Below are 52194 nucleotides of genomic sequence, written 5' to 3'. Positions count from 1 at the left end.
GATGAGAGCACATGCACCCCTAGGGATGTCCCTAAGGGAATAAATTCTCCCTGGCCAGTTTTGCGCACTGCAGGATTTTCAACCCATCCAACAAGAGACTGTCTAAGACATTCCACATGGGACTCTGCTCTTATCTTGTCTGCTTCTTAATGCTGCAGCTTTCCCTATAACCACGAGGGAGCAGCATTGGCCCTGCTTACTGATCTGCAGATGTAGCTGAGATTGTGTGGAGGTTTCCTGACAGAGCTGCTGTTCCTTCCCCACAGCCCTTCCTCAAACAGGGGAGATCTTCTTTTCTGGGGCGGATGGAAGTGGGGGGGCTGGCCGATACAGACCCAGAATAGCCACCAAGCATGACAAGGCAGCATGAGACAAGAGGCTAGACGTTGACCCTCAGGACAGGTAGACTAGCCAAATCATACTATAAACAAACTGCTTGGAACTTGGGGGCTGGGATGCAAGATTCTGAGTGCCCTTTCTCTGATTTTGTATCTTTGGGCAAATCGTTTGATCTCACTGTGCCTTGGCTTGTCTGTGTGTAAAATGGGGATAATGCTGACCTACCTGACAGGGTATTTGTGTTGGGATCGTCACATGACATATACTACAGATGGGCAAAGTATGTTTTTGTTTGAACGAAGTGGGCGTGAATCCTGGAGACAATATGACAAAGTCTAGAACGCTGAGGATCACATGTTCAAACATGGCCTCTGAAATGGCACCTGTGGAAATTATGCTCACAAACGTACATTTGCGCACACGTACACTTGTGTACACAAATTAGCCCGTTGTAAGCATGGCTGCCTCATTTGTGTGTTCTAACATGTTTGCAGGTGCGAACGGGGTGTGTGTGCAAAATATGCAAACCCAGGATGAGAACTTATCTTTGAAATCAATTTCAGTTGCCAAATTGCAAAGAAATGTCCCCAGAAGGTTACTGAGTTAACAGGAGAGAGACAAATTACCAGTAGAGCACCGCATCTGATTTTTATAATGCGACCATCATCATGGTGTCTAAGAACATAAGAACGGCCATACAGGGTCAGACCAAAGGTCCATCTAGCCCAGTATCCTGTCTTCTGACAGTGGCCAATGCCAAGTGCCCCAGAGGGAATGAACTGCACGGGGAATCATCAAGTGATCCATCCCCTGTCGCCCATTCCCAGCTTCTGGCAAACAGAGGCTAGGGACACCATCCTTGCCCAGCCTGGCTAATAGCCATTGATGGACCTATCCTCCATGAATTTATCTAGTTCTTTTTTGAACCCTGTAATAGTCTTGGCCTTCACAACATCCTCTGGCAAGGAGTTCCACAGGTTGACTGTGCAGTGTGGGGAAAAAATACTTCCTTTTGTTTTAAACCTACTGCCTATTAATTTCATTTGGTGCCCCTTGTTCTTGTGTTAAAGAAGGAGTAAATAACACTTCCTTATTTACTTTCTCCACATGTCATGATTTTATAGACCTCTATCATATCACCCCACTTAATCGTCTCTTTTCCAAGCTGAAAAGTCCCAGTCTTATTAATCTCTCCCATACAGAAGCCGTTCCATACTCCTAATAATTTTTGTTGCCCTTTTCTGAACGAATAATCTCTTTTGAGATGGGGCGACCGCATCTGCACGCAGTATTCAAGATGGATTTATATAGAGGCAATATATTTTCTGTCATATCTATCCTTTTCTTAATGATTCCCAGCATTCTGTTTGCTTTTTTGACTGCCGCTGCACATTGAGTGGATGTTTTCAGAGAACTATCCGCAATGACTCCACGATCTCTTTCTTGAGGGGTAACAGCTAATTTAGGCCCCATCATTTTATATATATAGTTGGGTTTATGTTTCCCATGTGCATTACTTTGCATTTATCAACATTGAATTTCATCTGCCATTTTGTTGCCTGGTCACCCAGTTTTGAGAAATTCTTTTGTAGCTCTTTACAATCTGCCTGGGACTTAACTATCTTGAGTAGTTTTGTATCATCTGCAGATTTTGCCACCTCACTGTTTACCCCCTTTCCCAGATCATTTATGAATATGTTGAATAGGACTGGTTCCAGTACAGACCCCTGGGGGACACCACTATTTACCTCTCTCCATTCTGAAAACTGACCATTTATTCTTACCCTTTGTTTCCTATCTTTTAACCAGTTACCAATCCATGAAAGGCCCTTCCCTCATATCCCATGACAGCTTACTTTGCTTAAGAGCCTTTGGTGAGGGACCTTGTCAAAGGCTTTTTGAAAATCTAAGTAGGCTATATCCACTGGATCCCCCTTGTCCACATGCTTGTTGACCCTTCAAAGAATTCTAGTAGATTGAGGCATGATTTCCCTTTACAAAAACCATGTTGACTATTTCCCGACAAATTATGTTCCTCTATGTGTCTGACAATTGTTTTTCACTATAGTTTCAACCAGTTTGCCCAGTACTGAAGTCAGGCGTACCGGCCTGTAATTGCTGGGGTCACCTCTGGAGCCCTTTTCAAAAATTGGCATCACATTAGCTATCCTCCAGTCATTGGGTACAAAAGCTGATTTAAATGGTAGGTTACAGACTGCAGTTAGTAGTTCTGCAATTTCACATTTGAGTTCCTTCGGTACTCTTGGGTGAATGGCATCTAGTGTCCAGTCATCAGTAGAAATGCACTGTTTGCCCCTCACCATCTCGCTGTCGGTGAGTCAATCCCTGTGCACATCTCTGGAAAGTACTTAAAGTGTGGGTGTAAGCAGGTGCGTGTTGAAAATGCTAGCAGTTGAGTGTCTCCTCTTCCTGGGCTGATCCCACTATGAGACTGGCCGGTAGCTTTGTTCTTCAGTGGATCTTTTAATTAAATGCTTTGCTTGTTACTTCACTTGTACCTGCTGTGCCGACAATTGTATTATGGGTAATGACGGGTGTCCCTTGGAGGATTATGGGAAAATTGTGGGTGGGGGAAGACAGGCCAATATCTTTACTGACCTCAAACTGGCAGCTACAATGTAGGGGCTGAATCACATATCCAGAAATCCCACTCCAAGGGTGAGTGAGGGTTGGAGAAATGCAGGATTTGACCTGATGGGATGATGCAGATTGAGACCTGAGGAATCTTTACATTAAAATGTGCTAAGAAGGCAGTGCTGTGATCTGGATTCAAATCCAGCTTAGGCTGGGGACTGGGTTTGAGACTGAGCAGGGGGTGGGGGGTTGCGCTTGACAGCACTGACTCAGCAAGCAGTTCTCTTGAGATTTTTGGTCTAGGATGACGGACATCTGTCAAGAACAGCTAACTTGGGGAGAGCGCCACCATTCTGGAGCAGGGTCACATGGGAACAACCACCATTCTTGCCTGGATTTGGCTGTGTCCAAATTGGCACCGGAATATAATCTCCTTCCAGTTCTAGATCCCTATAGTTAGGGTTCAGGATGGATCAGCTTGTACCCGGGGGTTAGTCTCAGCCAGTAAAATTCCAAGGCATGTGGATTAAAGGCTCCATTTTTGGTTCCCCTCTAATTAAAATACCCCCAACCAGGAGCAAGGGCTGTAAGTGAGAGTGGAACAAAGGTGAGAACTCAAACAGCATTTTCTATTCGTCTATCAAGGTAAAGACAAGGACTTGCAAATGTGGAGCTAGCTGAGCAAATGTGTGCAATTGCACACTTAATTTGCATGTGCAAATAGGCTAATGGCATGCAAAGTGCCAGTTAGATGCCTGGATAGCTAACTCTACAAAGTACGTGTGCAGTGTTGCTAAGTGTGTGTATCAGAGCGGTGCTCTTTTAATGGAGAAAACACGAACTTGTGTGCAAAGCATGTGCAGACGCTGGGGGCTACTGGCCACTTGCCAACACAGCCCTCTGTGTTACACAAGCTGGGCTCCATACTCTATTTTTCGGGGAGAGGGTGGAAAGGGAGGGTGTCTTGTGTCCTGGGGTTTCTGGAGGCAACTGAAGCTTCACGAGTGGAAACCTACCAAACGCCAGCCCTTCCCACTTTATCATACAGCTGGGCCTGTTATGCAGGATCATGCAGCCTCCCCATTGGCATGAACGGCAGGGCTGACGTTGGGAGGACTCTCCTTCCATGCGTCTAGTGGGTTGGTACTTGTGCTGTAATTAATGCCAGCCGTTTGGTTTGCTGCTTTGCGGACAGCTTTACATTTCAAAGGGTCAGTGATCCCAGTGGCTGGCAGGCAAGCCAAGCTCCATCTGGTTCCCATTAGCCAGCCCAGGGCAGAGGGACATGTTCCCTGACCTCCTGGGTTATTAACAACTCGGGGATTGTATACGTGTCTGTCTGAGCTTTGCAATGACACATTTTTCCCTGGGCTAGTAGCAGCCAGGGGTCCCTTCTTGCCCACTCTGAATAGGCTGCCAGCAGAGCTCTGGGAACATGGACCAGAGCCTGGGCAGAGGAGCAGTGACCGCCTCAATCCCATCTTCCTTTCATCTCTTGTTATATAGCGCCATATGGTCTGTACCACGGCAGGGCCCTAAACAGACACAGTGCTAATCGGGGAGATGACAGCAAGCTCCTCCCCAGAACTAGGTGAGCCACAGCTAGAATCTCGCATTCAGGGTTGGGCATTTAAGTAGCTGCAAGATGCTTACAAATGGAAGGAAACTCAAAGAAGTGCCAGCAAATGTGAAGGGGGGTGGGGGTGCATCAGGAGACAGAACTGAACACACACAGCTGTGTCTTGGTTAAATGCTAGCTGAGAGAGGATATGATTACTGTCTGGGAGAATCTGAAGGGTGGGAACACCAAGGACAGGAACCGTTTGGGCAGCTCCAAGGGGAGGTGCCATGAGGCCTAATGGGAAAAGCGAGGAACGGAAAGCTTTGGCTTGGTATCCGTGTGTATGTGTGGAGGAGGGGGGAGGAAGCGTCCCGACATGGAGATCTTAGACAGTGGAACAGGAAGCGGTGAGAGTCCTATTGACTGGATCACTTCACCCTAGCCTGGGTGAAACCCTGGAGCATGCATCCTGGGGAGCAATCTTGCCTTTTTGGGGGGGGAGAAGATGAACTTATAGATGTCTGGCATCTCTAGCTTCGTTGATCCAGTTACAATGAACTGGAGAGCACATGGGGCTGTCTAAGCCCTGGGGCTAAGCAGCACTAATTGCTGTTGGCTTGTTGGCAGCAAAGGAGTCTCGCTTTGCGGCACTCGGGGGAAGAACATGGACCCACGGTATTGGAAGGAGAAAGAATCTCCAGCAGAGGAGGGGAGTCTTGTCCTGGAGGTAGAGCTCATGCGCCAGAGAACTTGCTCCCAAGAAGCCATGTGCTTTTAGGTGCTGAGGGCTGGCCCCAGCTGAGTTGGCGGTTCTCCAGGAGCTGAGGTGAGGAGCCTCTTCTCTTAGCTGGCGAAGGTGGGAAGGGATTTGGGGGAGATGGATAAGGGGGCAACAAAGCATTTCTCTTCTGTCTTTGGCATGGGGAGAGAATGGAACCTCCTGTGCTGCACCGTATACCTGGCTGGTCTCCTCCAAAGGGCTGGCACTTCAGACAACAGGTGGGCTGCAGAAGAACTGCAGCTGGGAAAGGGTTGACGAGAGCAAACACTTGTTGTTGGGAATGAAAGGACCTTTATGTCCTGACATCAGGTTTAGTCATGAATCCCTGATTAGGGAGCAGGCTTGGGCTTGCAGTCAACTCCTGCCCTTGTTTACTCCAGTGTAAATCTGGAGCAACTCCACAGAAGGCAATGGGGTTTCATTGGATTTACACCTGTGTAAACCAAAGCAGAATTTGGCCTGTGGTTTCTAAGGAGAGTTTCGAGAGACTTGCCTGGAGTGAATGGCAGCTTGCTGCTCTTGCTGTGGCAACAGGCTGGTCAGGATGAAGGTAAAGAGTTTGGATTTTTTGACCTTCTATTCCACTCATCTAGAAATCATGGCGTGAGCTGGAGAGGGGCAGAGGAGGGTTCCAAGCAGGCACTGCTGTCCAGGAGGAAGTGGGCTCTGAAGATGGCCTGGCTCTGTTCTTGCTAAGAATGGAGGCTGAGAGTTGGTCAGAAGACAAAGTTCTTCTGTCGGTTTCCACATGGAACCATTTGCACTTAAAAAAATCACAATCTTATTTCCAATTTTTCCTCCTCTCCCCTTTGTTTCCTTTTCCATTTTGCCAATGAACGTGGCAGGTGAACAATAGCAGAGGATTTTCTTTTCTCCCTTTCCTGCTCTCTTCTCTGAAGGGTCCTGTACCACTTCACACTGTAGTGCTGAGCACCTTTCACTAGCGCAGGGAGTGACGTGATTCCCATCCATCGTGTGGTTTGGTCGTTCTCTCATCCTCTTCCCGGGTGTGCGGAGGGTTGTGACTGACTCTTGAAAAGCTGAGAATTGAGGAATTCTCCACAAGTTAGAGCAGCAAAAGGAAACATGAGAATCGTCCTGGTCCCCGGTCACTCGATCGTCTTCAGCAGCAAACTGGAAACAGGGAGGGGATGGAATTTTTAAAACAGCTACATTTTTTCATTTGATTTCATTGATAAGCTTGATAATTTTCCCCAAAAATACTCAGTGTAGAAAAAAGGACCTTGATTGAAGGGGGAAAAAGTCACTTGGGAGGGAAGAGGGGGGAAAAACGCCAGCAGAACTGGAGCTTCCTTATCTTATCTCGAGGCGTGGTCTGTCGATGGAGCAATTTTGAGCAAAGCTCAGCCCTGAAGGAAGAGGAAGACTATTTTCCCTCTTCCACAAGGCTTGGCTTGAAAGGAAACCTGCTCCCCCTTGAGTCTAACAGAGCATGCTCTATTGAAAGAGAGAAATAAAGGAAGGAGATTTCACCCAGCAGAACATTCACCATGGGAGCCCTGCTCTCGCTAGTCGATATCACGGTAGGGGTTGCACAGGGCTAAATGACCACCTGTGCTGAATGAATCCCCCTCTTGCCCTCGGAAAGCATGGTCCATCCATGTCAGGGCTGGGGTCCCTTGGAGAGGCTCTGTGGGAAGCTCAGTAATGAAGAAGCATGGGGACGGTGTAGTCTCAACTGGCCGAAAGTGGAGCAGAGAGAAGTTAAGAGCCAGACAAAGGTGGAAATTGTTGAGCCCTTTCACCCCTGGGGATGAGAATTCCTCTGGGGGAGGCTTAGGTCGAGCAGTTTGAGACCAGCTGAGGAGAAGCTAACAGAGAGGGTGAATTCCATGTGCCTCCCTGGAGATGGTGATTCCTCTAGATAAGGGTCAGGGGTCCATGTGTGCAGGAGCTGGTGAGGCTTATAGCTGAAGTGATGTAGAAACAGCATCTGCTTCTTATGGGGGTAGAGGTGAGTCCTATAGGCTGGCCAGTTGGAGAAGGCCAGGACCTAAGTAAACTGAAATGGCACGAGATCCCATGGTACCCTTGGGTAGGGGGGTTCCTTTAGGCTGGGGAAGCTTTCCAGTGCAGCCTAGAAGGAGTGATATTCCCTGGTCAGGGATGAGATGTACTGGTGCATAAATTTCCTCCTCCCTCTACATGCCCTTCCCAAAGCTGAGATTACAATAGGTCCCATCTCGCGCAGAGAGAGCAGATACCTTCCCACCAAGGGAATGCAAAACTAGCCAGCAAATAAAGCTCTTGGGAAGCTTTTTCTCAGCTCTCTTCTTCTCTTAAGAAATAACTGAACAGAAGGAACCCAACTCAGAGCCCAAGGGCTTGCAGGGAAGGCACATTGGAGGGTTGTGATCTCTGTGCTTAGGAGGAACCAGCAGTTTGCCCCAGCCATTGGAGCAGTGGTGGGGTTGGGGATTTTCATGTTATGGTCTGGAGACAGAAGCTTGGCAGCATCTCCCCCGAGCTGCAGCTGAGTAGAGATAGGAGCATCCAGGCAGAGTAGAGCACCATCCATTTACTAACGGAGGGAATGCTGCCTCGCAGCCTGCTTCCCCAGGGGGACAGGGAGGAACAATACATGAGAGAACAAGAGAGAAATAAGACTGGGAGAGGGCACTCAGCCAAGCCTCAGGGAGAAGATGAGCGCATTATCTCTGTCTGGTCCCCTAGTCCCGCCAGTGTGGTGGGGAAGCCATGGCACTGTCAGGGCTGTGAATTCGCTGCATTAAATCAAATGCAAACAAATACAGCTACAAAAACCAGCCCAAATAGCCCAGCCCTCAGCTGTGGCATGAAGAGACCGTACTTGTGGGATATTCCCCCTCTTTGGAGGGTGTGACAATTCAATGGGTTGGCAGACTTCCCAGCCAGTAGCTAGTTGGTGCTGGGGTGGGCTTTCCATTTGACAATGGGAAGAAAACTGTTTCCACTCCTCCAAAAATACCTGCCTCTACTATTCCAGCTCCAGGATAATCTGTAGGGCTATGTTCTCTCTACACATCCAGCCAGCCCTGGTCATGCATGTGGAGCAGATAGCCCACCAGCTGCAGCATGTACGAGCTGTTACACTAAAGGGAAGCGTTTAATGAGCAGTTCCTATGAGTGGCAAAGCTGTGGGCTCTTGTTCTTAGGTGCTGGACCTGCAAGAGTGTCAGCAGGGGATCACGTGCTATTGCATGGTTGTCTCCTGGGATCGCTCCCACTCCTCACCATGCAGACCCCTTCTGCACACTGGAAATTGAATATCAGCCCTGGGGAAAAGTGTGGTGGATGCATTTAATGTATTTCTAGCTCTTCTAATGCCATTTCATAGCTGTAAATGAGGAGCCAGCACCATGTGACCGGCCAGCTCTCTCTGGTTCACCAACTGGTGCTCCAGGGACCACGGTTGACCACAGCTTGCAAACTGCTGTGCTAGAGCATTGAAATGCTGAGGCATCACCCCTGCGAGGGTGGAATTAATGTATTCAGAGAGCTCAGCTTGGATGGAACCTCTGGCTCTCAGACCCAGCTCCGTGGCCAGTTTTACCGGCTCTGTTCCACCTCTAGCCACCAGTCCACATGAGCTCCTCAGTGATCCACGTCGTTGTCCCGCTCGGGGTATGAAGCTACTGCTTCCTCCCTGCACACAATGGAAAATGATAGCTAGGAGCCCTCTCAGAGGAGCGGGTGTCACAACGTGGTGTGGCATACCCAGGCGTTGATGTCTTCAGCCCACATGGAGGGAGAGGTGGGAGGAAGTGAAATGCTCATCTGAGGGTTTATTACCTCTGCAAATGCTAGGTCAGTTTATTGCATTGCTAGGTCCTTGCAGCCGAACGTCCTTTGGGGAAATGGAGCTCCTAGCAAGTCCGACTTGGCCTTCGACACTGAGGCAGAAGCCACTGCCCACTTTTGGCAGTGGTGATGCCAGGCTGTAGTAAATCTGTGGACACTATGGCTTGCAGCTCAATGTGCATTTCCCTCTCCATCCTGTTCCTTGATCCTCTCTGGCCGTATCTGGATTCTCTTCTCTCTAGTCCTCTATGCTACATGGACCAAGGAAGGCTACTTCAGATGCCACTGGCCAGCATCTGATCACAGAGCAGTTCTAGGTTTTAATTCCTTATTCTGATTTCCCCCTTTCCCAACTATTTGGCTGCACCTGGATGCTGGTGTGTGTGTGTGCATCACGGAGGCATGGACTCCCATCTCCTCTGCAGAAAGCAAAGAATGTTTGTTTGTTTTCCCTTTGGGACCATTTGCTTTAACTTTTTCTGACATTTCTCCAGCCATGTGATGCAGGAAAAGCATCAGATGCAATTAGCTCAGCTGGCACCATCCTAACCCAGGGGACAATGCACAGAGGTTTCGGGAGAGTCTCTCCTTGATAATTCTGCTTAGTCAGACAGCTGGGGGGAATAGGGTAACAGAGGAGGATCTGGGAAAGTTTCTGCTGGCAAGTTGGAGTTAGGGACTGATCCCAGCTCTAGATGGAGAGTCTTGTGTGGTGTGACTACAGCACAAGGGAATGGTTCTGAACTCACAGCAACAGCGCCTGAGTGGATGCATGGCTGGGAATGGAAGAGCTCCCATAATCATACAATCATAGAATATCAGGGTTGGAAGGGACCTCAGGAGGTCATCTAGTCCAACCCCCTGCTCAAAAGCAGGACCCATCCCCAATTAAATCATCCCAGCCAGGGCTTTGTCAAGCCTGACCTTAAAAACTTCTAAGGAAGGAGATTCCACCACCTCTCTAGGCAATGCATTCCAGTGTTTCACCACCCTCCTAGTGAAAAAGTTTTTCCTAATATCCAACCTAAACCTCCTCCACTGCAACTTGAGACCATTACTCCTTGTCCTGTCCTCTTCCACCACTGAGAATAGTCTAGAACCATCCTCTCTGGAACCCCCTTTCAGGTAGTTGAAAGCAGCTATCAAATCCCCCCTCATTCTTCTCTTCCGCAGACTAAACAATCCCAGTTCCCTCAGCCTCTCCTCATAAGTCATGTGTTCCAGACCCCTAATCATTTTTGTTGCCCTTCGCTGGACTCTTTCCAATTTATCCACATCCTTCTTGTAGTGTGGGGCCCAAAACTGGACACAGTACTCCAGATGAGGCCTCACCAATGTCAAATAGAGGGGGACGATCACGTCCCTCGATCTGCTTGCTATGCCCCTACTTGTATATCCCAAAATGCCATTGGCCTTCTTGGCAACAAGGGCACACTGCTGACTCATATCCAGCTTCTCGTCCACTGTCACCCCTAGGTCCTTTTCCACAGAAATGTAGGTGCTGGATTGACAGCAATGATGCTTGACACCTTCCATCCACAGAAGAGGTACAATATGGACAGTGGATGAGCAACTCTCAGACCTGGACCCTTATCCAGATCAGGAGGCTCAGTTGCGGATCCATGCCCTGTTTGGCTCTTGAGGTGTTGGCTGTCTCAGGTATTTCATTGTGATGTGGACACTTGTCCATTAGGAACTGGAGTGGGTGAGAACTAAGCTGGAGGGGTGTGTGTGATTAGAGAGCAGCCCTTCCCAATGCTCAGCAGTGCTAAGTTCTGGTTTGGTGGGTGGGGCTTGGATGCATAGCCCAGACGTGAATAGCTGTCCCTTCACTGGACACCCTTTGGCACTTGAGCGCCAGGGGCTGCCAAGAACTTCCTTGAAGCAAGACAACGTGCCAGGGGTGGGTGCACTTGGAAAGAGTTTATTCTTGGAGAAAAGGCCCTAGGCACCCTCACTAGTAGCCTTTCTGCCTGCCTGATGTCTTCGAGACACACGGGAATTTGGGGTGTAACTGTGACAATGAGTTGAGTAAGAGTCCCTCCTCTTCACTTGCCCTCTCAGTCTATGTATCATGATGCCCTGGTGATGGAAGAGATGCAGAAGAGACCTCAAAGATGCTGCAGCACTGCAGGAGCCAGGGGTGACGCTTGTCCCTAGGGTTGCCGAGACTCTGCAGCTCAGCTGGATTCCAGAGCAGCCCTAGGAAATGAGTCGGAGCGCAAACCCTGGCTGTTGGCCACATTCAGTGTGATGCAGCAGCTGGCCTGTGACTTCCTTGCTGTGTGCTCCCACTCAAAGGTCTCTCGGCACACAAGATCCATTGTTAAGCACCAAATGGAAAATTCCACTAATGAGGGGTGACAGATCTTCCTTCCCTTCCTCAGGTGACGCCTTAGACAGGAGAACGCAGAGCAGCACTTCAGAATGTGCCAACACTCCGCTCTCCAGGGTGGGTTAATGAGATGACATGAAGCTGAATGTCACCGCCAACCTCCTCACTTCGGACCATTGACAGGAATCGCCCACGCTGCTGGACTGATCACATGACCTCTCCGCTGAACAACTGCTCCTGTTCGGCAATTGGCAAGGACTCGTCTTATGTACTGAGGGTCGTTCCATCAGTAACTTCTAAGGAGAACCTGCCTCTGACACTGCAGTGACTGCTGAAGGGGAGGAGAGGTGGGAGGGAAGAAGAAGAAAGATGTACCTTGAAGGACCAAAAGAAAGAACCCTATATGGAGCAAGCCCGAGAGCCATAAAATTCTAGGGCTCCACATCTCCTTTGTCAGCATATCTGAGAGTGGGGCCAATCGCACTAGCTAAGCCACAATTCAGGCAGGCATTGTGCAAACATCCTCCCTAAGCTCTGCCATGCACCTCAATCCAGACACACAGCATCCCTTGCTGCTTCTCCTCTGGACCCCATCCAGCTCTGCTAACGCAACTCCCCGGTGGCCTGCAGCACACTGGCCGTTCCAGTCCTGGATCTCGAATGCATGACTGGACACATGGAGCTGCAGGGTGGTTGAGATAGGGGCAAGGGAGGCCTATGCAGGGGCCATCTCACAAGCTTCCAGGTCTGCTCTAAGCCCAGGTCTCACTGCCCTGCTTTGTGTCAGGCTCCTCGGGCTTCTCTTTAAAAAAATCTTTTCAGGGACCCATTGGCAGGCATGGGGAGAGCTGGATCTCCAGAGCTGCTGACACACAGACAAGTCAACTATCAATCAAACCAAGCTGCTAAGGGGCCCTGAAAATGCTTGGATGATGGGCAGCAGTTGTGGAACGAGCTCACTCCTGTTCCTAGTGGTCAGGTGTCCATATTGCCCAGGCTGCCAGTAACATACAGAGAGGCCAAGGACTGGACGGGCCATGGAGCCTGAAATCCCCCTCATCCCTAGAAGCAACCCCTCCATGGGAAGCCTGTGGAGGTGGCAGCACGACAGAAGCTTGCACTGCTGATGTCCCTGCTCCGTGATTTCACACTCTCTCCTGGGCTCTCGGTCGGGGCTGTCCACATTTCCCAAACATCACATTCATATGGCCAACAGTGCCGCGAGCTGGCAGTGTGTGCGTGCCGATGCCCTGTCATGGGTAATTGCAAAACTCTTCAGCTGTGTCATGGCCCCTGTGCTTATAAGAACTACTGAAGATTTTCCTTTTTGTTCTAGTGTTGGGGGGGCAGGAGAAGGGCTTGTGGATCTGATTGTATTTATTTTTCCTCTGCTTTTAGCCTGAGGTTCCAGAGAGCCATGGACCACAGCCAGGTGATGGCTGAAGCCCTGTGTGGCCAGCAGGTGGGTATAATGCCCTTTTCTATGGACTATAGCAGTGCAAGTAGATCAGGGAGGGCTCCATGATCCAGCCCTGCCAAGCGACGGTGCAGGGTGTGCAGGCTGCTAACGTGGTGGCATTCAGCACTGGGATGGCCCAGGCTGTCACAGGTCTGCAAGGTGGAATGGACTGGTAGGTGGCATCTTACAGCCCAAGGGGCTCCGTGGAGATTCCATTGGGCAGGTTTAACTCCCACCCCATTCCCCAGGTGAGCAGTGCAGCTCCCCTCGGAGTCACGCACCTGAGGCATGCGAATGCATGTGCAGCCCTGGCGTGAGTGATGCTCTATTAAGCTTGCTCAGCTCAGTGCCTGAACCTTGTCAGCCCCAGTGAGGCACAGAAAGAGACAAGGCTCATTCAGGCTTAGTCGGGCTGAATGAATCCGTTTTAGATCAGTGTCGGAAGCGATTACAGAGCACAATGGTGACAGGGTCTATTAAGGGGAGCCGGTGACTGGCGGTTTGCGTTCTCTGGGCCATTTCAGTTCCCCGGGGCAGGGCAGGGGAGTGGGAAGGAAGCACATTCAAAACAAAACCGCGGAGGTCTCTGGGATCAGGCTGGTGACCGATTACATAAGGCGGCAATATTGCTAGCTGCTGTCAGCTGTTATGCAAGTGCTTGAGCTGCGTCATGTGGCTCTTCCCTCTCTGGGGCTCTGAGCCATTCCGTCTGCTAAGCTGGATAGCCCAGGATGCTGCCTGGTACCTGCGGAGGAACCTGGGTTTGGCTGTAGCTGACGTTAGGCTCTCTTGGGGCTGGGGGGACGCAGAGCATTGTCCTCACTAACTACAATGGTCTGAGCCTACTGGCCCCTGAAAAGCCACCAACTGAGCGTCCCTGTGATATCTGAGAGCTCTTCTGTTGCGGGGGTTATTTGACACTTGCCCAAAACATGACACTCTCTGCTGTCTGCGTTACATGGAGGGTTTCACCCCTTTCACTTCACTTAGGGTCTGTCTACACTTCAGTCCCGGTGTGTGACTGCAGCAGGTAGGCAGACCCTTGAGCAGTCTAATCTAGTTATCACTACAAAAGGTCCCCCCCCCCCCCCCCCGCTCTCCTGCTGGTAATAGCTCATCTTAAGTGATCACTCTCCTTACAGTGTGTACGGTAACACCCATTTTTTTTCATGTTCTGTGTGTATATAAATCTCCCCACTGTATTTTTCACTGAATGTATCCGATGAAGTGAGCTGTAGCTCACGAAAGCTCATGCTCAAATAAATTGGTTAGTCTCTAAGGTGCCACAAGTCCTCCTGTTCTTTTTGCGAATGCAGACTAACACGGCTGCTACTCTGAAACCTAATCTAGCTAGTGTGGCTACCAATAGCCGTGAAGCCATGGCAATGCAGGCTGTATAACTTGCCCAGGACGCTGGGCACTTGGGAAGCTGGCTGGGGTGAAGTCTGTGCTTGCTGTAGTTCCCCTGCTCTTGGTACCTTAGCTAGCTGGATTCACTGAGCTGGGGTGCATCTCCGCATGCTGCAATTGCATGTCTGATTGCAGAACAGACACCCCCTGGGTGAAATTCTCTGCCCCGTGTTATACAGGAGGTCAGACTAGAGGATCATAACGGTCCCTTCTGGCCCTAAAATCCTACGAACTTGGTTGTTACTTTCAGTCCTGAATGTTACTGTGCTGCCAGTTGAAAACTGCATTCACTGGCTGGGATGCTTCTCTCCTCTTGGCCCGGCTACTGGGGAGTTGTCCTGTGCCAGTCTCTGGCAGCAATTCCAGAACGGTTCATACAACTGCAAACCTCAGAATAGCCACTGACTAGAAGGGAGAGGTGACTGCATCTCCATGCATGGGAATGGGGCGTTTGGCGGTCTTTCGCTTGCTTCTATTCCAGGCTTAAATTCTCCTGGCCCATGTGTCTGACTGCAGGAGAGGGAGCAGAGGGATTCTGCAGAGTAAAGAGTCTGTCTGTAGCTTTTGAAGCCATAACTGGGTGGGTGCATTGTTGTGGCTTTGAGCCTAGTGCTTTCCTGGGGCCGCACAGAGACGTGCTCATCCCCTTCTTCTTAATGAACAGTAGATTATTGGGGGAGAAGGGAAAGCAGAGGCACCTCTCAGGGAGCATCACACCACTGCATGATCGCCCCCCTATCACCTGCACAGGCCCCCAGCTCCAAGGAAATGCTACCCTGAGCTCTCTGAATGGCTGGGATGCTCTGTGCCTTGGCCTGTATTGTACCTGATGTGGAGAGAACAAAGCTCATCATATCCTCAGCAGTTTTATCCTGATGTCATAGGTGATGGAGCGTGCCAGGAAAAAGCATTACAGGGACTCACTGGCCTGAGTGTGTTGGCTTTGTATGTAAGCCTCAGTCCACCTGGACTTTCTGGAACTGGAGTCGGTTCCCAGCCGAGCTGACACAGCCTTTCATCCTTCCCTGGCAACTGCACTGAATATTGGGGGGGGGGGGGGGGGTCAGCAAGGTGGTAGATTTCTGAGGGGGTCTGAAGATAGAGAAGCTGACCTGGTCATGGTATTCAAATCACAGTATTGAAATCTCAGGGTCTGATTCCCCTAACCCATACTCTCATGAATCTTGGCTGGGATGGCTCATGTGAGCAGTGGTTACCAGATTTATCCTCTTTAATTAGAACCCCTCCCCTCCCCCAATATTTACTTGATTCAGTCTATTATCCTTCTGTCCTTAAAGAGCCACATGGCCAAAGCAAGAGCTGTTATCTAAAACTTTAATTAAAAAATGAAACCATGATGCTGGCTCTGGCTTGGGGGTAAAAGCAATTTATGTGGGCCAGAAAACAGAAGACTACAACAGGTGAAATGTGAAGCATAAAAACAAGCTGAGCTAAGGCCAGAATGTCCTGGGGCTGTAGGGAGCATCCAGCAGATGTTAACTAATTGGTTACTATGCTGCATGCAGATTGCTGTCTTCCACCCCAGAGCTGGCCGCGTATCTGTGGTGCTGTATGTACTACGTGTAGTTTATGCTTTTGTGAGCTTTCAGGATGACAAGTGCTGAAAAAAATTGAGTTGTTAAACAGCTCTCTAAATGTACACTAAATGGTAGACTACCACGTTTGACACATTATATAAGGTCCTGGCTGTGGGTGTGGGCACGCATGTGCACTCAGTCTAGCATATTTCAATTGATGATTTAACCTCCTCTCCCCAAAAGGGCAGGATCTTGCCAAACTCTGGTAACAGACTGGGAGTAACAGCTGTAAAACTCCATCCAGGTTACACAACACAGGGAAAGAAATCGACTTGTTGCTAGGGCTGTGATTTATCTGCTGTCAGGATGGGAGACCAGATTCCTCCAAGACAGGGCGGGGTGCTGGAATCCCAAAAGTTGGAGGAAGGACGGTCTGTATTGCCCCAAGCCTCAACTTCTGAGTAAGCAGGGGTGGGGGAAAAAGCATCAACTAGACAACTGTGCCTTTATATGGGAGTCTAATACCATTTCAGACTTGGCTTATTGCTTGGCTTTCCTCTTGGGTAGCACAGACCTTCTATAAAAAGTTTGGCCAACCTGCCATGTTTCCCAAATCTGAGACTAAGTTAAATCACAGCAATATTTGAAGGATCTGAGACTAGGCATGTCAAGCTGTGCCTTATCCAACGATCTGCTCACCTAATACTTCTCCTTCCCTGCACTCCAGTTTCGAGTGGCTGCAGTAATCCTCTCTCCCTGTCCTGAACTGTTGCTGTGTGTTTAAAATGCAGTCACCTCCGGGATGGATGGTGGTTCTTCCCCCCCCCCCCCCCCCCCGAGCAGTTGCTATATGGTTTGCGAAGTGCTTGGGGCTCATTCACATTTAAAGGTGATAAGTACACGTGAGATTATTAATAGAACACAGTTGAGACCGCTTTCATAATTTAAATTTGAACACCCCTCCCCCCCCACGTCACTTTGGTGCTACTCACATCTATTGCTGTGCTTTTATTTTAGAATAAGTGTCAAAGTGTCTGGTTTTGTGCTGACCTTGAAACCAAACTCTGTGAATCATTACACTGTCTTTCTCCACTCGCTATCAGAAAACTCACAGCTGGGTCTAACCAGCCTTGGTAGCATCCATTTTAAAAGGCTAGCAGCGGAGCTGCTGGGCCCCTGCATATGAGTTCATTGCTCCAGGAATTAAAGAAATGAGCTCTCTTCTCAGCAGCAGGCAGAAGCAGGCTCAGTGGGAGATAGGGCATTCAGCATCTCCTAGGATACCGTCCTTTTAAGTTCCCTCTGTCAAAGGCGGAGTTCAGTGACATAGGCCAACTTGCGCCCTCTGCCTTTGGCAGGTAGCTGTCTGCACTTCTGTTACGGAAATGGACCCCGCAGGCCTCTCTGCCTAGGGTCACGCTACAGAGTTTGCGGAAGGCTCTCTCGCTCAGGAGCCCATGGTACTTACTCCCTCATTTCCCTGAACCTTGTGTACGTGCTTACACCAGCACAGAGCTGGGAACCGCTCCTTGGTCATCATGCAGGGTGTTGACGCAAGGTGCAGGCTGATGACTTGGGCCCAAGGAGTTCAGTTCCAGGATGTCCTATTTACGTTTTAGCTAGTTCCATTTACCCAGGGACAGGGGTGGGCAGGATGAGAAGAAGCCACTTATGTGGACTTCCCTGCAGCTGAAGCAGAACTTCAGTTCCTCCCAGATACAGCGTGGGGGGAGGTGGCTTCAGAGCAGGTAGAGAACATTGGTGCATCTTTTTGCGGCCTAACTCCTCCCTGCTGTGAATCCTCTGGGTTAGACTACAAATGATGATGGTCTAATCGTGGTGGCACTAAGTCATTCCACCATAGGGGCAGGCCACTTCCCCTCCAACCTCCTCAGACTGATACTAAGCTATAAAGAGAATTTTCTTCAGCTTCTGTTTTCGGCGTGACCTTTGAGAGAATCCTCAGACCATGACCTCTCCATTGCGGTAGGGATACCATGCTGCTGGCCCAGAATGTCCAGCCACACCAGGAGCGGGAAAGGGCTTATCTGTAAACTGGCTTCCCAAAGTAGCTCTGAGGAGAGGAACACACCCTCTCCTGTGTTCGTGCGCTCCTTTTGCTGCCCGTCTGTGTAAGAGACGGGACCTCTCTGAAGCAGCAGAGCCTATTTCAGAATGTCATTAAGCAGGTGTGAGTCCAGCTCTTCACCTCCACTGTAAGGGACATCCCTGACATAAAACCGGCTTAGGTCAGGGCTCTCAGAGCTGCTCTTGGGGGGGTCAAGAGTATGCACAGCAGAAGCAATGTTACCTTTATGGCCCCAACCTGATGAGTCCTTTCCCAAAGGAAGGTTAGACAAACTCTGAAGCCTCTCTCAGGGTGAGAAGTCATGGATAGCTTAAACCAATGCCCTCTGCAATGGGGTAGTAGGTGATGTTTTAAACAAGTGCAACCTCAAGCCATTTTAGCCTCCGATTTTCTTTAGTTGTTTAACATGGCACTGTTAGCTGCAGCCCGTTTCACGCTCTACCTGCCCTCTGCAGCTTGACCCCAGCCTGCCAACATTTCCAATGGTGCAACAGAATTTAAGACTCTGCCTTTCAGCCTCCTTCTCAAGGCCCGGAGCAGGAGACTCTCTCTTGGAAGAAGTGAAGCAGAAATAAAACTTCCAAGATCAAGGTTTCTGTTTCAGCCAGAGCTCTAGCTGTAGCCCATAAGAGCCTGGACTGTGCTCATCACCTTAGTTAGGGTTTCTTTGATTTGCAGGTTGCACCTTTTGCTCTTACAATGGAAAAACCTTTTCCTGGCTTGCTTTCATATCAGCCCTATACTGTAAGCTCTTGTCCCTCCTTGCTGTAAGACCTTGGCAAGATCTGGGGGGAGGCTGGAAATAGCAGTGGCCTAGGTGGTTGTAACAGGACAGAGGCGGAAGGGAAGCCTTGCTCCTGTCTTGCCCTCACTCCTGTTTCCCCTCTCCCCACCACTTTCTCTGGAGAGAGGAGCTGCAGGTTCTTTCACTTCACAGTTCATGTCTTAACTTCTTGGCCATTTCTCTGCTGGAGCTCGATGCTGGAAGCCTCCCTAAGGGGAAATCAAAGAACAAGCCTGACCCGGCCCCTGCAGTTCTTTGAGCGCATGGTGTATGCTGCTGCTCCAAGGATTCCCTTCTCTTAACAATGTGTTGCAGCTGGAAGGCTGAAAACAAAGAAACAAAACTCACGTTTCAAATTGAGTATGGCTTTTCAACCCCATCAAACAGCTTTATTCACACAAACGAATCTTAATTTACAACGCCTCTGCCATTCATACACATCAGGGTATCCACAGTGTTCAAGGAACTTAAATACGTCTCATACCAACCCAAGTAAACCAAGTACAAAAAATATTTATATAAAGTTCACACATAGGTCCTAGATTACCAGCTTCTGTGCAAAAAAGAAAAATACAGATTTAACAACTAGTATCATGAACTAACTTTAGTTTGGAGTCTGGGTTTAAGCCTTCCCACTCTACCTCGTTCAGCAGAGAAGATGCATTAAATATCCAACCACAAATCCCCCTGGGAGCCACACCTTAGAGTTAAAAGCATTGAGATGGCAAACTGCAGAAAGATGGAATTTGTCACGTTGCAGTTAGAAGAGGCCACTTTCTACTGTCCTTTTCACCCTGCCTCCCTTCCCCCTCGACTCTGAAAAGTGTGAAAATGCTTTTAGACTGGAATGGTGTAACTGCTTTGTCACGGGTGGTTTCAGGAAAGTGGCGGACTGTCATTTCACACTGCAGTCAAATGTTTACACTGGAAGTGGGCAGCCCAATGTAAGCAGGCACCAGTTCACATAGGAAATAGCTAGCACTGTAGTGTAGCGAACAGAACAGCCTATGCAGTGATTTCCAGGAACTATAGCCAGAGGTGCCAGCAGCAGATGTATTGCTTGCAACATGGAAGGAATGGATAAATGTGAACGCCAAGTAATTTGCTTTGTTCAGCCACACAAACTAGTGTTGCCAAGCATCAGAAAAAATACAAGGTCCAGCTCCAGGGTACTGCAGCCAAACCTCAAATCTGAATTGCTTCAGTGCAAAGACCAGTGTCTCCAAGAAAGTTGGTTGGCTGCAATGCAATGTGCAGTACACAGCTTGAGGGGAATTTGAGCAGCATGGTCTAGATCCACCTACAGATGACAATGTAGGGGTGGATGCTGAAGAATGGGGTAAGTGCTTGATTAGCTTTCTAGAGAAAAATCTCTGAAGGGCACCAACTCAACTCCAGAGGGAAAAGAAGACTAGCTTTAAAACAAAGTGTTAAAGCAACAGTAACACCAGTAGCACCTGGGAAGGGTTTTGCCTAACATGCTTTGGCAGTGTGTTTAGAGGAGGAAACCAAACAAAGCAGCAATGTGTTCCCCACTATCATGGCCTCTGTAAATTAAACTTAGTATGTTTGGATTTTTGCCCCCATTGTAGCTGGTTGTTCTCTTTGTAGCTGCACCATGTCCCTGGGCAGGCTTAAACCCAGAGTAGATACTGCATATGGAGAAGATTTACACAAATGAGGAATTCCACAAAGATGGTAACTTTTGTTAAAGTCTCTTATTGCTCCACGAAGGCTCTGGGAGCCTCCTGATATGTTAAGGAGCTGGATCCTGAGGAGTAAAGGAAGACTAAAGGGGGACCACTGTCTAGCTGTCACTAGCCCCTCTGAACCTTAAACACAGCAGCAGGAGAACACGGGGGAAGCTAGTTCGACCCCTTCTCTAACCAGCCTATTGAGCCTATCTCGGCGCCCCGCTCCTCACATTGGTGGTATTACAGCCAACCCCGTGTTGGTGCGATGCTGGAGGTGCCGACCTCCAGTGCAGGTTGGTGTAGCCAACGCATTTCGAAGTCCTCCAGAAATGTGGCTACTTCCCCTCACTCCCACTGTAAACAGGATATTTAGAAGTAAACAATTTTAATACAATCCTATAACATGGACAGGGCCATGTCATCTGTTCTACCAAAAACCTGGCTCGTGAGAGCGAGCCTCAATCTCAGTGGAACTTCCTTGGTAGGAGCCCTCAACTCGCCCCCACTCTGGTTAGGGTTAGACCTTGTAACAGCTAGAGTTGTCCCTCCAGTGTCAGTTTTTAAGTTCAGTATCAAGCGTGGTCAGTTAGAAATCAGGAGACGCTCTTGTATGAATATGAGCTGCAGAGACCAGGCAGTCCTGAGCCTCCCCCTTAGTCTCCCTTTTCCCAGAAGCTAGAATTTCCCCAGCTGTAAAGCCTAATGCCAAAAATGTATATGATGGGTGAGACGTTTCAGGCAGCAGCAGTAAGGTGGAGGAGCTGGGCAGACAGATGATGTCAAGCACAAGGAAAGAGATGCCCCTTCCCAGAAAGCTTTATGTCCTTGCAAAAGCTGTAGGTTAGAGCAATTCCCTCTTTAGCTGCTGTTGCTCTAGGATGAGTCTGGACAGGGCCCAGAGGATTCAGAGGTGAGGTGTGGTGAGACACCACTACCTGTAAACTGTATGACTGCCTCACTATTCTAGGGAACTTAGAGCACTCTGCAGCAAAGCCATCATCGGCAGGCAATCAAAGGAGAGAAGCATATTTAGACTGACAGAAACTAAAGGGGAAATGACCCAACTGGCCAAAGGCTAGCAGCCCTAGAACTCTTCCTCCAAAGTGTTTTCTAAATACTATAAGGCACTACGGTCTATCTAGCTAACATCAAGCTGTTTTAAAAACACATCTGCAATGCAAAAGCTGAAGTGGCAACATGAGATCTGAAGGTGGCTTGAAGTCATGGCAGGGCTGAGAGGGTGACTTTACACTAACCAGGTGGCTAGCCACATGCTCTGCCAGCAGTGCATTTAAGTAGGGGAGTAGTCATGTCTTCACTGAAGTTTCCAGAGAGGGGAAGGAGGCACTCATGGATATCCAACACAAAGGATTCCTCCACGGGTGAGGACTTGAAGCAAGTGGCACTCTGTCTGAAATCTGCCTACCCACCACATACAGCAGTGCTGGAGAGAGCACACAGCCTCTGAGGGCGTACCAGAATTGGAACCCTCTGGGAGGTGATGGCTTAAATATCACCGGAGGTGGTAAGCAGCTTAATGGAAAGTTCTGAGACAAGCGCTATCTAAGTCAAAGCAGCTCTCCTAGGAGTCTGCCTGGAAGTTGCCTTCTGTGCCACAACATCCCCCTTGGGCTTCTTTCTGGCAGGGAAGGCATGTGTGAGCGTACACAGTAAGAGCAGGTCTTCTGTTCTCTAGCAGTTCTAGCCATGGATGTAGCTATAGCAGCCAACAGTTGCAAAGCTGTACTGAATAGCCTTGGTATTAGAGCATGGCTTCTGCTGTCAGTTGTCCTATCCATGCATAGCTAGCGTGGGTTAAGTGCCCAAAGAGCGTTGAAATACAAGCTTGAGGCTCTCGTCCTGAGACAGGTGTAGTTAATACAGTCTTGGACTTGGGGGAAGCAGCTGGCCGCCTGATGTAGACAGTCACATGGAAGACAAGTTCTATTGTGAACAAGAGTGCAGGAGTATTGGGGTGCTTCTAAAGAACATGGGTCAGGAAAACAGCAAGGAGGATGGAAAAACAACTTGGGCAGAACAGCACGTAAGCCTGTGTTATGTTTCAATGCACCATGTGACTGATGAGGGGCTTCCAGTAGTGAGAAAATCCACCCCTTTGTTACTCCAGAGCGGGGAGGTATCCTAGAGGCTGCTACAACAGCACCCTGCTAAGCTGGGAATTGAATGTAGACTAACCAAACTGAACTGAGGAGTTACAAAGCCAGACAGTCCTCTGTGGTTGATAACCAAACCCAAACGTCCTAACCCCAAATAACCATCTTGGGAAGAAGTGAGAGTATTCAAGGTCTGGCTGTGGCTCATCACAGCACAGAGAAGCATCTCAGTGGGGGTGCAGGAAAGAGGGACTGGGTCCCATTCCTGGGCTTGTGCTATGCTGGTTACTATATCTGTGTGAAACCTTCAAAACACAAGGTGTTCAATCAGGTGGGGGGAAGCACATAACTACAACTATATGCTACTGCTCTGCTATTCCCCTAATGCACAGCACAACCTTCCTGGTAAGGTGCCACCCAAATCTTCTCTGGTCACTGCATTCAACCTCAGCAGAGGTGTCAAGGCTTACAGGTTTAAAAAACAAACAAACTAGACACCATCCTTAATCTAGCCCTAATGGAGTTATTGCATTCTCATTCACTTTTATGGGATTGTACAGCATACTGAATAGACAGACAAGTAGCAAGTGGGTGCACAAAAATGTCAATGAAGAGAAATAAGACTGAAGTGTCCGCACAGACAGCAGGCATGTTAGTACTGTAAAGATCCTGTATGATTAGGTCAGCAGAGCCCTTCTCTAATTGTGAAGCCAGTCACATCCTACCACAATGACAGTGGAATACTTGGGTAACTGGGTGAGAGAGATTTAGTCTGGAAGCACAACTCATGCCTCCTAGACCAGTATTCCAGCAGAGGTTTGTAATGGTTTGGGAAGACATTTCTATCATATTTAAGAAATCACAGGGTAAGAAGGATGCTGTGCTTTACATCGAGCAAGGTCTAAAGAGCTACCAAAACCATCACACAGAGTCAGTCCCAGAATGTCAGTGCTGCTCCAAATGCAGGCCAGGAAACTAAGTATTAACTGCTCAGCTTGTGAGTCCCACCTCCTTACCCCTACATCCTGCTGAGGCATAACTTCAGTGCCCAAGCCTGACCAGCCTTCTCTTTGCCCTTTGTAGGCCACAGTTATCACACAAAGGGCAAACGGTCTTCTGCAGGAGCCTTGAAATCATACAGTGAGTGACTAGCTGGCAGGGCCCCTACCTCCAATACTACCAAATCCTTCACAGCTGAGGTTTGGAACAAGTGACTTCAGATCTTTTTTTCAGTTACTTTCTGCTTTTGTCACATACATCTACCCTACAGTTCAGTTGATCACCTGAAAATCTGTCCCATCCGCTCCACAGGCCCATTACAGAATTAGGCTCTCAGTTGCCAAATTCCACAGATGACTTTTTTTATTTGGGTGGGGAGCTCTTTCCACTACAGCACCAATCTTGCCTAATCAATTTCTTTTCCATCTTGTTATTTTTGCTACCCTACTCTAATGTCACTTGCTTTATAGCCTGGGCAGCACCTGCCTGTTAAGGAGCCATCTGGTTCTGAGCCACATGACTGTCTGTTTCCAACATGGGGCTTCAAAGACCTTACTTTTTCTACAATCTCCCAACTACAGAGCAAGCCCAGTGAGCTTCTCTCCCCTGGAGAAAGAATATTAACTTTAAAAAACAAACTCGGGCACATCCTGACTTTGAGCCTTGGTACTTGTCAGCAGTTGAGGGAATGCTTTGCAGAGATTTTAATTCCAATCAGTGTTGGTAAAAAGACACAGGTCTTTTCCAGAAGAACCTGTAGCATTCTAGTTGAGTAACAAGGCTGAAACGGTGGGGGAAAGGAGTGGGGAGGTGGGGGGAAGAGAAACGTGTTCTTCTTGACCTCATTCAATAGTCTTGTAACCAAATGAGCAGAATCCTTGCAGCCCTTCTGAAATCTCACATGACCAAAAAACCCAAAACAAACCAGAGATCCCATTGCCAGAGATCCTGTTGTCAGGTGATCTTCAATACCATCTGCTTCCCTCTGTGCATGTAAATAATGGAGATTGTAGGTCCCTGGTAAATAAACCTAGAAAAAAAATAAAAACCAGAGATCAGATATTGCCATTGTTTCACTCACTGGTCTAGGGGCTGGACCTGGAAAAATGTAATGTCCTGAAAGCCTCACCACTGGCTGGCTGGCCGGCCAAAATGGCTCGCCCTGACGCAGTGAGAGATATTGGACCTTTCAGATCCTCTCATTCTGCTTACCTTGCTTTCCCACCTCCCGGCATTTCACTTGCACCATTTTTACCTGCCAGTTGCTGAAAGATTGTATGAATTGGAGATTAAGGCTTCACACCGACTGGAATCAGCTACTCCAGTTTGCTTTCATCTACTGTAAAGCAATGGCTTCTAATGCCATAAACCAGTAGTTGCTTAAAAAAAAATAAATCAGACAAATTCAACTGGGAAGGGAAAAGTAAAATGGTAATAGAGTGAATGGATTCTGAGATCAGATACTTGTAACTGACCATGGGTGGAATTGACTGTAGATACCACTGCAGAGAGATTTAAGTATATAAGTACTTGTTTCCAGTCCTGATTAGTCTGAAATATTTGTCTTTAAAACTCACACATCCCGCAGCCTAGCAATGTTCTTGTCACTGATCCAGGACTGGCTATAGCAGGTCTGGACCTCAGAATGTTGTTTTCCTTCTCCAAAACATAATCAAAACATATATAATCAATGTATAAATCTTGGCAACATGCTATTTATACGTGCCCAAACTGTGTTCGCTCACTGAGATCAGTCACTTAGCCATGGATAACACCACATTTATATTTAAATAATGTAGCTACATCCTAAAAGAGGTCTGCCATGGTGTGCTGGATGAGTATCTATTAAGACATGAAAGCACATTTTCCTGAGGCTCCATATGATATGCTCATGAGCATGCCCATTTAAAAACACTTTCAACTGTGTGTACACATGTCCAACTAAAGGAGAAACAGTGTGGATGTCGCACTCAGATATGAACGTCTTCAATTCACTAACAGTGAGAAAGCATCTTAGGCTTCTCAAGTTGTGCTGGAGGCAATTAAAAAAATCCCCTTTGCTGTACACACATTGAGAAACTCAAGAGGAGCAGAGACTGTTTCTTATTGGCTGTGAATGTTAACTCTCAGGGATGTTAGATTCCATCTCTGCGTGCTAATTGCTATGGTCTGCTAGTTAGCTCACTCATGGGACTTACAGAGCAGAATGGGGAGTCAAGTTTGGAAGGGGCTAGACTGGCAACTTGAGAAGGTTCATATGCCTTCGTTCCATGTTTGACTTGTAACTAGTCGCTAGAGGTCACACACTTTGTTGCTTCTGCAGGCCAAGTTCATTGCGTACACCTGTCTAGTCCTCCCATAAGCTGATGTCTGCACTAACCCGATGCCAAGTGCATTTCCTGACATTCTGAAATTGATTGGATTTGGTGTTCAAAAGTTATGTTACATCCCAACAGAGAAATGCCATCATGTTGAATGTAGGATCTCACTTTGCTCAGCCAGTAATACTAGAGGCTGACACCCTTTGCTGCTGGTGTAAGTAGGGTTGCCAACCCTCCAGCATTGTCCTGGGGTCTCCAGAAATTAAAGATTAATCTTTAATTAAAGACTGTCATGTGATATCTCCAGAAATACATCCAACCAAAACTGGCAAACCCTAATTGTAGATCAAACTCACTGCGTGTATCAGGAGCTCCTTGCATCCCTTCATTCTGCACCACTCTCTGAAATCTTGGAATTGATCCAGTGCAGTGTTCAAAAGTTATACGGACAAGCGGAGAAATGTCATGTGTAGTATAGGGCCTTGCTTTTGTTTGGCTAATCCCATCAAGCTACATTTCTCCAAGACAAACTCTGGGTATGGTGGCAGTGAAGTACATGGGAGTTTACTCCCCCCTCCAATGAGTGAAATCAGTTCCCCACTAAAACAGTGCTGCTGACTTAATAATGACAGAATTAACCTGTTGAGGAAAGATGGTTACGTCCCAGAAAATCACTGAAATCCGTTTATGTACTAAGAAATCTTGTTAAAGAATAAACTTCTTAAAGGAAGAAACCTCCTCTCCTGGTGCTTGAAGCAGAGTGGATTGATTTAAAATAAAACCAATTTAAATCACTCAGCTTTAATCATGACTTAAATCAGCAAGCAGGAAGCCTCGATTTAAATCAATTTTAACTAAAAAATACAAATGCAAAATAAGATTATCTTAAAGAAAAGTTGATTCTCACTGGTAACTATTAAAACATGTTGTCTTGCAACTAAATATAGTCTTTACACTAAATTTTTATTTCTTTTTGCTTACAAGGACAACACATTGTATCTAGACACATTTATTTAAGCAGTCATATAGCTTAACATAATTTATTCAGATTCTTAATTTTCACTTTTTTATTATGTTAAAATTCTGAATGATACTTATTTACTAGATATTTTTAAACTTGTGATTAGTGTCAAGCTCTATTTGGATGGGAAACTGGAATTTAATGTGCAGAAACGTTTTTTTTTTAAATTAAATAAAACTACCTCAAATGTGCTTAAGCGGGGGGGGTGGGGGGGTGGAGGAGTTTATCAAAACATATTTTGCATTTAAAACCAACTGATTTATTAAACAAAGGAAGTATTATATGCAGTTTGTGAACTGAAGTGATTGTTTCTGGTCATCATGTCTTTCAGGATTTTAGAACTAGTAGATCTTATGTTCTCACACCTAGTTTTTAGTCTTTGATTGGAAGAGGAAAAAAGCCTTCCTGCTTTTTCAATTCCCAATTGGTTTCTTAACTTTGAAAGAACTAGTCATTGAACTAACTTAGTTGAATAAACTGAAATGAAGAAAATATTCTCTATAGCTGTCGCAGAGGTTACTACTGACAAAAACCGGTTTAGCACTTCAACAAACTCTGGTTCCAGCTGCTTAGCCAGTGACCTTCCAGCAATTCAGTGCTGACTTTCTTTAAAATTTTGGCAGAAAACATGTACAGCTTGAATTTTTTTATTTTAATAGATTAGAGTAAATTTAGGCCTTAATGTAGGTTGTCAAATGTTAATAGGTTGATTTTTTTTTAAATAAATATATTTAAATAAATCAGTTTAATCTATTTTTATCCACCTTGGCTTGAAGCAGTGAAATGGGAATGTATTTATTAACTATGCTTTCTAGGAGAGTACAGATGAGAGATGCTAATCAGAATAGTGTGCTAGTGGATTGACCAGATAAACTTTCACTACAAAGACAAAGCATTCTGCCACGGGCAAAGGCACCTGGAACATCAGGAGCATGTTTCTTAAAGGAAATTACACAGGAAAATTTCCAGACTGTTTCTCTTATGCTGCAGCCTCATAAGCAGGTTCGTATGGCTCTTCTGTTAGAGTTTCACTGGAACCAGAGCATTTCCAGAAGAGATCCCGTATTTGAAGTATTTGAGAGATTTCACCAACTTCAAAGTTTCCCAAAATAACTTTAGACAAAAGGTTTCAGAGTAACAGCCGTGTTAGTCTCAAATAAATTGGTTAGTCTCTAAGGTGCCACAAGTACTCCTTTTCTTTTTGACAAAAGGAGAGCTGAACTGATGCACACTGTTTTGAGGGGGTAGGTGCAAGAGATTTTAATCCCGCCACTGATGACACTTATAGTCTTAATTAGCTAAAATGTTCACGAGGGCATCAACAGCATATCAATTACTACACCAAGACCTGGTGCATGCAGTTGGGAGTTCTTGTTCACAGTGCCCGGCACAGGTCACACTGAAGTAGTGGGAGATGGCATGGGGGCAGTCCTGCAAAGAGCATGAGTCAGTTATTTTCGGTAGCAGAGCGTTCTTACTAATGTGGGGGAGGCAGAGATTAACCTGCAGATTCTCACATTAATCACATTATCTCCCCTGCATGGGACGAAAGGGCACGGAAGAGGTGGGGGAGGGAGTTAATCACTATCTTAGTTTGCTAGGTTCTACATCATGCTGCTTAAGTGTATACAGAAACAAAGCAACCTAATTTCCTTCTCTGATAGGGTTACTGGACGAGGGAAGAGGGCGGAAGCAGTAGATGTAATATAGCATGATTTTAGTAAAGCTTCTGACACAGTCCCACATGGCATTCTCAGAAGCAACCTAGGGAAATATGGTCTAAAGGAAATTACTAGAAGGTGGGTGCATAACTGGTTGAAAGGCCGTACTCAAAGAGTAGTTATCAAGGGCTTGCTGTCAAACTGGGAAGGGGTATCTAATGGGTCCTTCAAGGGTCTGGCCTGAGTCTGGTACTAGTCAGTATTTTCATTACTGACTTGAATAATAGAGTGGAGAGGATGCTTCTAAAATCTGCAGATGACACCAAGATGGGAGGGGCTGCAAGCACTTTGGAGGACAGGATTAGAATCAAAATAACCATGACGCATTAAAGAATTGGTCTGAAATCAACAAAATGAAATTCAGTAAAGATAAGTGCAAAAATCCCCACTTAAGAAGGAAAAATCAAATACCCAACTACAAAATGGGGACTCACTGGCTAGGTGGTCGTACTGCTGAAAAGGATCTGGGGGTTACAATGGATCACAAATTCTGAGTCTACAATGTGAAGTTGTGAAAGGCTAATATCATGCTAGGGTATATTAACAGGAGTGTTGTATGTAAGACACGGGAGGTGTCCTGCTCTACTCAGCTGTGGTGGGGCCTCAGTTGGAGCACTGTGTCCAATTCCGGGCACCACATTTTAGGAAAGATGTGAGCAAACTGGAGAGAGCCCAAAGGAGAGTTATAATAATGATAAAAGATTTAGAAAACCTGACCTATGAGGAAGGGTTTAAAAAAAACTGGGCACATTTAGTCTTGAGAAAAGAAGACTGAAGGGGGACCTGATAAGTCTTCAACTACATTATGGGTCGTTAGAACTATTAGGGCAGTTAAGCTCTGGAACAGGCGTCTATGGGAGGCTATGGAATCCCCATCGCTGGAGGTTTTTAAGAACAGGCTGGATAAACTCCTGTCACCGCTGGTCCAGGTTTACTTCATCCTGCATCCCCCACAGAAGGCTGGCCTTGATGACCTCATGAGCTCCCTTCCAGCCCTACATTTCTGTGATCCTTTATGGAGTTTCCCGAACGCCATCCCCAGGCCCAAGCACATGAAGGGGGTTTTGTGAAGTTTAACAATGGCTAAAGGCTAATGAATCCAGCTCAAGTTGGTAGTGAGCAAGAGTCATTATTGGCTAGTGGATGTCTGGGACCTGTGTGATGTGAGTATGTTTTTTTCAGACCAGTTTCCAGGAGACAAGCATCCAACCACAAAAGCAACATGTGGCATTAATTGTAGTCATGTTGATCAGGGAAGAGATGGGATGAGCCATCCTTTCACCCCTCAAAAGGTCCCTCCAGATCAGGGTTGAGATCTTTTTGTTTAGCAATCTGGATCTTGGTCTGTTCTGAGGATAGGGAATTTTTTTTCTCCAAGACTGACAATCTAGCACTTTAAAACTGAACTCACAAATGAAAGACAAAACAGAAGACTGCTCTTCACCGGCCTGCAGGTTATTTGTGCGACTTTGTTCAAAGGTACTAAGGCTGTTTAAGTTAATTTAAAATTAATGGCCTTCCTTTGTTATATTTTAATACCAGATAGGACTGGACCATAGCCAACAGCTCAACAATGAATTCACCACTGTGATAGCTTGTATAGGCCCCCACCCTGAGGGTGGAAGGGCAGAGGGACCAGCTGTGGGGAATTATTGAATTCCTTAGGAAAGAGGAAGAGAGCAGTAAGTGAGGGAATGAGCAGAGAGCTGAAGGCAAAGTGGGGGCTATGTGTTCTTGGGGCCATACTGAAACAAGACACATGGGAGCATTTTGCTTTGGTCTGAGGTAGGTCACCTTTTTTATGGAACCCTGAAGTGAGCTGAGGAGGAATTTATTTGGCCCTTAAAGGGGTAAGAGTTTGGGGTTGGTTGCTTGCTTCCTTACCTAGGTGTTTGTAATCCTGATATGCAAGGTGCTGTTTGCTAATCCTGGTTTGACTGGCCGATTATAACCCCTCACCCAACTGTAAAAATTCTAAAGCTCTCTCCTGAGGGAATGGAAGGTAGATGGGAGGAGTAAGGAAAAACCAGTAGTCTCCTGTTCTCTGGCCACAACCCCCAATCCCTCTGAAAGGGTGCTCCCTGAAGGTCAAGAAGCTGTTGAGACAGCATTGTAGGGGAAACCAGTTCCATTTTGCCTTGCATTGTGGCTGGACCTTCAGCTCTGGAGATAGTACTAGCTTGTTTGCTTTCAGAAGCCTGGTCTACGGGTTTAGCTACATTGCTGACAGTGGTGAAAAATTCACCCCAAGATACATAGTTAAGCAAGCCTAAGCACCAACACAGACATCTGTAGGTCAACCGAGGAATTCTTCCATCTACCTAGCTACGGCTTCTCAAGGGGTGGAAATACTATGGTGACAGAAAAACCCCTTCTGTTGCTGTAGTAAGTGTGCACACTACAGCGGTGAAGCTGCAGCTGTGTCACTGTAGTGTAGATGTACCAGTCTCCTGTCCTCAAAGACAGTCATTAAACTGCTTCTTTCCTAAAGGGACAGTGGGAATATAATCCTTCCTTTCTTCCTCTCCAGCTCAGTTTGTTGTTGATGACTAGCAAGCCACCTTTATTAAGAGACTGGAAGTGTCTAGAGATCTCAGCTACTAGAATGCCAGTCACTGTTAAGTGTCCTCATTTCTGTTGCAGCTGGAGAGCTGCAGAGTATGCAAGGGTACCACAGGAGACCCGAAGATTGTGCTTGTCACTGTAGAGGGATCAAGACCTAAGCAATTTAGTTTTGAACATGAGGGGATGATAGATGAGAACAGACCTTTTGTTTTAAAGCAAAAAGCTTGTTTGTGAGATCCCTCCCCCTCCCTTCCTATGCATTTGGCCCTCAAGAGGCATTTCCCCAATGGTGGTGTGCATTTGGGTTAGTCTGTTTCAGCACCTAGTTCAGTAAACTGTGCTCATTAGGACAGAGACCCATTGGAACTCTCAATTAGCTGAAGGAAACCCTGAGCAGAACACAGCTGTTGGAATACATGGTAATTAGCAACTACCTCTTAGGCCTTACTTTCTTTACCAACTCTCTGAGAGTGCCTCTGAAACTAGATCCACACAGCTACAATTAGCCTCTAAAGAGAATGGGGCTCAGCTGTGACTGCTATAATTAGAGGATCAGAGAACAGATAGGGGCTACTGATCTTATGGAAAGGACTACAGTAAGGTCGAGAGAGCGGGTGAATTTCTGGCTGAGAGATGCTGGTCAGTGTATAGACACCAAATTTCTATGCCAAGAGTTGCAAACTGGGAGCAAAAAAAGCATATGAAGACAGACACAAGAGAAATGTTGCAGGAGTTCTCCATGGATAGACCCACAGAAATGGTATCCCAGTCCATACTTGGCACAAGACAGCGGGACTGAGGAGCAGAAAATCAAAGAGGAGATTAAAGGTGTCTCTGAGCAACTCTGTGTAGAAATGATCAATGGGTGTCCATGGATGGCATGTTGTGAGGCAGGAGAAAAACAGCCACCTCACTTCATCCTAATGTGATTGGTGAACAGGCAACGAGTCCCCAGAAAATGGTCAAGACACTCAACGGACAAACTCCAGGGGAGAAGTGAACCTCTCCACTCCTTTCTCAGAATGAAGATGAGAATTAGAGGCTGACAGCTGAGGTAGTGTAAGGAGTGGTCTAGTCTGCTGGAATAAGTCAGTTTCAGTGACAGAGAACCTCTGCTGGGCACTGAAATCCCAACAAATCATTACCTGCCCACTATTCCACATGCTCCTGCCTGCACAGTGTTCTTTTCAGTCAGACCACTCCTCACATTTGTTTGTAATTATGTTAACAACAGCCATAGCAGCTCCTCCATTGGCTCATTCCCTCACCTAGCCCCTCTCACTGCTGTGCTAGTCAAAGGCTAGGAGCTCCACCTGAGCGCCAATAGGAGCCCTCCTGATTAGAGTGGAATGCTAGCTCTGCTACTGCTATGGCTGAACAACACTTGTTTAAAAGTAGACTCTCAAAGCTGTAAAATCCACAGATCTATGTGGCTTGCCTTGAAATTTGCTGCACCTCAGAAGGGTGCAGATAGCCTCAGTGGTCCAAGTTTGGGGGTCATGACCATAGACCACATCTAGTCTCTGGCTTTCAGTTCTCCATCTATAAAACTGAGGAAAACAACAACACTGGCCTGAGGAGTATTGAGGATAAATACGTTAATGACTGTGAGGTGTTACAGTGACTGTGGTTCAAGGGGATCTGCTGTGGACAATGAACCTGAGACATCCATGCATGCTGTAAGTGTGAACCTTGCCCTGGCAGAAGGCTGTGAATGATCAGCAGGCATCGTGCTACTATCTACCTGTCAAGGGGGTTTAATATTGTGTGCAATGCATCCTGAGTAATTCAGCTAATTTAGAAGGGCCTCTAACTACTTTCTGAAAGATTAATTACATATTCTGTGCAGCTGTGAGAATGATTGCTGGATCCGTGGCTGCTCTTCCACCTGCAGCATTATTAAAGGAGAGTGCCAGGACTGATAAGGAGGATGAAACAATGATCCTGTAGCTGCCTAAACGCACTCAGGCACCTAACTTTTTCCAAGTAAAATTTCCCTAAGCACCTGTGTTTCTGCCTCTGAGCACACGCACTGCTGCCTCCCCCTAGGTGACTGGACGCCTATCTCCAGCCTAAGCCACAGAGTGATGCATGAATTACAAGATGACAGGCATTCAACTGCCTAAGTCACATACTCAGAGGCCATCTACCAGATTAGCTCCCCTTTGAAAGCCAGCTGGATGAAGAGGTGGTCAGAGTCAGGCTCACTTCAGAAAGAACAAGAGTCTCCCACCCCTCAGGAGAGTTCTCTAGCCCTTGAGCTATGGGATATTCTGATGCGGGGCTCCCCCAATCTCTCCTGTAGAAGCTATTGCACTCTAGGTAGATAATGAGTGGTTAGAGCAGGGGGACTGGGCCCAGGGTTTCCCACCTCCCATGTGGGTGCCCTAACCCCTGGACTAGAGAGAGAGAATGGGAATAACTGTCTCTGGACTATGATAGTGAGTGAGCCAGAGAGAGGGAATAACTGCAGTCCAGTAGTTAGGACACCCAACTGGGAGGTGGGAGGCCCTGGGCCCAGTCATCCTGGGTGCTGGAACAGTGCAAGCAAGAGTGGGCTGGAAAGGAGGGAGGGTCAGAACTATGTGGGGGGGCTCCAGCAGACCACCCCCAAAAGCTCCAATTATAGGTACTTGCATGGCCCCTATCACTGTAATCACCTCACAGTCATTACCGTATTTATCCTCAATACACCTTAGGCCAGTGGTGGTGTTCTTCCTCAGTTTTACAGATGGAGAACTGAAAGCCAGAGACTAGATGTGGTCTATGGTCATACAGGAAGTCTGTTGCAGAGCAGGGAATTGAACCCAGGTCTCCCATGTCCCAGCTCCTAACCACTAGACCAAGCTTTCTTTATGGCCCTCCTCCAATTTCTATACTTCCCTTCAAAAGATGTCCCCCTTAACTCCATGCTATTCCCAGCACAATTCCTGCTTCCTCTCCCTAGCTCCTTAATGTGTGGGTCCCATGCTGATGCCTGCCTCTCCATCGGGAGGACAGCTGAGGAAGACTGAGCAGGCTGTGCTGGACAGGCAGACACTGCAGATGATAGAGACAGTGAAAGTACCAACACCCAGCCAGTGCATTCTGTGGCCAAGCTAATAATAGCGGAGGAGCTTGAGGCAGTGCAGGGAGAAGAGCTGGGTGCGGAGAAACTTTTTTAAAAGAACAATTAAATGACCAAGAGTTTAACCCAGGGTTCAGGTTACCCCATGGTGCCTCATGCCCTTCCCTAATGTGGAGAGGGGCTACACAAAGACCTCTGAAAACCAGGATAAACAGTTAAGATACACAGCACTGCAACCTTAACTCTGCCCCTCTGGAGTTGGCAACAGCCACTGGGAGTTATCTGCATGCACTTCTGTTGCATTCACTGTGCTAGATATAGCCCTACTGAATGGTGGAGGGATTAGCTAGAGCAGCTTCACAAAGCTGTGATTGTGATGGGATGATCTAGGAAGTCTGAGATCCACTCCCTCCTCACCATGTGTGTGATCCAAGGACAGAGGTATATGCATATCTTTAGGGATGCAATATGCCTCATTTCAGTGCTGCACAGGGTCTCTTGCCATGGGGATTGTCAGCAGCGAGGGGGAATAGGAGTGAACTGGGGTTCAATGACTGGTAAGTGAAAGCATAATGTTGGATGGATTGCGGTCCATGAGGGCGAAGGGCTTGTAAAATGTGGTGGTTTCTGTGGTGCAGGCACGGTGAGTGGGGTGTAGGCAGCTCTTGTTTAGTACATGTCAGCTAAACAAGTTTTGCTGTAGCAAAGGGAAGGTGTTGGACTTAGTCCTATACTACTCACGTGGCCTATTCCCTGAGTGTTCTACCCTAGCTGCAGGGGCAGGGCATCAGCATGTGTGTTACGGGAATATTACGTCAGCACTCAAAGAGGACAAGGTTAAGATTGTATAGGTGTTTTTTTTAGCTCTATATTTCCTGTTTTCAGAGGTTTAAGTTTTGCCACTACCCCCTTCTGGAAGGGCTCAAGGCACCACCTGGCAACCTTAAACTTTCTGGGCATGCGGTAGTTGAGGAATACCCAGTGCTAACAGCTCTGTACAGCCCTCCGATCACACTTCAACTGTTTTAAAATAACACTTTCCATTCTCAAAGAAGAACAGCTCTTGAAGCAGTTTCGGGAGAGCATTAATCAGGATGTTTATAGCTTTTGAAAGGTAAGTTATGCAAGATCACTCTAGGGGGACCAAAGCCTCAACTATCAGAACAGCACAGGAAAGATCTTGCCTTTACTCCTCTTAGTATCTGCTTATTTCTATAGTTAAGGTTACTAGAACCACTGTGATGAGACACAAACCAAAATCTATGAGATCTTTCTTGTGTGTGCTCGTCCCCACATCATCACTCACCTGATCAGAGTAATGTCTCTAGGCAACTCATCCCTGCCAGAGTGCCCTAGGTTCCTGGCTGTATAGATATTTAACTACATCCAATACTATATTGATGTCCAAATATAAGTAACTTGCCTAACCTGTAACCATAAGGGATGGTTTGCTGCCACAGTTAACACAGGGAGAGGGAAGTCCGCTGCGTACATATTCCACAGTGGCCACAACACTAGAATGCAGTGCACAGCTGGGAAAAGGGGGAACTGATGCCACTGTCTGTGATCAAGCAGTACATGCTTTCACCGAAATACAGAACAGGATGATAACTGCAGAGTGAACAAGGAAGGAAATCCTATGTGTCTCTAGCCACAAAGAAACTGCCTGGCCTGCTTCTGCCCCTTTAGTGTTGCTCTGCACCAAGTAACATGGCAGAATCAGACCCACAAGATGGAATGCACATTAATGCTGACAGTTACTTACAAGTAACTTATATACATCTGATGAAGTGAGCTGTAGCTCACGAAAGCTCATGCTCAAATAAATTGGTTAGTCTCTAAGGTGCTACAAGTACTCCTTTTCTTTTTGCGAATACAGACTAACACGGCTGTTACTCTGAAACCTTACAAGTGATATTATCCAACTACTTTCATGCTTACAGTCAGCCTCCCCCTTGAGGCATGGAGAGGTTAAGTACCTGCTAATGTGTAATGCAAGTGCAGTAACCATGCTAAACACCTACAGGAATCAAGGGATTAACCTGAGGTCACCCACCCGGATCAAACAGCTCAGTTTCTGGTTGTACTAGAATAACTTCTGTATCACATACCTAGAAAGGGAAAGATTGTATAGATTGTGTATAAGACCTTAGGAACAGTGACAGCACCCTCCAGAAGCTGGGGTCCTGTGAAAGCCTTACCCCTTATGTCTACTCAAATGAGGAGGAGAAAAAAAATTCTGTTTATTTCAGTGAAATATGCACACAAACATTGCAGGAAATGCCTTCTACTCTTACAGACAGGTTTCAGAGTAGCAGCCGTGTTAGTCTGTATTCGCAAAAAGAAAAGGAATACTTGTGGCACCTTAGAGACTAACCAATTTATTTGCGCATAAGCTTTCGCAAGCTACAGCTCACTTCATCGGATGCATTCAGTTGAAAATACAGTGGGGAGATTTATATACATAGAGAACATGAAACAATGGGTGTTACCATACACGCTGTAAAGAGAGTGATCACTTAAGGTGAGCTATTACCAGCAGGAGAGTGGGGGGCGAGAAACCTTTTGTAGTGATAATCAAGGTGGGCTATTTCCAGCAGTTGGAACATTCAAAACATTCAAAAACCAGTTGGAGAAGACTTCAATCTCTTTGGTCACTCAATTACAGACCTAAAAGTTGCAATTCTTCACCAAAAAACTTCAAAAACAGACTCCAACAAGAGACTGCTGAATTGGAATTCATTTGCAAACTGGATACAATTAACTTAGGCTTGAATAGAGACTGGGAGTGGATGGGTTATTACACAAAGTAAAACTATTTCCCCATGTTTATTCCCCCCCTCCACCCCCCACTGTTCCTCAGATGTTCTTGTCAACTTCTGGAAATGGCCCACCTTGATTATCACTACAAAAGGTTCTCCCTCAACCCCCCCCCCCCCGCGGGTAATAGCCTTACCTTAAGTGATCACTCTCTTTACAGTGTGTATGGTAACACCCATTGTTTCATGTTCTCTATGTATATAAATCTCCTCACTGTATTTTCCACTGAATGCATCCGATGAAGTGAGCTGTAGCTCACAAAAGCTTATGCTCAAATAAATGTGTTAGTCTCTAAGGTGCCACAAGTCCTCCTTTTCTTTTTACTCTTACACAGAAAGTCCATGTGCACGGAGTCAGGAGCAACAGCTAGGACAGTCTGAGTAAAACAAAAAAACTTCAAATCCAGACTCCAGCGAGAAACTGCTGAATTGGAATTCATTTGCAAATTGTATACTATTAATTTAGGCTTAAATAGAGACTGGGAGTGGCTAAGTCATTATGCAAGGTAGCCTATTTCCTCTTGTTTTTTCCTACCCCCCCCCCAGATGTTCTGGTTTAACTTGGATTTAAACTTGAAGAGCGGTCAGTTTGGATGAGCTATTACCAGCAGGAGAAGGAGTTTGTGTGTGTATGGGAGTGGGGGGGATGTGAGAAAACCTGGATTTGTGCTGGAAATGGCCCACCTTAATTATCATGCACATTGTAGGGAGAATGGTCACTTTGGATGAGCTATTACCAGCAGGATAGTGAGTTTGTGTGTGTGGTTTTTGTGAGGGGGGTGAGAGAACCTGGATTTGTGCAGGAAATGGCCCAACTTGATTATCATGCACATTGTGTAAAGAGTTGTCACTTTGGATGGGCTATCACCAGCAGGAGAGTGAATTTGTGTGGGGGGGTGGAGGGTGAGAAAACCTGGATTTGTGCTGGAAATGGCCCAACCTGATGATCACTTTAGATAAGCTATTACCAGCAGGACAGTGGGGTGGGAGGAGGTATTGTTTCATATTCTCTGTGTGTATATAAAGTCTGCTGCAGTTTCCACGGTATGCATCCGATGAAGTGAGCTGTAGCTCACGAAAGCTCATGCTCAAATAAATTGGTTAGTCTCTAAGGTGCCACAAGTACTCCTTTTCTTTTTGCGAATACAGACTAACACGGCTGTTCCTCTGAAACCTGTCATGTGGGACAGACAGCTCTGGGGTACTCAGCCAGGCTGGTAAAACCAGTAGGAAGGTCACCTTCACGGGTTCCAGCTGGCTTCAGCAGCAGAACAGCAGGAACACTTTCCCCCACAAAACCCTAAATATTGGTTAAATATAAAATCTGCTGAGTGGCAGATCTGCAATATCTGTAGCATCAGTGTAGAGACACGAGCCCCCTTGGACCTTGAGAAGCCAGAAGGGGCCAGTATGGGCAAGCTCTGGCTGGCAGCATTGCGTGGTGTCTAAGCTAGGACATGAACTTTAGTTAAATTACAGTCTGAAGTCTCTTGCCATTTAACTCTTCAAACAGAAATGAGAGGCCTGTTCTGAATGGCACATACAGCAATTCAAGATACAAGGTTCATAAGGGTCAAAGTTACACTTGCTGTGGGAAGTGATTTGTGGTCAAATGCTCAACTGCTGGGGCATTAATGCTGACCTCAGGCACTGATTTAAGTTCATTTAAAGCTTCTCAGGCAGTTTCAGACTTAAGAGTTGGGAATGTTTCATTGTTGCTGAGCTTTAGCGTAAGGGACCTATTGTGGATTTGAAGGTGTGAATGCTGTTTAAAAAGCCATGCATGTAAGAGCACTGCTGCACAGTGAAGGAACCAGAGAAATACTTCCCCATCATGCAAAAGAATCGCCAAGTCTACAATGAACATATGGCCGGCACTCAGCTCAGCTACTGGGGACAAGCAAAGCATAGCCACGATGGCACATTCAGTTTAGTTATATGAGTGGTAACCACTTCCACTGTGGCTGGGTCACTAAAGGAAACATTTGGTGAAGACTAATTGCTGGCTCCATCCATGGATAGGAAAGGGGAGAATCTGAACAGGCAGCTAGAGTTTTAAGTAAACCGCTGCAGGGTAGGACTGTCCTCTCTGTTTATTATTCCTGCATTTACTATTCTGCAGATATGTGCAGAATGGATTTTCCCCAGAGGGCACTGGCTTGTTACGTAACTCAGCAGCATCGTGTTAGTAGAGCATGAGTGATCACAGATGGCAACAGCAGAGGCAAAACATGGACCACGCGGGAGATGCATGATGCCAGGCGCTTTAAAAATAGCGTATCCCCAACCCCCACGGGAGGAAAACATCCACCTCTTCCCTTAAAACCAAAAGGTGAAGTATGCTATTCTAGTAGCATCTAGTCAGAACAGGTAAGGATCAGTTATCACTAAAGTCCATTTCAAGGGTTCACAATTCTGCTCATTCATTCTTAACTCCCTACCTCAACCTCATCAGGAACCTGCATTATACACAGCCAATGATCCACCATCCTGTGCACTAATGCAGCCCCACCATTCAGTCACTCACTGTGATGTACCTTTTATCACATACATGGCATTAGAGGGAGAGTATCTAGAACAAAGTCTCAACTAAGGGTGTCTTTGCTTTCCTGGGTTAAGTCAGATTCTTACCAAAAAAATAAAAATCTTAATTCAATCACAGCAGCTCTTCAGCTGAGAAAACCAGCTGCTGATTGACGCTGGTAAGAAATGCCCCAAATAATGTACTTGTCTGGGCACATTCCAAACTGGTGTCTAGAGAAAGGGGAGGGAGAGCACATCTTTATTACATAATCTTCAGAATGCTCACTTCAGGTCAAGGCAAATCAACAGCAGCGAGGAAATTAGGAGCCAGGGCTGCCAAAGTGCCCTTAACTCATCCTGTTGTACATGCATATTACTGCAGAGGCATGTCTCTAGTCTACGGGTTGATCTTAACACATGTTGCACAACTTCACCGTGAAGGAGGAAAATAGTGACATGCCAAGGCAGCTCCAATTTGTAATTTCCTTTAATATTTAATTTGAGTATGAGCTCCTCACTCTCCTGACCACAGCAAGCAGAACAGGTGGCTAAGTTCCAGTTTAGTCATTTTTCCACTAATGAAGTGTCACAGATCATTCCTGATCAGCATTATACAGAGAACACTGCAAGAATTTTTGAAAGACCAAGATTCTCCAAAGGCCAGTTTTACTTTCATCTCCCAGATCTGCAATTTTCCAGTTTCATCCCAGTTCTTTGGCTTGGGGAGTCCCTAGTAACTGTTTTTGTTTCTAAGTGGCTTTGCCACAAATAAATACTTCCCAGGTACTGAGGACACCACCTTAATGTAACCCCATTCCTTAGTTCTACAGCTCTGACAGACAAGGCTTTTGGCTACTGGAGTCCTTTAGGTTCTGAATACAGCAGTGGCAAGGGCAAACTATGAGAGCTTTGCTTCCTCCTTGAATTTTGGAGTTCCTAGGTGTGGTTTAGGGAACTGAGCTTAGAAGGAAAGAGGTTCCATTTAAATGAGCTGGGAGCAATCTGTTAAAATACAACAATTCTGTAAACGTTCTGCCTGTGAAGGCTTATATTGCCCAACTGTGCCAAATACAGGAACATGTGTCTGGCATTGCACGAGTATATTTCATGCTATAAGGAATTCCCTTATTTAGTACTGGGAAGTAAAACTGAAACACGACCAATTACATTCCTTCTAGATGAAGCAGGATTGTGCATGCTGAAAACTCACCTGCCACTTTACCCAGTATATGCCTAAGCAGTGTGCACAGCTGTTTTAGCTCTTCAAATTCAATAATGGTGTTATCAGTCCAGTACATTATATTGGGGTGGGAATGGGTATGCAGAGCCCAGGAGATCGGATGTCCAATGTTCCAGCTTCAGGGTTGCCTAAACTAGGCTCAGCCTGATTGCAACCATTAAGTAGAGGAGGTCCTTTGATGTGGAAAGGATTAAGTAGCTGAGCAAAACTGTATTGCATCCAAAAGATAGCTAGTGAGTGGAATATGGCACCTTATCATGGGAAGGCCTCTGAGCATAGTGATGAGCTTCATTTGTGTACAAACAGAAGAAAATTGCTATATTACATGCAAAACCCACAATTAAGAGAACAGTAAGGCTGCAAAGGGACGCACTCTAGTTATCGACAAGGCAGCCAATGAAGCCTTCTGCCCCCTCATGTGTACACATGATACAAGGATCACGTTAGCATACTATTCTTTCCCTGCAGGATCCCTCCCTCTAGTCGGTTAGTGCACAGAGAATGAGCCAGCAGGAAAGTTTTTGTCCTAATTGTTTCAGTGGTCCCTTGCCTCACAACATCACTCACCTGAGCAGAGTAAGGTCTCCAGGCAGGGATGAGTTGCCTAGAGACCTTACTCTGCTCAGGTGACTGATGGTGTGGGGACGAGCACACAAAAGTAAGATCTCATAGATTTTGGTTTGTTTCTCATCACAGTGGTTCTAGTAACCTTAACTATAGAATACACTAGCCAGCTCGGTCAGTGAGTGAGTGAGGTAGGTGTGTTAGACACTGTTTCCAATATAGGGTTTGGAGAACATTAGACAGGGATGCTGCTAGTTCTGTTTTCCATCTTCTTTTATGATTTTATTTAAATAAAGGTGGATGAAAGCCTCAGGAAGTAGTCCTTACATGAGTCAGTGGATAAATAGCTAAGAATATAAAAGGCTCCACTGTGCTATTACACAGTACAGCCAATAAGTGGGATGGTGCAATAGGTGAAGAAAAGAGTTGCAGAAAAACTGCAGAACACTTACCCAATTGCAAAATGCACTAATGCTTTGCCCTGAATTTAAGCAGCACATGTAACCTGGTCCATTCTGGTTTCAAGCTCAAAGGCATCAGGTCGATCCTGTGGGTTAGCAGCTAACATGTCTTTCAAGAGTTGCTTGATCCCCTCAGACATGGAAGTCCTGCGTTTCTGGGGGATATGCAACTCCATCTTTGGGTTTTCTAGCAGTGCTTCCCCAACGGGCACAATCTCTGTGCCCTGCTTGATGTAGGTCCCCAGTAGCTCCTTCTTGGTCTCTGCGTCGATGAAAGTTATCCTCTCAATCATGGCCCAGATGATGATGCCCAGGGCAAAGATGTCTGCCTTGGCAGTGTAGTGTCCCTCCCAGACCTCAGGGGCCATGTAGAAGTCAGAGCCGCAGGCTGAAGACAGCCAGTACTTGTTCACATTCACATTTTTGTTATCATTCCCACCTTCCTTGCCCCGAGCCGTCAGCCCAGCACAGACCTTGCTGAGTCCGAAGTCTGCCACCTTGAGAACCGGGGTGCCAGACTTCTCGGTGATCAAGATGTTGTCTGGCTTCAGGTCCCTGTGCACAATATGGTTCTTGTGCAGGAAGGCAATTGCGCTGGTTAGTTGTAGCATGAAACTCTTGTTAGTGGCCGGGTCTGGTCGCCGCGAGAGCACGTACTGATTCAGATCTCCCCCTTCGCAGAACTCCATGACGAACCAGAGATAACAGGGCTCCTCGGCATAGCCCAAGATCCTCTCACCTTACAAAAAAGAAAGAAAGACAGAGGCATGGTAATGGCAGACACAGCAAGAGGTTAGCCATGGTAAGACAGTTCTGTTTTAAATGCAGCGGAAAGTCCTGAGGAGTCTAGCCAGAGCTGCCCTCACGAGAACATGCTGGTGATCACTGCTGCTAAGTGTGTCATTTGTAAGTTATGCAGAAGGCTGCAGACTGGCTGACTGACACCCTCATCTCTACAGTTTAACTGCTTTGGGGCCCTGTGGAATGAGGGGGCTATAGAATATTTTTCACTTCCTATCACAGTCACAACCATACCCTAGACACCAGCTTAAAGGACGGTTTGCTTAAAAGTTGTTCTACAAATGGCACTGAGAGGAGGTAAACATGAACCCACCCTCTTTAGTTTCTACAGAGCTCAGATTGCAAGTGAACAGTTTTACTATCAGTCCTGCACACTCCACCTGGAATCTGAAAACCAAGCTATGTTTTTCAGTTTCTGCATTTACCACCAGTGAGATTCTGCAGTTAGAATTCTCAGCCTTGCTAATGATGTAGGAATCAGAAGAGAATCGAGCTTGCTCTCCTATAGTGTTTCCTCCGCTGTGGTGACGGGAGCCACTAAGGGCTGGCCTACTCTAAGTTTTACTGGCATAATTCCATTGGTAAGTATCAGAGGGGTAGCTGCGTTAGTCTGTATCCACAAAAACAAAAAGGAGTCTGCTGGCACCTTAAAGACTAACAGATTTATTTGGGCACAGGCTTTTGTGGGTAAAAACCCAATTCTTCAGATCCCTTTTTTACCCATGAAAGCTTATGCCCAAATAAATCTGTTAAGTCTTTAAGGTGCCACTGGACTCCTCATTGTTTCTATTGGTAAGGGGTATGATTTTTTGTTAATATAGGTGTATATTGGAAAAAGCCCTCGTGTAGATATAGTTATACGAGTACAAAGACTACTGATTACCACTGGAGCTTATTTGGGATGATATCTGTGCCTACAGCCATATTCCCAGCAGGGAGGGGAGGAATCTTGAACTGTTCACCTCCTAGCAAACAGCACTTCCTGAATGTAGCGAACTAACATGATGCAGGAGAGAAGATGGAAGTTGACCTTGGTTATACAGGCAGAACCTGTTAGTGCAACTGGAGTATTTCCTCATAAGATGTTGAGAATTAAATTTCATCATAAACCCAGAGTACTCAACTCAATTGCCTCTACTTTTTCTATCAAAACATATGGGCAGAGCTGAAGAGTTAAAATGTGTTAAATGACTCCACCCTCCAGCAAATAAACGTTTTAGCACAGACTCTAGAGACCGCATGGGAAAGAAACCAGGATTTCCAATGGCTGATAAAGCCAAAGAACACCAAACAGGCCAAGTCATCAGCTCTTTAATGTCAGTCTCTGTAATGGTCAGTGATTGGTATGGGTAGGTGGAGAGAAATACTGGTTATTTGCATAAACAGTCTGTAACCATGACTACTGCCATGGAAATTAGAAAAGAAGGATCCGGCTGTACCTCCCTGTCCTACGTGAATGATGAAAGTTAGATCAGAGGGAGGAGTGGGAGGGAGACCCTTTAAACCAGCAGTTCTCAACAAGGGGCCCAAGGCCCCCTTGGGGGCTGCAAGCAGGTTTCAGGGGGTCCACCAAACAGGGCCACCAACAGACTCACTGGAGCACAGGGCAGAAAGCTGAAGCCCTATCACCTGGGGCTGAAGCCTGAGTAATTTAGTTTTGTGGGACCACCTGTGGTATGGGGCCCTGGGCAATTGCCCTGCCTCCTCCTCCCTACCCCCCAATGCTGGCCCTGGCTTTTATATGCAGACAAACAGTTATGGCACAGGCGGGCTGTGGAGTTTTTATAGCATGGGGGTGGCGTGGGTGGGGAGGCTTAGAAAGAGAGAGGTTGAGAACCCCTGCTTTAAACAAGCCATCGGGAGGTGGTGTGCTGGTGGCATTTGCTGGGCAGGCCAAACCAAGGCTCCCGAATAAGAGTTCTGTAAAGAGGGAATCCCTCCAAGTTAGAGTCTCGGTGACAAACAGTCTATTTGGGGAAAGAAGGGTTATTTGTTTCTGAAAACTCGGAACAGGAAAACAGCAGCCACTGTCTGAGCCGCCCTTGGTGGGAGAGTGGGAAAAGGACATGACAGAATGGAAAACCAAAGACAGAGCTACTGGTCTTGGGAACAAAAACGTTTGCAGTCAGTCAAAACAGTTACGAGTACTTATAATTTATAACTTTATTAACTCAACTTAATTAAAAAAAACACAACACCTCATTAAGACACAAGAGTTTGTATATACCCTTCAGTCAGTGCTGCTCCAGCCCCCTGCAGGAAGATTTTGGGTTGGATGGCTATTCCTGGCAAGGAATTACTCTATTTTGGTAGGTTTCAGAGTAGCAGCCGTGTTAGTCTGTATTGGCAAAAAAAAAAAAAAAAAGGACTTGTGGCACCTTAGAGACTAACCAATTTATTTGAGCATAATTTTCTTTTTACTGTTTGGGTAATAACTCTGAACAGCTGTTCTTTGTGTTGTGTATTCTATGCCTGAGGATGTATGGACTCTGCTTATAACAGTAATGGCACACCCCTCGTGTGCATATCATACAAAAGTAGGAGTGCAGCCAGTACCAAGGTATAGGGCACATGTGGGAATGCAAAAGCATTCAGATTCTAGTGGTGTTGATGGGCACCTTTCTACAAGTGTGACCTGTGTAGTGGCGGCCAAGCTCAGTAACAGAGCCAGTCAGTTTCCAACAAGCTGAAATATTGGCTTAGCAATGAAGAAAAGCCTTCAGTTTTTAAGAGCAAAGAGAGGATTGTTGAGTTTTGAAGCACATCCTCGGCCACTGGACTTCCACAAGCCAAGCCCTCTCGTGTCCAGATAGCTGCATCCACAGTAGTAGGCCAAGTACAGTGCTAGTAACTGGGAGTGGGACACTGACCTACCAGGTCTATGCCAGGAGCAATATTTATTCACTTTTTCTATAACCCAGAAAATTTTAAATTTGTTAAATCACCTTTCTGCTGTCGAAATAAAGAGCCTCCATTTAAAGATCTGACAAAGTAGTAGCTAAAATGGAATTTCCGAAAGTGAAATTAAGTGACCAAGAACAATGAAAAGTTTAGACAATAGGCATGATGAGAGCTGGGAAAAGGCTGCTCCAAGCCACCTTTCTGCTCCCCTGATCCTGGGCCAGATGGGGACCAAAATGGCCTTCAGCGTAATTTAGGAGAGTCCTTAGGATGCTTTGGATTATGCTGGTTGCAGTGATCCCATAGGCTCTCCTCAGCCCTCCCCTCTGGCATGTCCCCTTACCCACACACCAGGGAGTGAGTGGCATAGAACTGGCAATGGGAACTACCTCTCCTACATCAGGGCCAATCCTCTACTGATCCTTCAGGGCTGCTTTCAAGCAGTTTTGTGCTATTGAGTCAGTGCAAGTCAGCTGGAACCAAAACAGAGAATCTGGCCCCATAGACACAAAGGTACAACTAATGTTACACTCAGGTTGCATGTGCACATTCACACCACTGTGACAGTGAGTCTGAAGACTGCACGTAGCTGAGTTTTGAAGAGGGTGCTGATTGTTACATGGGGGGTGGGGTGGGGTGTTACCCTAACCTGGTCCTCACCACATGAGGGCTTTGTGTGGCAGAGCTACACAATTGGGACCATAAACTACACCGAGACTATTAATAGGAATCCTATACACACAGGATAGAACATGGCTTTTGGGTAGGAATTTGGCATTTTAAATTCTGCTAATGATCTAGCCTCCTACTCTGACTTATGCGGGAATGCTACACACAAACAGCAGAAAGAGCAGGCACCTTGCAGTAGGTGTAGTGGGAAAAGCAACATGGGACACTAGTCTCCCTTCTATTCCTGTATTTGCCTTCTTCCTCCTCTAGCCTTGATCCTCCCCTTTATTTGCACTCTATGGCTTTTTTTGGGTGATTTGTTGGCCACTCCCCTCTCCCCCCCTCAATTGTTGGGGTCCTTCCCTGGTTTTTGTCTCTGAAGGGTGCATGGAAGGACTGAGTTCGTTAGTTTTCCTCAGCAGGTTTTGAACTTTGCATAGAGAAAATTACTGGGAACAGTCTTCTTCTGCCTCTAGGTTTTTACACACAGAGCAGGCAGCAGAGGGAGACTAAGAGAAAAGACAATTGATAGACAAGTTCTGATGTAAGAGTGTTGACAAAGTCCCACTGAATTCAGTGACATTGCACTCCATTCTAGGTGGTGTAGGATGGACAAGGTACACTAACCCCTTCATTGCCGCAGTGACATTTCCCTGAAACACCTTTTGGAACCTCAACATTTCAAAGTGACTTCATTCAGTCAAATCACTGAGCAAATTTAACAGCTAATCGAACTGGTGTCCCTTTCTCCATTGTTGCAATTAGATGTAATCTTAAAAGACACTCCTTAGCTCACGATACCAGCTGTTAAGAGTCACATGGCAAACAGAAGATATGGCCAGCACACTGCACTGAAGAGAGATGGCCACAGACACTGTGTGAGCTGGTGGCATTTGCACTGCTGTGTTGTAACTAGGGTGCAGGCTGTATATCATGGACACTGTAGAAGTGTTTAGAGAACTACAGCACGGAGGCCAGGCAGCTGCGCAGCCAGTTTGTAGCATCTTAGCCGACATGCTAGCGAGCACTGCCCTATCTAGGTTCAGTCACTCTCTAATAAGAGAGTTATGTACATTGACACCATTGGCTAGAACAGCCGACAGGGCACGTGGTCAAACATGAGCCCTGAACATGTGTATGTATGAAGGCTGTGGCTTTGCACATTGCCGACATACGTACTTCCCTCTCAATGGTCCTTCAATTGAGACTAATGGAACTCCAAGCCCGGTGCTCAGCTTCAGCTGTATTTTGCTTTAACCAGAGATGCCGAATAATGAATTTCAGATCATAAATGACATTCACTCTGCTAAAGAATTTGAACCCTACAGTCTAGTGGTTGTTACTTGAGACTCATCCAAAATGAGACGCACGAGTTAATCCCCACATCCTGAACCTCCGCACGTTGGCACAACATCTGTGCATGCCTGTAAATAGCCCAGCTGAGGTCATGCAGAATGGCACAGCAGGGATTCTAAGTGCTGGGCTCAGAGGCCAGAACACCGTTGGTGGCAGGGAACAAGAGGGGCACAATCAAGCACCAGTGCCTTGGGTGACTGGGGAAGGGGAAACTGAGGTACAGTAGCTTTTGGTGAGGTCTCCCCCCACCTGTTTACCTACTTCAAAGCACCTGTCAGTACAATATCATTGTAGAAGTTACAATAGCTTTGGAGGTAACTGAGCTGCAAGCTATTGAAGTTTTTTGGGGGTGAACCAATGCGTTTTGGAGCGTACAGGGGTCTTCACCTAGCAAATAGCAGAACTCACAGGTCTGTGATGACAGGATAGGTATGAGGACGATGAGGGGGTGCAGTAGCTTTGAGGGAAAAATTCACCAAATGCAGGTTCATGCTGGCTTTGATTGTTGCAATGCAGTGCACGTCTCCCCCCCAGGGTAGGAAGGGGATGGGGGTCCCAGGGTGGTCTCCCCAATTTACAGATTCCTTCAGCAGAATCTTTTACTTTCATATACAATTGGCTCCACTTGTTGCCATGAGGGAAGGTCTGAGGGAGAGGGGATGGCTTCTGCCTGAGGCAGTTTCTAGGGTAGAGGAGAACATACAGGAATCTTTCCGGGGAGAATATTGCCCTGGGGAACCTCTTTCCTCAGTTTTCCAGGGAAGGACTCCACTACAGGGACTGCACAACGAGGGGCCCAAGGGGCGCCCCCACTACCTTTCTGCCAGGTCTCCAGACTCAGATAAGGTTGGCCCTGCTTATTATAAATGAGGTGGGTCTCACTGGAGGAGGGGCAGGGCCCTCAAGGGTGGTACCCATGCCTAGGGTTCTAATTATCTTTCAGAAAGTTCTTCCTGAGGAACATGCATAGTTGACTCTGCCTGTTGCTGGGTTTATGAGGAGGAATCCCTGAGAGAGCTATGGGAGCCTCCCTCCTTCCTTGGGGGTGGGGGTATATAGTGCCACACCTCTGGGTCCCACAAGTAGAACAGGTCTTCCTTACAGTTGAGTGGAAATACAGGGGTTATGGAAGGCCCCTGGTTGAAGTTGTATGGGGAAAGGGGCTGGGGGAGGAGTTGTGTGGCAGGGGTAGGGGGATCTTATACCAGATACAGGTAAAGTGGTCTCTGCTTTCTGCTGTGTGAGGGGTTTATGGAGGATCCCCCTGAGGATATATACAAGGTAGCAGGCCGGGGGTGGGGGGCTGGGGAGATAGCTTGTTGCTGTATGGGTGGTATTATGAAGGGTTTGGGGGGGAAAGGTTGGGGGGAGGGGAAGGGGTGTACAAGGGTTCCAGGATTGTGTACAGGTCCTGTGGGTGGGTCCCAGTAACTTTCAGGGAGGTCTCCACCAGGCTCAAGTAGAGCTAGCTCTGCTTGTTGCAAAGGGGGTGATTCGGGGTCACTGTGTGGGGTGTATATGAGCTCCCAGGGCTTTAGGAGATGCAGATGTTGCTGTGGGGGTGTATGGAGATCTGATAGGGCTGTGGGGGCATACAAAGTTTCAGGACTATAAGGTCACCGTGTGGGGTTGCTGTGGGGGCCCAGGTATCTTTTAGGGAGATCTCCACCAGGCATAGGTACAGCAGGCAGTGGCTGTTGCTGAGAGGGATACTGTACAGAGGGGTCGCAGTCCCAGGGCTGAGGGGTCTCTGGGGGGCCAGGTATCTTTCAGGGAGGTCTCCCCCAGGCGTAGGCAGAGTTGGTTGTGGCGATCGCTGAGCGGGTGTTGCACAGGGTGTGTGTGTCGCTGAAGGGGGTTTGGGAGTCCCAGGGCTGGGGGGGGGGGCTGGTACCTTTCAGGGAGGTCTCCCCCCAGGCACAGGTACAGCAGGCTGTGGCTGGGGGGGGGGGGTTACAGAGGGGTCGCTGAGGAGGGGTTTACGGGGGGGGGGGGGTCCCAGGCTGGGGGGGGTACCTTTCAGGGAGGTCTCCCCCAGGAAACAGGTACAGCAGGCTGTGGCTATGGGGTGGGTTAAAGAGGGGTCGCTGAGGAGGGGTTTACGGGGGGGGGTCCCGGTACCTTTCAGGGAGGTCTCCCCCAAGCGCAGGTACAGCGGGCTGTGGCTATGGGGGGGGTTTACAAAGGGGTCGCAGAGGAGGAGTGTTTACGCGGGGGGGTCCCGGTACCTTTCAGGGAGGTCTCCCCCAGGCGCAGGTACAGCGGGCTGTGGTTATGGGGGGGGGGATTTACAGGGGGGGTCGCTGAGCGGGGGTGTTTACAGGGGGGGGTCCCGGTACCTTTCAGGGAGGTCTCCACCAGGCGCAGGTACAGCGGGCTGTGGTTATGGGGGGGGGATTTACAGGGGGGTCGCTGAGGGGGGGGTCCCGGTACCTTTCAGGGAGGTCTCCCCCAGGCGCAGGTACAGCGGGCTGTGGTTATGGGGGGGGATTTACAGGGGGGGTCGCTGAGCGGGGGTGTTTACGGGGGGGGGTCCCGGTACCTTTCAGGGAGGTCTCCACCAGGCGCAGGTACAGCGGGCTGTGGTTATGGGGGGGGGATTTACAGGGGGGTCGCTGAGGGGGGGTCCCGGTACCTTTCAGGGAGGTCTCCCCCAGGCGCAGGTACAGCGGGCTGTGGTTATGGGGGGGATTTACAGGGGGGTCGCTGAGGAGGAGTGTTTACAGGGGGGGGCCCGGTACCTTTCAGGGAGGTCTCCCCCAGGCGCAGGTACAGCGGGCTGTGGTTATGGGGGGGGGGGATTTACAGGGGGGGTCGCTGAGCGGGGGTGTTTACGGGGGGGGGGCCCGGTACCTTTCAGGGAGGTCTCCACCAGGCGCAGGTACAGCGGGCTGTGGTTATGGGGGGGGGGGGATTTACAGGGGGGTCGCGGAGGGGGGGTCCCGGTACCTTTCAGGGAGGTCTCCCCCAGGCGCAGGTACAGCGGGCTGTGGTTATGGGGGGGGGATTTACAGGGGGGTCGCGGAGGGGGGGTCCCGGTACCTTTCAGGGAGGTCTCCCCCAGGCGCAGGTACAGCGGGCTGTGGTTATGGGGGGGGGATTTACAGGGGGTGTCGCTGAGCGGGGGTGTTTACGGGGGGGGGGGTCCCGGTACCTTTCAGGGAGGTCTCCACCAGGCGCAGGTACAGCTGGCTCTGCTTGTTGCCGTGGCTCATGCGCTGGCCCAGCCCGTCGCGCTGCAGCACGCACTCCTCGAAGCGCACCACGTTGGGGTGGCGGCGCCGCAGACTGGTCAGGGCCCAGAACTCGGCCAGCGCCAGCTCCACGTTCTCGGGCGCGTCGCAGCGGATCCGCTTGACGGCCAGGCGGGCGCCGCTGCGGCCCGACACGGCCTCGTACACCACCCCGTAGGAGCCGCGCCCGATCTCCGCCACCAGGCTGTAGCGCGGCGCCCCGGCCCCGCCGCCCGCCGCCGGCTCCATGGGGCCCCTCAGCGCCGGGCCCCGCTCCCGCTCCAGCCGCCGCCTCCGCTCGGCCGCGGGCCTTTGTGTCCCTCTGCGGCCGCCGTCCGCCGCGGCCGTTTCCATGGCTGCTCCGCCGCGTGGGGCCCTGGCTGCTGCCGCCCGGGGCCCCCACTCCTCATCCCTGCGCCCGGGGCGCGGAGAGCATAGGCCGCCTCCGGGAACCGGAGCCTGCGAACGACACAAGCCCGACAGGCAGGGATTGAGACGGGGGGGGTGTGGGACTGAGTCGGAGGACAGAAAAGCGCGCCCTGCCTGCCCCTTTAAGGGTTGAGCCAATAGCAGCTGCCGAGGAGGGTGAGGCCGAACCATTCTGAGGGGAGAGGGAGGAAAGCAAGGGGTCGCCCACCCCAAACGCCTCCAGGAAAAACAGGAGCTGCTGGTTCCACGGGCAGCTCGACAAACGCCAATTAAAAATCTTACTGGGGCATTACGAGCCTTGCCAAGCGTTACCATTGGCTCAGTTCCCAATCCATTGTCTGGGTTCCCCCCCCCGTTTAGATTGGTTTGTCCCCCGGAGTGTAAACACTCCATAGCTGGCTGCCGGGAGTTGGGAGAGTCCATTATGCACCAAGGGGGAGGGGGGGAAAGGAATCACTCATTTACCTGTCTCTCTCCCTGCCCGTGCAAAGCCCGCGTGGCTGGGTCCGGGGCCGCTGCGGGGCACGGGGCGGAGCTGCTGCTGCGGCGGGGCTGACACCGGGTGGCGCAGGGGCGCTGAGAGGCTACTGATGCTGCCGCGCCTCCCCCCCGCCGGCCGCCGTGCTGGGGTCTGGGCGTTGCGCGCGGACAATGCGGCTGAGCGGTGGCGGCGGCGGCTGCTGGGCTAAGAGCCGGGCCGCAGCAGCCGCTTACGTAACGCTTATGTAACCGCGGCCGGCTCCGGGCTGGGGGAGGGGAGCCCTTCGTCCTCCCTCCCTCCAGCGCGCGGGGGCGCGGCTGGCAGGGGCTGCAGGGGCGGCATGGGGCTGTGAAGGGGGGCAGTGGTAGGATGGGGGGGTGAACGGGGGGTGCAGTGGGGTGAATGGGGAGGGCTAGGGGGGTGCAGTGTCGGGATGGGTCTGTGAATTGGGGGTGGGGGTGCAGTGGGTGAATGGGGAGGGCTGGGAGAGTGCAATGTCGGGATGGGGGGTGAATGGGGGAGG

General features: G+C 48.1%; 1 protein-coding gene across 1 annotated transcript; it reads right to left on the bottom strand.

Annotated features, from left to right (window-relative positions):
• Positions 1-19041: 19041 nt before the first annotated feature.
• Positions 19042-51778, bottom strand: STK35 (serine/threonine kinase 35). The gene is made up of 4 exons (XM_048819860.2): positions 51656-51778; positions 50683-51220; positions 41793-42540; positions 19042-24529 (listed from the first exon to the last, which is right to left on the bottom strand). The coding sequence occupies exons 2-3, from the start codon at positions 51113-51115 to the stop codon at positions 41828-41830; spliced, it is 1146 nt and encodes a 381-aa protein (XP_048675817.2). The 5' UTR covers positions 51116-51220; positions 51656-51778; the 3' UTR covers positions 19042-24529; positions 41793-41827.
• Between the last annotated feature and the right edge of the window lie 416 nt (positions 51779-52194).

The sequence above is a fragment of the Caretta caretta genome, chromosome 13 (assembly GCF_965140235.1).
Source record: "Caretta caretta isolate rCarCar2 chromosome 13, rCarCar1.hap1, whole genome shotgun sequence".
NCBI classification, from domain to species: Eukaryota; Metazoa; Chordata; order Testudines; family Cheloniidae; genus Caretta; species Caretta caretta.
Note: the sequence above shows the minus strand (reverse complement) of the source record. Positions and strands in the feature narration are given on the sequence as shown.

What these genes read in the sequence shown, in the direction of transcription:
- STK35 (XM_048819860.2), bottom strand. Translation starts at nt 51,115, where the DNA reads ATGGAAACGGCCGCGGCGGACGGCGGCCGCAGAGGGACACAAAGGCCC. An exon ending in GGTGGAGACCTCCCTGAAAG is followed by an intron (nt 42,541 to 50,682) that starts GTACCGGGACCC and finishes CTTTTTTGTAAG; the next exon opens with GTGAGAGGATCTTGGGCTAT.